The sequence below is a fragment of the Dipteris shenzhenensis genome, chromosome 11 (assembly GCF_047967505.1).
Source record: "Dipteris shenzhenensis isolate YYH24624 ecotype China chromosome 11, Dip_SZ_1.0, whole genome shotgun sequence".
NCBI classification, from domain to species: domain Eukaryota; kingdom Viridiplantae; phylum Streptophyta; class Polypodiopsida; order Gleicheniales; family Dipteridaceae; genus Dipteris; species Dipteris shenzhenensis.
The window spans coordinates 17,299,605-17,371,693 of record NC_141606.1 but is presented as its reverse complement, the minus strand read 5'-3'; the positions used below and the strand labels follow the sequence as shown (position 1 = coordinate 17,371,693).

Below are 72,089 nucleotides of genomic sequence, written 5' to 3'. Positions count from 1 at the left end.
TGTTCGAATGGCGAATACAATCCACCTGAGCCTTGCCAGCAACCCCGAACCTTCCCTGGCCACTCAAGTACTTTGTGTTCAAGGATCGATTCGTGGAACAACGGTCACCATCCTCATTGACAGTGGCTGTTCTCATAATTTCCTAGCCAGTTCTGTGGTCGATAAACTTCGGTTGACCACTAGTCCTAGTCTAATGGACTATCAGATTGAACTCGCAAATGGAACTACTTTCTTGTGCAACACCAGGATCAAAAACTTGTCTTTTCGCATCCAACATTATACGGACAAGTTGAACTTCGACATTATGCCTCTTTCTCGGTACGATGTCATACTCGGACAACAATGGCTCTACGACTATGATCCATCAATCAGTTTTCGCAGCCATACTATCCAGTTTGTCCATCAGGGAAAACTTATTGAGCTAACTGGTTCTAGGGACTCTCCTTCAACCCCAGTTGCCTCTGCCCTACAAGTAAAGAAGTGGGTTCGTAAGCGCCAAGCAAAGACTTCACTTCTGTTGGTTACAGCAGTAGAGGAGACACCAACAAAGGATCCTCCTGAATACCTCAACCAACCTTTTTTCCAGCCTTACCTGGATCTTTTTCCACAGGAATTGCCAAAGCAGTTACCACCTCGACGACCAGTGGATCACCCAATCAAACTTATTCCCGGCAGTAATCCACCGTCAAAACCTCCTTATCGGGTTTCTCACAGTCAAAATGAAGAAATCCAAAGACAGGTCACCGAGCTACTCGACAAAGGTCACATTCGGCCCAGTCGCAGCCCTTTCGGATCTCCTGTACTACTTGTGGAAAAAAAGAATAAGTCAATGCGCCTCTGCATCGACGACCGAGCCCTCAACAAGCTCACTATAAAAAACGAGTATCCATTGCCTCGCATTGATGACCTTTTCGATCAACTTCTACATGCAACACACTTCTCCAAGATTGATCTTCGTTCAGGTTATCATCAAATTCATATACGAGAAGGCGATGAGTACAAGACAGCTTTTCGAACAAAGTATGGGCACTATGAATGTTTGGTCATGCCTTTTGGGTTAAACAATGCCCCGGCCACATTCATGACATTAATGAACGACATCTTCAGGCCTTTCCTCGATAAGTTCGTCATCGTTTACCTCGATGACATCCTCGTTTTCAGCAGATCCCTACTTGAGCACAAACAACATCTTCACCAAGTTTTTGAAGTTCTCCGTGCAAATTCTCTCTACATCAACATTGAGAAGAGTGAGTTCTTCAAGACCCAATTCCACATGCCAATGCCCCGTCTCACATTTCAAGTGTTGTGATCTTGTTTCGATGGACGCCACTGCTATCTACAACTGTCTGCCTACCAGTATATGGTCGTGTTTGTAGCCCTCGCTTGGCAAAGAATTTGGCCTTCTAGATGGGTTTCTATGCTGCATAGTAGTGGTATTTTCTTGCGTGTTACTCCAAGGAACTACACGTGATTGAGATGATCATCTAATGTCTTCCACCCACCCTAATTGATGAACATGATTTGAGAGAGAGAGAGAGAGAGAGAGAGAGAGATGTGATTGAGATGATCATCCGATGTCTTCCATCCACCCTAATTGATGAACATGATTTGAGAGAGAGAGAGAGAGAGACAGAGACAGAGACAGAGAGAGACAGAGAGGACTGTAGTTGATTTCGTGTGTGCTATTTGGTGGTGCAGAATGGAAACCATGGGAGGTTCCTGAAGGTTACACAGTGGAGACAATAATAGATGATGCCCCTGTACCCTCACATGTTCCCCAGCATCGAGAAATTTTCTCAGCTGAACCTTTTGTGGCTGGACCCAAAGAAACACTGAAAGTGGAGCCCGAGAAGCCAAAACCGTGAAGTTTGCATGCTGACTGTTTCAGTCAAACTTTTCTGGATGGAAGAACTCTTGATGCCCATGCTTGAGAGTACCCGAGCTAGTGAAGATTCTGAATAAAAGAACATTGATTGATGAGTTCATATGTTACAAGAAAGGATATATTTTACAGGTAATCTTGAAATGTTAAATTAAAGTCATGGGCCCCACTGCTTTTTCACAGATGGCACTGAATTCATGATTACATTTATTTCAATGAGAGCTGTATTCATGTGATCTTGCAAGGACTGCAGCTTCACTCTTTGTTGCTGAGTCTGCTTTTTGCTCTAGAGAAATGATTTTAAAAAAGCATGTTGGCTTGTTAGACTTTGTGTAGGTCATAAGCCTGCTTGGTATTGATGTCATGGTTAAGGTAAGGACTGAGTGTGAGAATTGATGGTGGAATGCTGTTTCTTTGAGATCCTTAATTGTTAGCTTTTCCCCTATTGCGGAGTCATATCTCGAAAGATGTACTTCCTTGGATGCTTGGGAGGAACTCAAAGAGCATTGGCAAATGGTGGGTGCATGTCCAGATGGGGATTTGACTTGGTGCAGTATTTTTCCCTCACTGCTTGGGTGACCAGTGTCCAATCTTTTGAGTATTCTCAACTGCAACAGCCCAAGCATCTGCAACAGACCTACCCTCAACAAATGCATTTTCCCAAGCTTTCTTTATCAAGGATTGAACACTCTTCAAAGCAAACAGTTTTGGGTCTGCTTTGAACCAAGAGGTTCTAGCCCCAAGATTACAGCATAGAAATATAGGTTTGTGGTCTAATAGAATTAAGGAGGAGGAAGTCTTAGTCTTTAAAGAATTAAGATTGTTTAGAAGACCCTCTGAGATATAAAATATGTCCAATCTAGCTTCTCTCCTTCACTCACACAATTGGCTGTCGTCAACAATGATTCATTAGTGAAGGTCATGGACATAAGGTTGAACGTGGTAAACACTTAAGGAAAGCAAGAAATATAATAAAGGGATATAGACTTTAACATTTACACCTGGCCCATGAGATCGCCATGGGCCAAATAAATGAATCTAGCCATGAAGGGCTAGGTGAAAGATGCAATAAAGTGCTAATTAAGAATCGACAAAATCAAAAGTATCTTTTACAACAATGAGACGAATGCGGCATGGCCTTAAATGTAGGAAAGTGTATCTTGTGAGGTGCCTTGCCTAGATATTAGTCATCGTTGAAGTAACAGAATTGCTAGAGATCATATACCTACACATAACTAATTAAATATTCAAAGCTAGCTTGACATTACATAGTCCATACAAATTTATGTGCATTATTCAATTCATTAAAGGCCTTATCAACCTATGGAATTTTAAGATAAAGACTTTATAATAGTTAATCCTCAAAATGAATAGAATCAAATCATTGTGGGATTGGGGAACAATATTCAAGCTCAATATTCCAAAAGATGCGAACAACCATAAAATACCTCACTATCTTCACATTTGTCATCCAAGAATAATCTAACTATCTTCTTTACTCTCTTGATCATACTGCTTGTCTTTTACCATGGTTGTAGCCATTCCTTTAGCACATGAAGGAAAAACACTACAGGTGAAAAACTCAAAGAAGAAAAAGTGCATATTGGAAAACTAAGAATACAAGGATAAAGGAAACAATGATGTTCATTCAAACATTCTCTTATACTTCCATTATAAGGAAGATCAAGCATATCAATTTTTAAATGAAAATTTTCATATCAATATCCATTTTTCACCAAACATGAATATACTATGTCACTATCCATAGTAACACAAAATGAAAGTAAAGTATAGCAAGTGTCATACTAGTCATTAAATGGATTAGTAATTTGCTAAATACTCATCCTCAACCTCTATATCATCCCTATTGAGGTCTCTTGCTAGATGATGTTTGCACTAGTGGTAATAGATGCATATCTACATTAAATGATAACAATATCAACCATAGCATGACCTAGTCAGAGGGTCTGTGCTGTACCCCATCTCCAAAACTACTCATCTTAGCGCACACAAAAAAGTCAAAAGAAAGAAGCAAATCCACATGAGCACTCCAGAGAACCCCTAGCTCACCCATGCATGTCAGAGAGAGGATGGCTCTTGGCTGTGAACGTAGGCAACATGGCTCCATTGCAACATACAAACACTAATGTAGATGTACACAACTACACAAGAGGAGATACTTCATGTAACACTTATGCCTATTCCAATAGAAATTGTTTTATATAATAGAGATGAAATAGGTATACATACTTTCATATCATCCCCGTAATGTTTGTTGAAGCCATGCTAGCACCACTCTTCTCACCACTTGAAGGCCTTAAAACTTTGACATATCTCTCATTTACGTCATGCAAGGGCCTAGCAATTTATTGTAGTAGTTCAAACCATCATATAAGTCAAGGAAAAATTACACTTATAAAGTAACACTTTAATATCTTACATTACTTGCAACGGGGCATAGCGTTGCTAGCCATCCACCATCTTCAACACTAGAAGCAGCTATGGCTAAAACCATACTTGACATGATCCTCAAAAAACAAGTTCCAAGGAGGCGAACCAAGCCCCAACTCCTCTCTAGAGAGAAAGTCTAAGAAAATAAAATCTTCAACCCATTTACATTTTCCCCCTTTTCCTTTTACTCCCTAGTGAATCACATGTAAGCAAAAACAAGTCATGTATCTTGGCCTACATGTCATTTTTTCTTGCCACATGCAAACTCCTAACCCATCATGATGTAGTCTCCCATGCAGGGATGATTTTTTCACATTAGTTTCATTAATAAGCGAAAGTTTTATATGGCTTGTGAAAGTTTATACGCTTTTATAAAAATAAAAGCTTAGTATATTCGCCATAATTTGAAACTAAAATTAAAAAAAGAGCAAGGTTTAGCCTTTAAGATTATAAAATTATAAATAAAGTCCATGAAAATTTGCCAAAGTTTTATATAATAAATAAATATATTTGGAAACTTTTGCCAACATATTATATATACAATTTAAAATTTTGGCTAGATCTATAGAATTAAGCACCAAAAGAAGACTTGTGCAATCAAGAAGACTTGTGGCCTTATATCCAATGTACATTTGGTTAACTTAAGCCTATGGTAGGCCCATCACCAGCACTATGTCTACCCCTCATCAAGTCATATAATAGGGATATATCTCTTCATGCTTCTATCTTTAACAAGGACATGGAAGGACACTACATACATAGGTAAACATAAGCAACAAGTAGATTCTTAGCAAGAAGAATCAAATGATTAAAATGACACAAAATTAAAGAATGAAATTTTCTATAATGGCCTGGTAAGAAGGTATCTTGTTAGATATTTTAAGTATTTCTTTAGTCGCAGTTTATGATCGCGAAAAGTAGGTAAAAATTCAACTAAATTAATGAATAGAGCTAGAGTAGTGAATATGCAGTAAGTCACATATTTAGTTGTGTGTGTGTGTGTGAAAATCTAACTTTAATTTCATCATCTACTTCTATATATTTAGAAATTTAGAAAGTTATCACAATGCAAAGAACTTGCCAGTCAATAGAGGCTTTAAATATAAATCTACCCCTCAAGCATTCTCATACATTTAGTACACTTAAGCCATGTATCCAGTCTTACAATCTTGTATAGTGGAAGATTCCATAGATTTATGACAAGAAATAAGAAGAAATGAACTAAACTGAAATGCCACATGCAAATACTTAAATGTATGTATCAATGTATAGGGGGACATACTCTCTTGCTATTTTTACACACACACACACACGTCGTTGTTCTTGGCATTGAAGTCCCATATGAGCAAGACCTCTCCTAGCTACATGCACCTCTAAATGTCCTTGTGGAGTGCTAAGGAAGGTAAGATATGTCCCTAGAGATTGCCCTAATATAATCCAATGTCTGTGGGGATACATAACATGTTGTAATCCCCTCTCTCCCAGCTCACTTTAGGGATGCACATTGATGAATGAGCAAAGGGTGATAGTGGAAGAAAGGACGAATCAAGAAACCCCCTAATCTGCCATGTCTATATTATGTTCCCAACCCAATACCATACCCACATTAGCCATCCAGCCCTGTATGGGCATCATTTTGTCCTATCAAAATGCGTGCTCTCGCTTTTTATTAGCCTTTCTCTCTTGATCTCTATATCCGTAATCTTCATGGAAATGCCACCCTTTTGAAGCCTTTGGACCATTAGTCATTGCTAATGTGCCAATGCACATCATTTTTGTTGATGGGCAAGGAAGCCTCTGCTAATGCGCTAATGCAGATCATTTTTGTTCAATAGCTTTTGTAGTAGGTTACATTGACAACATTGATGCACAATGGGCAAAGGATATTAAGTAATCTCCTGCAATATTGGCAAAAAATGCACGTCATTTTTGTTCCTAGGTTTATAGTAGGTTTGAGTCACAACATTGATGTACAATGCGCAAAGGGTATTTATTTTGTCTTTAAACATGCCTCTATTTAATGTATGCCAAATGGCCATGTGCAAGCACTTGAGTTTAGGGTCCAACCAACTCCACATGTCTCTTACATACATGGCAACCTCATCCCTTACAATACTTGATTCCATGTGATTGGTCCCACTAGATGAGACCCCATTCCACAATTATCATGCAGCTAGTTAACTTTTAGGTCCTTTGAACTACATTTTAGGTCAACTTCCATTCTATACCCACCAACTTTGTGGGTCTTCAAAACAAGGGCAAATGCCCTCCATACTATTGTGAGGCCTGGCCCCTCCTGCCTTCCTTGCTTGGTAGGTTGGCTCTAATGTTGCTACTCTCTAGTCGCCTCTTGCTAGGCTAGATATAGGGCTTGATGCCCTCACCATCTTACACCCACAAAGTTGCCTTTAGATCCTAGCATATAAAGGAGCATCTAGGTGGGTTTATGGTATGAGTTAGCAGTTAATTGGATTGATTTCCTATCATATCTATCACAAATTTTACGTTTAAGTTTATCTTGTCATTAAAACTCTCATGTATCACATTTGTCATAAAATCTTGGTCCATGCGCTTTCACTCAAGTATCTAGAAATCCCATATTCATATCCCATGCCTCTGGAACTAACTATCCATGCTTTAAGATTCTTTGAAGGAGCTATAGTGGGCATTGGTAGGGTAGGCAGTCAACTTTCTCTTGCATATGTTCTCATTAGTAGATATTGCATACTGACATCACCTCCTCCTTAGGAGGGGCCCCATAGGTTGGTTGAGCTTTGTGTAGATGTGTTAGTGTTTAAGTTAGTGTTAGTTGTTAATGAGGAACCTTAGTTAACCTTATCTTTTTCTCCTACATTGCATTACCATTCTGCTCTGCGCTTCCCCTCGCCATAGCACAAAATTGACAAGCTTCATGCCACCCCTCTCTCCTCTTACTCTCGCTCACTTTGAGACCTCATCTAAGAGGTCAGCATCCTTCTCGCCTACCCAGGTCGTCATGGCCGCCACCCAAGTCTTTAAGCACTCCTTTAAAGACTCAGAATCTCGAGAGCAGGAAGAAATTCAGTAAGCCTTCGAAATTGCAGTAAATTTGATGAGCTTTGTTGCAGCAAACTTCCAAGAGGGCGACCCTTATGCATCACATTTTGATTCGATTTTGGCAGGATGAAGGCCTACGTACAGTATCTCTAGGAGTAGCAGCAGCGAGAGGACATGATGGGGGAGCTAGGTGTAATCAGCTGAGCTGGAAAATACAGTGCTGATTCCAGGAGCCATGGGTTCCACTTGCTGGCAGTTACTGCCAAGACTCTCACACAATTCTTGGTGGTATGTGGTACATCTCCCCTTACTTTTAACCAATATTGCGAAGCCAAATGCACCCCTTTCGATCAGTTCCATGACTTCGTATTGGTCCATTTTGGAATCTGTGGGCTCTTTCATCTTGTTAATCGTAATGCATGTCAAAGAATGTAAGATCGTGCTAAACGTAGTGCACACAAGATCAACAGAAGAACTAAGGAGGCTCAAAGCACACTAAATAAGACATGAGAGGGAGATAGCAAATCTATATCTCTTGCAATGTGTGTTCAACAATACATGATAGGCTTCTTATATAGAGAGAGCCTTAAGAATAGTCAAACCATGTGGGATCCTCTCATCCACATCTCTCCTTGTGGATATCCTCAATCCACATCTCCACATCATGTAGTCCACATCCTAGGGTGGCTACTTTAATTCTTTCCTATACCATACCTTAGCCTTTAATCTATGTGCTCATGGCACCACAACTCTCAACACCTCCCCTTGGTGCCATGATCCTTTGGCTACTGCAAGGTGGTAAGATGTGAGTTACATTCCATCACCTCCCCTTAGTGCTTGCATTGCTACTTAAGGTGGTCAAGTGTGGCTTACATGTCAATACCTCCCCTGGGTGCTTTCATAGCTACTCTCAGGTGGTCAGGCTTGATTTACAAAATATAGGTAAGGTTGGCAAGGTTTTTGTTTCTCAATACATTCCATTGATGTCACCTTTTGGCTCATGGCTTGATGACGATGCTATGTAGTTGACCTGCTAGTTCTTCACTCTACAATCTTCTTCCTTGTGTGCCAAATTCTTGCAATGGTGCTTTTTTCTTCCATGTGCCTTGATGCTTTATGTGTGGATGCCATGCATTGTGCTATGGTCATCTCATGCACTTGTGCTTTTGGCATGCTTATGACAACGATGTGTGCATTCATGCTTTGCTTTTCCATTTGTTGCAAAGGTCTTACCATGAGCATATTTGCTTCAATGGCAGTGTCTAATTGCTAACAATGATTCTGACTTGATAGACGCATAGAGCTCAAAAAGACGGTCATTTTCCTTTTTGGAGCGCATACAAATTCTTCCTGGATTGCAAGTTATGGCTTGCCAAAGTTTCTGTGAAGAAGAGGGCCTTTGATGATGGGGCATAGGGATTCACATGCTGAATTCCAAGCTGTGCTTGGCAAGGGCTATGTGCTTAGGTGGCACTTAACTAATCCTACCCCTAACCATAAGCCTCAACCATGGTTCAAATAAACCAAGCAAGTGAACCTAACTCCACCAGCTTAACCACCTTGGTTCTAAGTACTCAATGATGGTTAGTTTACGTCTACCACGTGTCACCATTTCCTCTTTCCCTTGACTTTTGCAAAACTTTTGCTAAGCCAAATCCTACCATAGCCTTTTGAAAGGTGAAAAATTTGGGTGGAGTAGTCTCTTAGGAGGTGGCCTCTTGGGAGGTTGATCCACCCTCTTTTTGTTCCTTTCAAAAGGCTATGGTTTGTGATACTATAGCTCTTTCACAGGGCAAAAAATGGGGGAAGTAGACACCTAAGAGACCATGATATCACGGCCTCCTCAAAGGCCCCTTATCCCATTTTTATTCCGTTCACAAGGCATGTGCAAGAGCCGATATGCCCTTTCACCAAGCTGCTTATCATCCCTTTTGATCTTTCCCTTGAGCTTTGAACAAATTTTGCTAAACCATAGCCTCCCTAGCCTTTTGAAATGCAAACAAAGGGGTGGAAAGAGGCCGCAATATCACGGCCTCCTTAGAGGTTTTTTTTTCCCCTTTAAAAAGGCTATCGTTTGGCGCCTTTTGACTTTTTCACATGCCCTATGAAGGGCAAAAAGAAGGTGCAAGGAGCCTCCCAAGAGGCCGCAATGTCTTAGTTTCCTCTAAGAGGCCTCTCTCCCATTTGTTTTGCCCCTTATTGGTCATGTGACAAAGTCAAGCTACCCTTTTTCCAAGAACTTTATAATTTCCGATTTTGTTTTAAAGAATGTGCCTTGATTTCACCTTTGCTTGACCTTACCTTTTGCAAGGCAAATTTTTTGGGAGAAGGAGCCTCTCCAGGAGGCCACGATATTGCAACCTTCGGGGAGGCTACTTCTCCTATTTGTTTTTCCTTTAAAATGTTGGAAAGGAAATTATACTTGAAGAATGCAATTCATAGGCCACGTTAGACAATAGGTGACAATCCAATGGCGTGTGATGAGCGCCTATTTTAGACCATGGGATCTACATCCCATCCAATGGTGTGCATCTGGAGCCTAATGGAGGCCATTGATTTTCTCATCAATCAGACCCAATGATCTAGATTGTGCTATCAGAGAGTCTAATAACTGTAGGCGCAATAAGATTATGTGTAGATTTAAATAATCCCCTCACAATGAGTGCCTCTTCATGCCATTAGATGGGAGGCGATCAAATGGCGTGCAAATTGCATGCAGATGTGCCATTTTCTAACCATTTGGATGTGGTAATCAATCCAATGGCCACAATAGAGGAGCATTTATGCATGCCCTCTTAAACAACAAACTGCTAAATAATGCACCACATGAATCAAGGTGTCATCATCATGCGACTGCCATGTGTGATCTAATCCCAATCACAATGAGCACTTCTTTTGGGCCATAAGATGGGAGGCGATCGATTGGCGTGTAGATTGCACCATCTTTTGACAATGTGGCGATACATCCAATGGACACAACAGAGGAGCATTTATGCATTGTTTCTTACATGCTAGACAATTGAATGGTGGGCCACATGATCCAATGTGTGAAAGAGAAGGAGGAAAGGGGGAGGCGCTGTAGAATGGAGGCTAGGCAGCTGGGAGAAGAAGTAAAGAGGCTAGAGGAGGCCCAAGAAGAGAAGGTTGGAGCAAGGGCCGCAAAGAGTAGGGGAGTTAAGGATAATGGAGGAGCACGGGTTGAGCAGAAGGATTTGAGGGAGGGAATAGTAGGCGAGGTATAAGGATGAGAAGGGAGACTGCGGAGTAGGGAAGTGGTGGGAGAAGGGAAGGAATAACTGGACTTTCCAATTAGTTAGCCTTAACTACTAATTGACTTTGGACTAACTAGACTTTACAATTAGTTAGCCTTAACTAATAGTTGGACTTTGGACTAACTAGTTGACACAAAGTGCTAACTAGTTAATACTAGCTATGTTTTTACTATTTAATACAAATTACTAATTCTTGACTTAGCATTAAGTACTAGACAATTACTATTTTATAGACTCTACTAACTACCACTACATGAATAAGAGGCTATTAACTTCTACTAACTATCTAGACTCTATTAACCTAACATGAAAATGACTAATAACTACTACAAACTAGCTATACTCTACTAATTATTGCTAACAGGTACAATGACTACTAACATGAGTGGCAATAACAAGGCCACTTATGGCATAGCTGACCCATCCTCCATAATAATACTTATTGCATAGCCACCCCATGGGCATTCAATTGCGATCTCTTGTAATCTCATGATGAGGGGTAAAGGGTGCCCAACCCCCATCAACCAAAAAATTCCATTCATTGTCATAAAAGAATATAATCACAAAAAGAAATGCAAAACAATCTCCACACCACATCAATGCATTACGTGCCTGATATTAAAACATAATTATGAATTCCTACATAACTTGTATGAACCAGTGAGCCCCGGTTAATGATTAAAATTTTAGTTGAGAATAGGCCATTTCTTATCATCATTTGGCCACCATTTTCTACAACACCCACTTCTTTGCCTTCTTGCCATTACTCATCTTTTTGGATTCATTGCTTAGCTTCCAATGCTATCCTTCCTTGTAATCAATATGGTGCTCAAACTTTGGAAATCACATACGACACTACTATTTGTGAGGTTTTTCTGTTGCAATTTACTCCTTTCTTTGGTCTGCAAAGTAGATACATTGTTCTCCAAGAGAAATCAAGACTTCATGATGTTGTGATTATTCATCTCAACTCCTTGAGTTGGAAGTTGGAAATTTTGGATTCAAGCTAAAGCCAAAGTTTGGTTGTTTACTCTCTATAGTCACGACACAAGAGACTACTCCTCCTACTAAATTGAAGGACATTGTAAGTGTGTTTAGGTAGCTTGAAAATCTCCCACTTAATAGTGCTTTGCATGTTGATTAAGTGAGTGTTGAAAGTATAGAGCAAGTGTCAGAGAGCTGCCACAAAACTATAGTGGCTACTTTGTGTGTGAGCTTCCACCTTGTCCTCTTGGATATGCTTCCACCATGTTTGGGATGAATCAAAAGTCTGATGGTCATGTTAGGATGCTTTACTCAATGAGATTGAAGGAGTATTTTAATGGAATGGTTCAAATAAGTATGTGTGCATGCTACTTACCTTATATGGAACGGACAAGACTTCTCAATGAGACATAATGGAAAGGAAAATTGAAAAAAAATATGGTATTCAGACACTTTAAATGCAAAGTCCATAAATGGAGAAAACCCAAATTAGAATGATTAAAGGTTATGCCACTCCTGCTATCTATAACCATGGAAGCATAACAGTCATTGGAGTACATTTATACTACTAGTGAGAAACCACTTGTTGGAGGAGATCTACCTCTTCAATTCTACAAGAAGAGGAGATTCTCTACAAGGAGAGTGTTGTCTATGACACTAGTTGGGCTATCAGAAGAATAGAGCTACATAGTGTGCTGACATGCTTTGGGTTCATTACTGCCCAACCATAAAGGGTCAATGTGGAGCACTCATAACTACATTGGGTCGAAGTGTATATGAGGGTGCCCTTGCACCTTGTTTCAAGGGGATAAGACATCCTAATGGTAATAAATAACATCTTGTATGGTTTGGCAATACCTCTATAGCCCATACATGGAGTGTTGATTAGTCTATCCTTGGTGTGCTAGACATTTGCCTAGGGTGTGGAATGTTTCCATCAGGACTTTCATAAAATAGCATTAAAATGAGCAATTATGAAGAGCAAGTTTTGTGCTTGAGGATAAAAATTTGCTTGTGCAAGGACCTAGCATGCAGATGAGTATAGTCGGATTGAGTCATGATTATAGAATAGTGAAGTGGACATTCAAGCTAAGTAAAGATTCTCAAGAGAGAACTTAAAAGGCTCAAAGTTGGAATGATAAAGTGGTCCAAAAGAAAATAATAAGTTCAAGTGAAATGTACCTTTTCCATGTGCATTCAGAACATTCCATTGTTGCAAAGGATCTAACATACACAAGGGATGTTTCCACTCTCCTCTTGCAAGGGATTCATGCAATGAGATGCAAAGAAAGGGATGTATATGCCATGTAAACACATCTACTTTATGTTTGTTGGTGACTTGGGATTGAGTGATAAAGTCTGCAAGTTATGCACCAAGTAGCTCTTACAAAGGTTGAATTGTTCTAAGCACTAGCTTCTTGTAAAAACCAATCAAGTATTGGCTAGCCGACCACTCAATTGAATTTTCAGATTGCATAGTTTCATTTTATACGTATCTTATGCATTTGGGATAGGTATGAGGATGCATTGGGTTATTTTTTTAGATGCTTTTAGAAAAACAATACTATAGTTTTGATGTATCTACAATGTAATTTTGGGAAACATATAGAAGCGCTCATAGCTACATAATCTTGGACATTTGATATTGGGTATACAATCTAAAGAGTCTTTCTTCTACATGTGTATGGATTTCTTTGCATTCAATAAAATCATGTAGACATGTCATCTTAATAAATTAATGAGAGATCCCTGTATTTGTGACATAAATAACTTGAGGAAAATGAATTGATTTTTATATATTCCCATTGATTTAGATGCTCAAATGGTTTTGGTCTTTCAATCTTTAAGAGACTATTATTGTTTGTTTATAAAAAACCTAATTGCTTTTAATCCTTGAAGCTTGGGACATTTGAAAAGTCACAAGAAAGATAGCAACCATAAATAAAGCAATAAAGGATATATTTAGAGTTGTTTGAAAACAAAAATATTAACTAGTGCTATATCTACAATGTAGATTTTGGAAACATTTAAAGCAATTGTAGCTAACTAACCATAATTTGTACTTTTGATATTTGGGTATATGTTCTAAAGGCCATCACTTTCATGTCTGTATGGATTTTTTGTATTAAAAAAGACCATGTGGACATGCCCTTTTTCCATAAATGAATGAGAGATACCTCTATTTGGAACTTAAATAACTTGACGATAATGAATTGATTTGTATGATTTAGATGCTCATAGGTTTTTAGATTTCAAGTCTTTAAGATACTACCAAAATTATAATGGGCACGCCATCAACCATAAATATACCAGTGAAGGTTATATTTGGAACATAAGTGGACTAGAATGGCTTGATTTTCTAAATTTTATGAGATCTTCACTTGACGCACTACTCGCCCATCTGGTGCATCTTTTTGTGGATGCATTTTTGAATTGAAGGAACTTATACATATCATCTTCCCATACATGAATGAGAGCTGACTATATTCTAATTATTAGATAATTTGCATAGCGTCAATTGATTTGTGTATATTCCTATTGATGTAGGTGCTTATTTGGGTTTAAATTTGTAATCTTTGAGAAACTATGGTTGTTTGTATGTAAGAACAATGAGTATTCACAATATAAAGGAGATAGGACATCAACCATAAAAATCAGTAATGTATGCTACCTTTTAGCATAGATCATTGCACTAAAATGTGAAAATTAACAAACGTCTCCACTCGAATCGTCACCTCAATCGAACACAATCACTCAAAGAATGGTAATCCTCGATGGCTGATAGGGCCCGAAAATAACCCTTCAACCCACGGAACAACTTTGAGGAAGGATAGCTACTAAAGAAGAAGTGTTCATAGGAATGAGGAAGAGGGAGAGAGAGGGGCAAGGGGGAAGTCCTTCGAAGGAGGTTGTGTAGAACCAATCCAAGGGAGGTTGCAAGAGGGGGTAGCAGCCATAGATGCTACTGTGAAGCAGCATGATAGCTTGTAGTAGGCACCGAAGTTGGGGGGGGGGGGGAGGGAGGGAGGGGAGCAAGAGAAATAGAACAGGGAGGGGGAAGGGGCAGGGGGGTTGAGCAGAAAATGGGGGAAAGGGGCACAAGAATAGAGGTGATGGGGAGGCAAGGGGTGGAGCTAGCAATTCATCCTAAGCAAGGAGACTATCTCTTAAGGGGTGGAGCTAGCAATTCATCCTAAGCAAGGAGACTATCTCTTTCATTCTTTGATAACCCTATCTGTTTCCTGTCAATAGATTCCCTTATGAGGTGAGTTTTACTTTATTTTCTAAGATATCTTCCCTTGGAAAATTTTCATGAGGGAATGATAAGTGGAAAAGTATACTCATTCTAGCTTTTCTCTTATCCACCTCAATCAGATTTCTAGAAGAATAAAGTCCCAATGGTCAATGAAGTCTAGAAATTTCCCATAAGCTAATATTGCCATTGCTGGAGAAATTATACAAGGGGCCTTTTTTAAGGTTCTGAAAAGAATTCCATTTACCTTGCGTAGTGAGACCTTTTAGTTGTTAGACATACTTTTTCATCAACTATCCCATTGAAAAATTTCAATTTCATATCCATTTGAAAAAAAAGAAGTTATGATGAGCTATCAAAGAAAATAATGTATGGATTGATGTAGTAGGAATGAAATTGTAATCAATATCTTATTCTTGAGAAATAATTCAATTGAATTGTTTACATTACTAAATTCCATGCTTGAGATAGAAAATACGGATATCCCCTCACATGAGAGGCAATAGCTTGAGCAGCAGGTACTACAAAAAGGTCTTCTTAGATCTTGCTTGTGACTTTGGACTAGCTGCAAACCATGGGGAACGTTGCCCATTTCTTCTAGCTGGCGGCACACAATGGTCTCACCATGGCTGATGCAGATGAGTAAGGATGGTACCTATCACTCTTTGCAAAGCAAGAAATCAAGAGACCATCTCACATTACTTGCGGAGTTGCCCTTTCTCCTATTGTTCAAAGTTTAATTTGCAACAAAACCACCAACATAACCACTCAATGTTGTTATACAAAGGGATAGAATGCCTTCAATAACTGATATGGCCAATCAAGGAACGTTTAAACACAAATTTTAATTTATGAAAACCACCAAATTTTGCAGGAGTTTACTCAGAAGTTTTCATTCCTGTACTGCAAAGAGCTAAATGACTTTCAATGCAAAATTTGAGAACTAGAAGCACGAGTGAAATGGAGGAAATGACCTCTCGCACACAAGCTAGAGACTGAGACCACAATCGTGGTAATGCACCCTCACATCCAGACCTTCAGTCACCAGTGGTGCCAAAGATATTAGCAGGGAACTAATACACACGCTCCAATGTAGAGACTGGATGGAGAAAGACTACAATCACAGTAATATTATCACTACTCCCACGTTCAACAGCTTCAGTTGCCAATCGCTTAGAAGACATGGTAGGTTCCTTGACGGTATTCTTTACGAACGAAATAGCTTCCTCGTTACTGACTTTATCCCAGAGTCCATCACTTGCTATAATCTGAGAATGAAAACCAAGGGCTCATGTTCTGTTAGCACCTAAGTTTACGAGTTCAATTCATGACAACATCAAAGGACCAACACACAACGAGATCTTTACGCATGCCTGCATTCAAAGTAGGCATGCATGCCAGAGGTTCCATCAAGCACAAAGACAGCAGACACCTGGATTCTGAATGCTTGTTCAAACATGATGTCCCTCTGAGGTTTAGTTAATCTCTTTTTCTGAACGATGCTACTGTTACATAACTACTTACTTTATATTGAAAAACCATGTATTGACTCACCAAAAATTCATCATGTGCTGTCAAATTGACCTCTGTAACCTCTGGTTCAGCAGTGACTGCGGGCTTCAAGTCATCATCACCAATGGAACGAGTGACCTGATAACAAAGGATGCACAGAATGGAAAGATCAACATGCAAGTCAATCAGCCTAGTAATGTTTATTAAACATGAATCAATACACACCTGGAGAGCCGCAGTGCCAACGCGCCAAGTGTCTATCTGCCACTTCACTTGGCCACCTAGCCTGACTACCCGTTCTCTCTCCATAAGGCAGCTGGCTGTATGATCCTTCAACTCAAAGACAACAACAAAATCACATCTCAAATCAACTTCAAATTCTCACAAAACAAATAAATCAAGCAAAATCCCACCCAGCATACCTTGCTTAGAGCCTTTGCCTCGCCATCTCTACACAAGACTGTCCTACAGTCACCAGCATTGGCCACCAAGAGCAAATTGTTGACAAACAATGCTGCAGCAGCTGTGCAGCCAGGATGCCAATCCTCACCACCCTTCTTTCTCTGTCGCTTAATCTCAAGCTCACGACGAAAGGTCACATCTGTTTCAATGAAAGCAGCTGAAAAAGCCTCTGAGAGGCTGCACAGCAGCATGAGCATTATGATAGTCTCAATCATATAAATTTGTAGCCTAACTACGTCATTGTTCAATGGTATAAGTTACATGCTTGACTTCACAATGACAGGATTTGTTACATAGATCATGAAGAGGCATGCAACAGAATAGCTACTCTAACATGTTTTCCCCCTCTCATATGATAGAAGTAAATTTAGAAGACACGAGACATGTGAAGACTACCAGATGGGGTTAAAAAGTGGGACTATCATGCGCTTACATGCAACCATGACCCACATTCCACCTCTGGTATGCATATTTGTGCTGGTATTAGAAGCATAGGCTTGACATCAAATCTGCTTCACTGTAACATACCTGGTATCTGCCTCTGCTGTTGTTAACAAATGGTTTGGAATGGCATGAGCAGCGTACTCTGCCGCCTCCGGCCCTGGTCAATGTTTAACTTTGAGTAAACGAGCTGTCTATTCGTCCCTGGTAGAAACCTAGCAAAAAAGCCTGTTTGACTATTGAAGTACATTCCATTGCAAGCATTTGCAAAACATATATATGTCGTTTACAGTTCACTATTGCCCATCCTACCTGAAGATGTCTGTCCTAAATGATAAAAGGTTTTGTAAGAGCCAACTAGGCAGTATGCAGGCTCAATTTGCATTGAGGGCCTGAGTATACTTGCATCTCCACAACATCAAAAATATTTCGTCCTGAAAATTTAGGAGTTCATGGAATTTTAGTAAATTTTTATTTAATTTGCACATAGGACTGTCACCGTTTGTACATATTGTTATGTCCATGACAGGACTAAATGGAGCCTAGGCTAATCAAAGCCAAGGACAGACTAACCTGGATCTTGGATAAGATCTAAGGTTAAAGCCTGGTCTAACTCAGGGTTAGGAATAATCTAGAGTTGTGACCAGAGCATGATGAGGTCTAGATCCTATGGATAGAGCTGGCCTGATAAAGGCGTGGCATGGCTGAGCTAAAACTCAGCAGAAAGTCAAGTAAAGTTACTTTAGGCATAAATGCTACAGCTAAAGATAGCCAAGGCCTGGCCTATAAGCATAGGCCAGGGCTCATTAGCAGGGGACCGAGTCTCTGGATGGAGACCTGCTGGCCTAAGAGCACAGCTAGAGGAAAGGGCGTGTGGCATGGGACGTAGACCTGCTGGCCTGGGAGCAACAGCTAGAGGAAAGGGCATGTGGTATGGGACTCATGTCTGCTGGCTGGCTATCTGCGGTGTTCTAAACCTCGGAAGGTTAGCTGCTAGTAGGGGTTGTTTGCGGGTGTGTCCTGTGGTTTGATTGTACTATGGTTCAAAGCTGTACCTTACTAGGGTCTGGGGCTGGCCAGACCTGGTTAGGAAATGTTTCATTTGGTATCAGAGCCAGCTTAAAGCTGTGTGGAGTCCTGTTGCTGTGAGGGAAAATGTGAATTCCCTTGGGTGTGTTGCTAGCAGAAGCTGCTGGGAGAGGATTGAGAAAATTCCTAGATGGGCAAGCATAGTTTCAAAAGCATCTCTGTGGTTGAGTCGAAGCTGATTTCAAGGATTTTGACACCTTGAACTGAGCTACAATTTGCAGCAAGGGTGTGGCAGAGAGTTCTGCAACGCTCCTTTTTGCTAGCACTGTATTTTTTGGCTTCAATAGTTCCTGCAGAGGGATTGTGCGTCCTGGACTGTCCATGCTGGTATACGAAGCTTTTCACTCTTGTCTGTCAATAGCAAATTAGTGCTGGTAGATAATTGAACAAACGAATAAGGTTGTTGGATTCAAAGCTCAGAGCAGCCTGGAATAGCCTGGTTGCTGTTCCTGAAGGCTGGTCATGCTGCAACATTGCTGCAGCAACATGTTGGCATTAACAGGTAGAGAATTTGCTGATAGAGAGATTTGGGGCTGAGTAGAGCCTGAGATGTGGGCAGAGAATTTGCTGATAGAGAGATGTGGGGCTGAGTAGAGCCTGAGCAGGATCTACCAGGACTATTTCGCCTCTTTTGTGGAAGAGGAGAATCTGCAACGAATGTTACATTGTTTATTTGAGTTGTGTTCACTTTGCGGTCATGCACGCAGTTGTGAACTGCAGCTAGGCCTCTGTCTATGGCCTTGCGTATTAATGACTAGAATGCCTAAACTGGGACATGCAAAGATGAATTGCTGGTTGCATGCTGTATTGGTTCAGTGCGCTGGAGGATTTATAGGCATGTGCCTGTAATTAGTGGTTGCATGGAGTGCATGCAGGACAAGTTCAGCCAAAGAATAGCGCTAAAGGTATGTAATCTCAGTTCTAAAGGCTTGGTTCTAATTGATGAATGGAAAAGGGCTAAAGTTAGTTTATCTTTTGCTAATTTTACTTAGAATTTCTAAAAGTTTGTAGCTTTCAGCTAAAAGTAAGGGCTAAGTCTAATTCTAGCTTTTAAAGCTAAAATTGAGCCTTTGCCTCACTTAGGAACCCCCAGCTCTATAAATTTTGGTGGGCTTTGCAATAACAGATTGTAAATCGGCTATTTTCTTACAGCCATATCACTTGGCATACTCACCATTTGCTGTCTGCAATTTCGCCAATTGCTGCCAGCATGGCAGCCGCTTACTGCCTGGAACTCCACCAAAGTAATCGCCCTGCTGTGCTATTGCTTTGTCGCTGAGCATCTTGCCAAGTATCGATTGATTTCACAAACAGCTGATCGTCTATCCAATACTGAGCAATCTCCATCAGCTGAACTGTGCCGTGAGATCCGCTGGGTGTTTATTGAGCGACACTATCTGTTTGCTGCACTGGGACTGTCGCTACTCTTCAGTTCTCTCCACATTAAAGTGAAGGCTGAGTGAGCATACCTGGAAGGGCTCTTTGATTCTAAGTGGCTTGTTCCCTTAAAGCTGTGGCCGAACACAGTAATTAGGCAGGAGAATTGTTGACAACACTGCAAAGCAATACTGTACGCAATGTTCTACCACATGCAGATAGTATATTATATGTAGTTCCCCTGCCTTGCGTAGAAAGCTACCTTTTGTAAGATTCACCCATGAATTACTACATCATAAATCCTACCTATAATACTCCTTCAAGATTTGACCATTTATGGCAAGAGAACATCAGGGAAGTGATCGCACACCAAGGCTGGATTACTTTATAACAGAGCTGGAAGATGAGGCCACCTCGCAGCTTAGGCGTAGGAATCGGATCTCATTATACGAGAAATAAAGGCCCTGCAAGAGGAGCTGAGAGCCACTGCTGTGTGGATTAGCAGCAGTGATGAGGAGACTGAGGATGGGTTCCACAAATGGATTAAGATGAATGAGAAACCAACCGCACCTAAAACAAAGTAATTATTGAAGTCCCATTGTAATAATCCACCAATTTGTTTTTTGTGGGTGGAATAGTATCAAATTTCGCTACCTGAATGTTTTTGTCCATTAATTGTTAGCCACTTTGTAATATTGTATTTTGAATTCTCATTCAATATTTGATCTCCTTTCCAAGCAAAAGTTTTCAGTTTTTAAACGCTTAATTGTGCTTAGGAAAGTTTAAAACTATCTTGTGTTCCAAACAGAATTTAAGAAGTATTGAAAAGTTTGATCTTTGGTCAAGAACTGTTGTACAACTTTTGGTTATCCCACTGTAAAATCATTTCTTGGCCAATCACCCTCTAGGTGGATTCCTGTGGTATAATTGCGGCCAAGATTGTGATTGGATGGTCGTGATTTGACTAATCAACCAAAAATGGCAAAGTCACATCTCTCTAGTGATGGTGACTTGAACAGTGTGCGGATGGCTAACCTGCTCTTCTCTATGTGATATCATTTTAAGTTATGTAATTGAAGACTTGACCTTCACCGATGACATGACTTTAATTGTTCACGTAAATCTTTCAATCAACTATGCTATCCTGGAGTGAGGATCCACTTGGATAGCAGGCGGATTGCAAAGGGAACTTCTTAAGCTCAGTTCTCCTAGTGCTTTGGATTGAGCACAGGATTGGAACACTCAATAAATATGGAACTATGAATTCATGTATCCTCTACATAAATGCTAAGAATTGTTGCTACAAGTGGTTTTAAGTGACCCCATCTTGTGAGACATCATGGGTATGATTTCCCGTTGGTTAAAGAAAGAAAAGAAGACGACTCCTTCGTAAAGGAACCCTCCCAGTGGCCTAGAGGTAACTCTAGTAAGAGTTGACCTTAAGGACGAAGCTAGGCAAAGTCAAGTTGTGTACTCGGCTGAGTTTCTACCCACACCTCTCCCTCATGGCCATGGTATTGTGATACAGCTCTGGGATCCCTTATGTTTATCTTCAAGGGAGGGAGAACGGAGAAATATGAAATGATTTTCTAGAATCTAGCAATAGATTCAAGGATCCTAAAAGGATTCCACTAGACCTTGATTTGAACATGGATCCAACAAAGGTCTACACTTGATGATCCAGATAGATCATCCTGAGGGGTGATCTATGGTGGTATGGGGCACTACAGATACTATTGCAAATGCATCAGAATTCCTATCTGGCAGGGAATTCAGGACCATTACCGAGGGGGCCCCTAACATTAATAATTGGTATAAGGTTCAAATGTTTAGCAGTAGCAAAGATGATCACTTTGCTAAGAGCTAATGAAGTTCCAGTTGAGAACTTCAGTTGCTTGATACCTTGGAGTATCTTGCATTGTCTATTGGAAATTGTGTCTGAAAAGGCATACCCAATGAGTTGTTGTTACCCAATGGGCTGTCGAGTAAGGTGACTAGTAACTTATTGAATGATTTTTTATAAGTGAGTCACATTCAACTTTTTGTTCAGAAAGTTATATAGTGCTGTAAACTGATTTCATCATCTGTCAGGTGCATTAAATTCGTTTATGTTCCTACATGTATTCACATGGATTCTGAGGGATTACAATTCAGATACTACCGTACCAGTGCCAGACTTGAAAATCAGATTTGGAACACCTCACTTAGGGGAGACTTGTTACAGGTAAGTGTCAGACTTGAGAATCAGATTTGGAACACCTCAATTGGGGGAGACTTGTGTCAGGTGTACAGGAATGCCTCAAACACCTCAAACAATTGGAGGCACTTGATGATTGAGCTAGCACAATATCGTTCAAAAGGGATTAGGTTGGTCCTGCTGACTGTCTGTATTTGCAAAAATATTCCATTCTCTGCCTTCTTTAGCCTCCCAGCTCAGCCTCCACCATTTATATTACCAAGAGATTTGGAATTAAAGAAGGAATACTGCTCTGCATATTTTGGAAAAGAAAGGCTGAAATGCTGCTAGCATGCATGGCAAACTCTGGAAATCCACTGCATACAGCTAGCTTGGCTTAATAGTGGAGAAGGCACTCTAACCTCGATGCCCATCCAAAACACCAAACAAATGAATGTGGCTGGCTCCTCCAAACTGAGGAAGAAGAAAACAGGTATCCTCCATTTTCTGTCTGCCTCCACATGTGGCAAAAAAACCCCAGGACAATGTCGGGGTGTAAGCCACATCCGAGGACATCTGCCAACTCGAACCCAAGACAGGAGAAATCTTTTGTTCGTGACAACTGTTATGTTTAGGCCAGTCCAAGTCACGATTGTTCATTTCCATGCCTGCATCTGAAGACACTTCACGAGGATCAAGTCTCTCTCTCTTATTATCTTCACAAACTTCAGGTTTCCATACAGATGAAATCTCTTGCAGCCTTTTTACAACTTCAGCAAAAGAAGGCCGCAATGTTGGTTCCTCATTCCAGCAATGCTCAATCAATGATGACAAATCACATGGAATGCCACATTCAGGGCCAGCAAGAACAGGACGCAATCCCGAGGTGATAGCGGCACTCAACTGCTGCTCTGTGTAATTCATCTCCAATACTGTATGTGCCTGCAGAGAGCAGAATATGATGGTAGTGAAAAGGTGATCCAGCCTCAAGGTTCTCTACAGGACATGAATTGCAAAAGAAATACTTTCCAGGTTTATGCACAGAAGGCCTACCTGAGCTTCTGTTCGTCGGTCAGTGTATGGCACAACACCTGTTGCAAGTTCACTGCACAAAGTTGGCATTGCCTTAGATATTTAGGAAATCCTTTTGAAACACAAAGCGTAGTGCTTTTTCAGTAATACTATTTGTATTCCAACTCATGACAACGCTTGCATAATTCTGAATGAGGTGTTTTCAATCTAGAATAAACAGTAAGATGCATGGCTGCACACAGATAAGACACTCAAAGATTCCAACATACAAGAAATACAACGCTTGTACAAGATGACAAACTTCATAAAGTTGATATAGCAAGACACTTTTCTTATAGAAAAACTTACACTTTTATAATCTATCTTTATGGTGACACTCCCAGCACATGAGAACTACATTAGTAACTGTGGAAATAGTGAGAGAGGAGACACTACCGAGACCCAACCCTAGATAAAGAGCAAACAACTATAATGTAGATCTAGGGAGTATAATCTCACAAATCGTTTTGTCTTGAAGCATGCACCAACTTTATTGTATCAACCACTGCTAGCCTATACACTGTATCATCTCTTATACCACGTGCAACAATTCCATATTGATTGGACAGACATCATGCATTTCTTGTTATCAAAGAGAACCTTGAACTTTTGATTAGTGATTCTCGACACGATTATCAAATTCTTGGCTAGTGTCGGTACATATAACACTTGACAAATCTCTCCATCAATCAGATTCACTGTGTTATCTCTAACGCATTCAATAGGTAATTTGCTGTTTTTTAAGCTTTCTCATCTAATACTACTCTGATACCTGAGACAAGACTCCAAAACTTCCTGCCAACTGGGATATTCTTGACTCTACATTTCCAGAGGTGAGAGTTGTTCCCATTGAAGATCATGGTCTCTGAAACTCGGATGTTAGTTGTCGATACCATCTCTCAATGCTCAGCACTCCCTAGTGTATTTGCTCACAACTGTCCTCAATGTGTAGTATTTTCTCACAATTGTCCTTGATCATGCAATCCGAGTGTTGAGATTCACCTTGTTGCTAAAGTGTCTTCTGCCAAATACAAATCAGTTGTTGAACCTTCAATTGTGCTGAAAAATTGCCTCCGAACTTCTAGAAATACCTTCAGATTTTTCTTCTTGACAACACCTTTTAGTTAAAATTTGCTTTATAATGCCCTTTTAGGAAAAGCTAAATAATGCTTCAAAAAATCTTGCAATCCTTCAGACTTGGTAAGAAAAATGGCCTTTCAAAATGGCTCTTGACAGCTTTGGATATGTCTTTTAAGTGGACCAAAGGATGTGAGTAATAAGGACTATTATATGTAAAAGGTATTAGACACTAATTGGCTTTAGGATAATCATGAAATGCTTTAAAAGGGCAATGTGTGAAGGGTTTTTAGGGCTTTGCTATTGGATGTATAAGAGGCTTTTGGTACTACAAAGGATGTTGTAGAAAGAGAGATTAAAAATTGGGTCTTGGACACACAAATATGGGAAGACCTAGGTGGAAGGAGTCATCCACAAGCTAGCCACGTGAGCAGCACTGTAGGTTGCCACATAGGCTGCCACATGGTCGACTGTTTAAGGTGGGCTGAAGCTCAGGTAGAAGGCTAAGCTGTGAGCAGCATGCAGCAAGAACAGGGTGTCTGGTACAGCAGCAGGTACAGGGTGTACAGCGGCAGTGCAGGTCTTCTTGAAGCTCACTGAGGAGCACACAACCAAAGGAGTGCAAGGACAGAAGGAGGAGCAGAGTTTGTACTCACCATAGAGCATCCAGGGCAACAGACTGCTGCCGGTTTTGGGATCTCTAGTGAAGTTTTCTGTAAAGGCGTTTGACTACGATTTGTGCAATGTATTCTAAGGCATTTTTTGAACTGCTCTAATATTGTCTATCTATTAAGTTTGGTGTTTGTGAGTACCATCTTGTGGACACATAAGTTGATAGCATTCCCTTCTCCTCTCTAAGATTCTTCCGTTGCACACACACGTTATCCATCTACTATTTCCACTGCATGGAGAAACTAGCCATAGGGACTAGGTTTTTATAACATGGTATCAAAGACACAGATTCCTATCTGGAGAGCTGTGAAGCCCTGAAGTGTATGCCTTGGTCATTAAGCCATCCAGTAAGAGATCAACTTCAACAACTAAAAGAGGAAGGTGACTTCTGATCGGTAAGGTGTGACAAGAAGTCAATGTGTGCATAAGAATTCCCTTTGAAGTAAAACCTCACAGGTCCAGATGGTGACCCACATACCGATGCCAATACCATACCAAACTTTGGTTCGACGGGGAAGCTAAATGGGTCAAATTACCTTATGTGAAAGATCAGATTTGGAGTCACATAGTTGCATGGGGATTGTGGGATATAATTTAAGGATGAGATCCCAAATGGGAGGATCGACAGAATGCGTCAGGGAGGCAAACATGGCAGCAAATCTGGATGAGGTAAAAGAATAAATGTAGAAGGATGCTGATTCATTAGCAATGATCGTCAGGACAATGGCAGATTCGCTGCTTCCGCACATTCCAATGGCAGAGGCCTCACCTGAGGCATGGACAATCCTGGAACATTTTTATGAGACGGTGAATACCGGCTGCATTGTAATGCTGCAAAACCAGCTATTCACGTGGCATATGGATGAGGGTGACCAAGCAAGTGATCATATAGTCAAAATAAAAATCTTCAAGGATCAAGGGGCCATTGTAGGTCAGAAGGTGGACAGCAATTAGTTCACCATTCTCATGTTGAGTAAACTGCCAAGAAGCTTGACTGGTTAATGACTTTTGAGGAGCTTGGTCCCTTGTTGATCCAGGAGGAAGCAAGGCAGAGGCTACGTGAGGATGATGGCAGCAAGAAAGCCTTCAATGAAGTAAACAGAGGGGCAAGCTAGGGAAAGGTAAGGCTAACTGAGGGCGGAGACTCTTCCAGAGGAGACAAGAAGAAGAAAAGACTGGACATATGGCAAGAGATTGCCAGAAGAAAAAGGCCCATCAAAAGAGGACGCAAGAGCAAAAGTCGAAGGGACAAGAACCTGAAAAAGATTCAGCTCATATGGTAGAAGGTGAGTTGTTCTTGGTGACTATACCCTATAGCACCTTGACAAGATGCATAGATCCACGTCTGACAGTGCTCATGTCCCAAGATAGAGCAATGGTCAAAGAATCTACGATAAGGGGGACAGTATATGTTGCTCAAAGCATGTTAAGGACAAGGTTGTATCCTTCATAGAGGATGACGAAGATGATGACTATTCTGAGATGGATGTTGGGTTGGTAACTTGCACTGACTTGAGCATTGGCTCCAAAACTCACTAGTGTGCTAATGGGAGTACTTCAGGTACTTGGCTTGTTTTGATAGCAAGCAACAAACCAATCTCCTTGTATTTATCTGATGATTACAATAGTATGATTGGCACTCAATATAGTGAAAAGCTTTCAGACTGGTACATGAGGAGCTTTCTTAACAGAGGCACTTTCTGCTGGTTCGTGGACCTTGTTGGTATGGGTAGCTCTATGGAATAGGTACTTACAAGTGATACTGATGATAAACACTTCTCAAGAAGGACCAAAGGCATCTACATACAAAGTATTACTTTACCTTGGTGTCCTCACAGCTTGAACTTGAGAGCAGCTCACTTAGAACTTGTCTGGAGAAAGCCTGGAGTAATTTCAGTGTTTCTAGATGGATATTGTGCATCATGCAAGTTGCATAACGGGTTGAAACACACCCACGGGACTTGTTGATTTTCAGGGTCTGGTTGGTTTTCAAATTCAGAGGGGGACAACTGGAAGTACCCAGAGATTGCACCTGAATTATATGGTGACCACGCATGTTTGTGATGACAGGTGACAGTGCCATTAGAGGATGGTGTTGTGGTTATACCTATGTTGGTTCTTGAGTTCCAAGGAGATGGACGTGGAGATAAACCGTATGTTGGTATCAGAATTTCATTGCAACACATATCTCAAAGTGTTCCTGGGAGCTTCTAAAAAGGAGCAAAGGGAGCAAATATCTCTTTGGGTCATTTAGGACCCACAGTGTGACAATGAGAGGGGGTGTTGGAAATTAGGATCCAATGTCCCACCTCTAAGCCCCCACATGAGGAGAGCACAAGGACATGGTATCAAGATAAGATTGAAAGCTTCTAGACTCTGATGTTTGTGCATCAAGTTTAGATGCCACATGGGCAGATCTAGGTCGAAGGAGTCATCCACAAGACAGCCACGTGGGCAGCATTGTAGGTTGACACGTGGGCTGCCACATGGTCCACTGTTCAAGGTGGGCAGAAGCTCAGGTGGACGATTACGTGTGAGCAGCATGTAGCAAGACCAAATGTGTCTGGTACAACAGGTACAAGTTGTATGACGGCAGTCACAGATCTGCTTGAAGCATTCAGTGTTGTTGTGGATATGTTGCAAACAAGTGTGGCTACTGTGCAGAAGCATGCAGTGCCAAACGCTTTGGAAATGGAAAGAATGGTGGACTGTTGCAGGGCCAAGAAGGCTACAGCAGGCTAGTCGGCAGTTTAGCAGGGCTAGAAAGGCTGCAGCAGGGTTGAAGCAGGAGTCAGCAACTTATGCACCGACAAGGGAACAGAGCAGTCCCTGGAGGAACAGGTCGGCAGTACAAGACAGGGCCTTATATAGGCCTAGGGGGGCAGTCGGATCAGCAACAAACTGGATCGGCCCAATTACTGGCTGGTCGGTTGACCTATAGACTGGGTTGGCCAGTCCGGAGGCCATAAAACCTTCTACAAAATGCCCGATTGTGGGGGGTCATTGTTGCAATTCACGAGTTCACTCTCTCAGCATTCCAGCCCATTCTAGTGTGCAGACCAACAAGCCGTTAGAGAGAAAAGGAGTGGAGGAGTGCAGCAGCAGAGGTTCTCACACGATTCAGACTGGAAGCATCCTTATGACTTGTAGCAAATCTCCTACAGCCGGTAGGAGAGCACACGTGTGCCGGAGGGTGCTGTCCAAAGAACCAGCACTACATGAGGTCACTGAAGCACGCATCAGAACCACAGCAGACCGAGTGATTCTGCACATTCACTTGGCAGATGCTTTGAAGAAAGCATGGGACATCCTGAAGGACCCAGATGAAACAAACAATACATCAAGGATCCTCAACCTCCAGAACCAACTAATCACCATGAGGATGGATGGGGGTGACATTGTGCGGGACTACCTCACGGAAATGACAGTATTGGGAAATCAACTCCGAGGGGTTGGCATAAGGTGGATCCAGGGCAGTTGCCAATGCTCATGCTCAACATGTTGCCAAGGAGCTTCGGGACCTTAACGACTTCAGAAAGGTCAAGGCCACTCACCTTTGAGAAGCTGGGGGGCCATGTTGGCATAGGACGAAGCTACAGCAAGGATATATGACAAGGACAGTGGTATGACAAAGCCTTAGTTGCACAAGGAAAGAGCAAGGGTATAAGAAAGGGCAACCCTACCAACAACAAGCCCAACAAGAAGAGAGACGATAAAATTGATGAGGAGGTGGACTCTTCTATTAGCTGACGCAAGAAAAAGAAGAAATGCTGCTATTGCGACCAGCCAGGACATTATGCAAGGGACTGCAGAAAGAAGAAGGCTGATCAGAAGAGAAGGAAGGAGTCCAATCAAGAATCAGCAGAGTCAAAACCAGCAGCAAATGTGGTAACAGCAACAGGAGAATTTAGGTGGAACTATTCTTATGTCTAACATTGAGAGATGGTCTTATTAGCCAGAGGGACAAGAGGCCTTTGGGAAGCTGGAGGACAGCAATGTTTGCTCAGGATGTTCTGAGAACAAAGCTAACACCCCTTGAATGAAGGAAACTTCAAGGATCAGAGTCATACAAGTATAGGGATACTGAAGATGGCAGTACAGGGGTTACCCATGGATGTCGTGGGTGCTGCCAGGAGGTACCTACTTTGTTTTCAACGCAAACAATCAAACGAGTGGATCCAACACTATGTATATTTCTTTGTCTATACATTCAGACTTCAATAGTATACTTTGGGACAAGCATTTGCATTGTTTTTCCTTGTTTTCTCAATGTGATCAGGAAATGGAGGGTGAAAGATTCCTAGGAAGCAGAGGGAGATGCAGAGAACATCAACGCCTTCTGCATGACATTTGCCAAAAGCAGTGATGGTTGCTTTGGGAGCATGACTTGCTGACAAGAACAAAAGTTTCAAAGACTTCTCCAAAGCTCAATTGCAGAATACTGGCAGCTGGAAAAACTGAACTAGTTGAAGCCTTTATGGTGGAGACAAGGACATCTACAAATCTGGAGAGTATATTGTTGCTGGAGGGTTACTCAGTTGTGAGCTCATTCGGAGCTTACAATCCAGGATTTCTGGAGAGACACTTAGCCTTGGAAATATATGTGGATCAGCCACAGGATTTCACTGTTCAGGTGAAGTACTTGGTTGCGGAAGCTGCCCACGTGGTGACCGCTTGAAACAGAACCCAAGAGCATGGTGCTTGGCAGGATCCAGGCTGTTCTTGGATTCTGAGGAGGACAGGTGGATAGGCCTGATGTTTGTACTAGGCTTGCTTGAGTACAATGGAATGTTCATGATTGAGGATGGTGGCACCATGAAGACTTGGCACTACTTGGATGGAATCTATGATCCAGGATGGTTTGCTTATACAGGACTGGACCTGGAGGAGTACGATCTAGGATTTCAAAGATCAAAGGTCGAGGACATCTCTGACTTGTTCCTGAGAGCTTCTGAATGAGAGCTGATGGAGCATGTGCATCGATGTGTAGGTGTTGGCCCCTGGAGGGTCGGTGAGAGGGGGTGTTGGGATTTTAGGTGTCACCTCCCCACCTATGAGCCCCCAAATGAGGACATGGGGAGGTAGGCCAGCAGCAAAAGAGGCTTTGAGAGAAGCCGTGTGGGCATATCTCAGGACTGCCCACGATCAGAGAGAAAGCAGCCTGCCAAGTGGGCAGCAAGAGCAGAGCATGACTGCATGGACAGCATAGGGCCCTGGAAGAGGGCTGGTGCTGGCAGCAGCAGGACTTGCAAGGGCAACGCATAGGGCAGCCAAAAGGGTCTGCCACGACAGATATATAGGCCTGGCAGGTGGTGGCAGAAGGGACTGCCTGTTGGCAGTCTGTAGCAGAAGGTCAGGCCCACAGACAGGGCCAGTCAGGTGCAGCGGAGAAAGTCGGCGAGAGCAGGTCAGGAGGGGCAGATCTGACACAGACTGGGTACCTCAAATTTTGGCTAAATATCAGAGCATCAAGGAGGCCAGGAGTCAGGCTCACTTTGTGCCTCACACGTGGGCTGCATCCAGAGCAGCAGGGAGGTCAAGGAAAGGGTGAACAGCTGTCTCACATTAAAAGCAGCAAGGAGACCTGTTTGTGCAGCATTTAGTCTGCCCACTGAAGCTCCATAGGAACACACAGGCTGACAGTTCCAAGGTACCAGGGTGCCCGCATCTAGGCAGCACCATATGTAGATGGTGGCACACTGAGCACACCTTTTTTCTCCATCTACTGGAGCAATCTGTTTTACTGATTCTACTGTGTCTGCATGGTTCAATAACTGTGCCTGCATCTATCTCTATCTACAATCACTTGTGTGCACAAAAGAAAAGGAGTGAGATTTGAATTAAGCACAGTGTTTCTTGGGGCTACATTTCTACATAATCTTCCACTGCAGGAGTGTTGGCTATAACAAGCAACCTCTGTACCTGTTTTCTAACACAACAACATTGCATTGTGATAAACAAACAACCTGTCCAAGCATCAGCAAAGAACCCAAAGCACATAAAAAGCAATGAAATATTTAATCATAGAGACGGTACTGAATGCACAGCCAGTGGGGAGAGAGCCATTATAGAAACACGAGGGTGTCCAGCTCTCATATGTTACCTTGAAATCTCCATATTAAGGAGGTCCAAGTCTAATATTTCACTTGAAATGTTTAGGGTCTCTGCAAGTCCTTCATCTGAGACATCTCATGATACATCATGATTTTGATCTTGAGCGAAGAAGAGCAGTCTAACTATCAGCGGAACAGTTCTAACATATGCTAGTCTAGCAAAATGGGCCATATTGTCATTATCCTAATGAGAGGTCTATATCTTTGTAACATGATGATGTATAGTTGGCTGAATCTAGCTTTGACTCTTCATTGGTTTAACTGGCCCATGCCTCTAGAGTGCAAGCAAAGAAAGGTAAGCAGATATTCTTAGGTAGGCTAGGTGCGAAAAGATGATTGATTAAGTGATGTCCAGTATTTGTAGAAAACTGAAAGGCATCGCAATGCCAAGCTAGTCATCAAGCAACCCTATAGAATGAAGCCCTAGATAGGCCAAGGTAGTTAAGACGGCAAATAAATCCCGTGTAGCAAAATAACTGTGACTAAAGAACTCACTTGATGGTGATTGCAAACCCATAGACATCAGATTTTGTACTATGGACCTCCTTTCTGAGTACTTCAGGAGCCATGTACAAAAGTGTCCCCACCATGTTCTTCTTATGAAAACCCCCAGTTGGTTTTCCGCATGATTTCCAATTCTGTAACATTGCTACCTGAAGGTCCTTTGCTAGCACTGCCAATCCAAAGTCCCCCAAATATGCATTCCAATCAGTGTCCATCTGGGGGGAAAGCAAAGAACGTCAATCCTCTCACTTTGAGTAAAAGTAAATCTAACAAATAGCCAAACTGTAACTATGCTCAAAATCATGCTCCAGAAGTCAGCATCCAAGGGCAAGTTGAACCCACAAGAATATTGGCAGGTTTCACGTCCCTATGAACAATACCCAGCTGGTGAAGATAGCACAAAGCACTGCCTGCAAAAACCATAGAGTGTGATAAGCATTATACCAGGTCATCAATCAAGCCTTCAACATCCATTGAACTCTCAAGTTTCTCAATTAAGCTTCTTGAATTAGTGCATCTAGTTCTTTTCTACGACAACGATGTCTGGCAGAATGATGCGTACACAATCTAACAGCCATTATTTTTAGTTACATCATTCCATCATAATATTGACACTTGTCCGAGTGTAGATTGGATATTATTGGATGCAAAAGAAATTGTGGGCGAAGTTCTAGATACATAAATGGCAATAAACTCTAGTTGTGTTTGTTAAGATAAGAAAAAAAGGCAGACCTAATTGCAAAGAAATTTTCAAAATTTCAGCCACAGAGGGTCTCCAGTCCTTAATATGAAGAGCTTGAGACAAGTTTCCTTGCTTATACAACTGAAACAGAAACAAGTACTCTGGAGGCCGAGCATGGGCTGCAATCAATTTGATGATGTTTGGATGCTCCAATTTGCTTTTCCATAGCATCAATCACATAAAACATAATTAGAATTGGCTATGAGATAAAACATGCATGCGCACACCACACACATGCATGCACGCAAGATTCCTGACAGGACTCACTGACAATAGCAGCCTCTCTTTCACACAAACAAATGGACTACACAAAAGAACATTGCTGTTTCTGTTATGTTAACATATGTGCCCTTTCTTACAGAGTCTGAATTTCTATCACATAAACACACTGCAAGGTCATCCATGAGGAAAGATGGAATTGCAAAGCAAAGCTATTGTACTGCTTGCCTTTCCAAACAGCAAAAAGCATTGTGAAGAAACCATACAGATGAGAAAATTCATAGTTCAGACGTGTATGTGCCACATGAATGAAACAAAATCTGAATGCAAGCAACCTTTATCTAAGGCTACCGAGATCTGACCTTAATAATTGTAATTCCATATGATAACGGTCAATATCATCTGCTGTTGAAAGGCGAGGTATTTTTGCTGCTACAGGGTTTCCGGAAAGACTTGCTTCATATACAACACTTTCTGCACCTGTAAAGCACCAGACGAGCTAGTTCAGGAGGAGTGCGTTCACAAAAATGAGGATTCTTGTATTGCAAGAGGACAGATGGAGTACCATGTTATACCTCTATCAGGGGGATGGCATGCCATACAACGAACCAATGGACAAAAAAGAGTGCATTAACGTAGGATTAGTTTGCTGGAATGCAGGAGATCAGTGTCCAGGAACTAGCTAAATCAACAGAGGGTACAGCTTTACAAAGTCATTATCCCTATACGCTGGTGATACACATGATAAAGTGTGTAAATTTGTGCTGGACATAAATCTATAGACTGTACAAGAGATCCTTCTTATTCAAAGGCACGTCTTAGAATCGGTCTAACTCCTTGCTACTCTAGTTCACATTAAGAAGCATCACAGGAAGCAGGCAATAAATTATGAAAAAGAGACTCCCTTAAGACAACATACAATCATTGCAAAAACAAGCAACTCCTTGACGAAGTGAGCAACATGTCAACATGGAAAAGACACAATTTCACTGAGCATTATGGGATTACAAGAGGTTTAAGCATCTCTACTAAATACAGTCAGGAGATTCATTCCTAGACAACTTGGACCCTGCTAGTTTAGCAAGGTATCTACTCAATGGAGCATAAAACAATAGATTGTTTGTTGTTGGCTAGAACATATTATTAGAGGGCAAGATGCTAGGACATACTTCACAGAAAGGTTCAGTTGTTAAACGGGGAAAAACCACATGTAAGAGAAACAATCAATTAAAACAGACACTAGAACAGCCCATCCAAAATGCAAGCATAGGATAAAGGGCATCATATCCAATAAAACTCCAAATTGAGTCACCCCTTATACATCACCATCTGTACATCCTTCTCTCCAAGCATGATCCAATCCGCTGCTCTACGTCGTCTAGAATGGTCATCATGCTCCAATAAAGAAACGGAATGATTAGATGGTGTCAACTTGTACTTATTTCCATGTAACTTCAGAGTCTTGGACATTACTACACCTCTTCTCTCCCATTCTTCCTCATTGTGATCTGCAAGCTCATCCTCTTCTATACAATCCTCCCACATCCGTAAGGGACGTGCTTATGCAGAAGCGTGTTTTTGAGGATTTATTTAATTAGGACAAGAAATCTATTAACCGTGAACTGAAAATTAATACCACCAAACACCGATCTTATTGCTCCTCATTAAGGTGACAGGAAGAGCTGACGGGTGATGGGCCTAGCGACAACGACATGCAGACTTCAGTGGGGGGAGGGGGACTGAATGACATGCATTGGGATTTGTCTATAGGACTAGAAGGTCATGGCTCAAGCAAGTCAAAAATTTCCCTTGTTGGATGAGAGAGAAAGATTGTCGATACCAGCTACATTCCTGAGCAGTTGAGCAGCTTCTTGGAGCTTCCTTGGTGAACAAAAGATCGTTGCATCATCTGCCAAGCTGTCCCAGAATGGCTCCAAAACAAATGGAGAAGCTTTGCACCCGACACAGACTGTCAATGAAAGGGTGGACACCATGCAAGGGGCATTGCAACAGCATCGAAAGAGTTATGCCAGAGCCTTGCAAGGGTCCAACTTCAGATGTCCTCATGCCCGGAAGGGCAAAGCAAGCGATGCACTTCTGTCAGAGGTCAGACGCTGGTTCGGACGAAAAAAATCGGAAGAGAAAGTCATGAAGGAGGACGTTGCCCGTGCAGATCAGCTAGTCAGCCTAATGGAGGAGATGGAGCAAATTGATCAGGTAGGCTTCCAACTTGCATGTCAATACCGGGTTATTGAATGAAACTGCGAGGTGGTTGAATTCTCATGCAGTGGTCGGCTGTATCCATGGTCCCCAGCCCCCGTCCCTTTTTTGAAGAGTGGGTGCACTCAAACTGAGTTAAGAAGGGATTAAAAGTAGTAAATATCCCGTTAATGTGCAATGGTTCCATTGTGTTTCTCTTTCATAAGCCAAAATGGATGTCTGTTTTGAAGAATGGTACGTGGACCAGCCTCTTCTGTTGTGAAGAATGGTACGTGGACCAGCCACTGTCTGTGCAGATGTGGGATATGAAATTCTCCACGGGCATGCTGCCTCCCTCTAAGGCTCCCATGGGTAGAATTTCTGGACATACCATTAGCCCTGCTTCCTTAGATAGAGACCGTGTGGCCCCTTACGCCAGTTTTTGGGAGTCGAACAAGAAAGATTTGTAAGTCCTAGGGATAACCCACAATCATGCATGCTCATGGATCCACTAGGGGCTCTGGTACTAGAAGATGAAAGGGGGCTTCAGTGATGCAACAGATTTTTTTTATAAGAATGTCTGTAATTCATGTTTTCTATGTAGGATGGGGGGTCGTTTTATCTGCAATTTCCCTTAAAGGGCAAACAGAAAGTTGAGAAACAAACCTGGAGGGGAAGCCTGTTAAAACAGCGACAGAAGAACATGTTGTAGCTGATCAGTAAGTTCAAAGGACTCTTCACAGAGTCAGAAAGGGGCAAATGTTATTGAGATAGATACTAAAAAGGCGTGACTGTTCAAAAGACTGAGGCTCAAAAGGTAGATGTTCATCTCAGTGATAAAGAAAATGAGGAGAAGGAGGACACTGAGCAGATCATGGGAGGTGACAAAACAATGTCCTCGAATACCTTTGATATTTTGCAGGACCAAGATATTGTGGAAGGTTTGGTAAAAGTAGCGTACAACTCACAAACCTTTGAAGATCAAGGTGTAACGATTCCATTCAAGGCCTCTTTGTTGGAGAGTTAGATGGAAGTGTGTGTGGTGTTAGACTTGCCCCCAAGCAACAGCAGTTTAAGAAGAAACCCAAAAAGCTTATGTAAGTTATAGGTCACAACAAATCAGAATTTTCTTTCCTGCACCTGAATGTTCAAGGACTCTTCAATGAGTTCACGCCAGCCTTATTAAGAAGATGGTTGAGAACTTCATCTCATGAATTTCTTGGCTTGCAAGAGGTGACGATTGGAGGGGATTCTCTGCATTGGCAGCTTCAAAAAGTAGATAAAGACAAAGTATGGTTTTATTACCAACCATTAGTTGGTAAAGGGGTGCTGCCTTAGGAGTTTAGTAAAACTCTCTCTGATTGCATAGGTTGGTGCCTCACAAATTTTGGACGTCATGGAGAGGTGTTGAAGTCAGACATGCCAATCTGAGGTGTGATGCTTTGTGTATTTATACTCCTAATGCTACCAAGGAGAGGACCTGAGTTCCATTTCTCCTAACTCCCTATTAATAGGTGACATCCTAACTCCCTATTTATAGGTGACTTCAATATATCTCCTAACTCCCTATTAATAGGTTGGTTTGGGATATGAGTTCCATTTCTCCTAACTCTTTATTAATAGGATGGTAGAATCCTCTGCAGACATGTGGGATAACAAGGACAAAGTGATTAGTGCAAGTGAATTCAATACTTGGCCCAAGTTCAAACATCATGCACGTCTAGTGGATCTCTCCAAAGAAACTCCTTTCACCTGGAGTAATAATCAGGTGAGATCTAACCACAAGAAAGCCTGTCTTGATAGATTCTATGTTTCTAGGAATGTGGGAGATGGGGCTCTCAAGTGGAAAAGTAAGACGTTTCTTTCTCTTCTCTTCATCACAGATCATATACACGTTACCTTAATCATGGAAAGAGCTGGGTGTTTGAGAAAATCATGGTTTAAGGCAAACCCTTCCTTTTTCCAATTACCTTATGTTCATGTCAAAATAAACAGAATTTCGGAATGTGCTTCTGGAAGTACGGCCTCGTACATAGGCAAATGGTCTAGGCTATTAGCAGGACTCTAACTTTTTAAAGGCAATCAGAAAAAGAGCTGCAGATGCCAGACGAAAAAGAACAAGGGATTTAGAGGCCAATCTTCAAGAACTAGACCAGGACAACTTGGTGGAAGGGCATCAACAACTTCTAGAAGTGAAAGCTAGACTGAGGGAGGAGGAATTTAACCAATGTAGACAACAAGTAGCTTACTAAAGAGATTGGTGGGCTGGCAAAAGTGACAAAGCCAATGTGGACATGTTTAGGTCCTTCAGAACAAAATCAGCTCAGGAACACATCGAACAGTTAGCTTGGCCAAGCAGGGTTGCAGACACTTATCAAGAAATTTTACATGAGGTACACACTCACTTCAGCAAAATATTGGGCACTCAAGAAGTGGTGGACACAGGGAAACTGAGAGCCAGGGCCAAATGCAGGGCAGTTTGACCCAGGGTGGTTGCAGCCTATGATGTCTCCTCTCTAGACTTACTTCCAGGATGCTCATCCCGTAGAGCTGAAGGAGGCAGCTTCCTAGATGGTCATCCCGTAGAGTTCTACCTGTGCTTTTCGGATACTTACGATTGAAACTTGGGAAGGTCTGTGTCAAATGGTTCCTTGGGGGGTAGTAGCAATACAGGTATGACCAAGCTCATACCTAAAGGGGGGCTAAGGTTGTTATTTCCAATTCGAAACCCCTAACTATGTTGAATACAAGCTATAAAATCATAGTTAAAGCCTTGGCTCTTAGGCTCAAAAACAAGATGCAAAATTGGGTCACGGAAGATCAAAAGGGTTTTTAAAAAGGTAGAAACATCTTTGAAGCAATAATAACAATATTCGCTGACAAAGAAGGAAGAAGGTGCTCTTACATGAAATCGTCAACTCAGGAGCAGAAAATTGATTCCCAGAAGTGAAAAACGTCAACCAAAAGGAGGAGCTTATCAAATTGCAATACCAAATGATCCCTGGATGTGACCAGATCATAGCAACAGGACCCTGGATCAAACCGCAAATTGATCTGGATCTGTTTCTAGTGAATCGCAATTCGCCGCAGATGCTGATTTTATGACTTTCTGGCTGAGACACTTGCTAGATGTCTGGCCACTTAACTAATTTTCACTTTTCTTTTTCCAAGCGTCAAAAACAAAAATGAAATTGTTTCCAGATGATGCAGAAGATCAAGACTGGATCCAACAAGGAAAGCTGGAAAGAATGGAATTTGCAAAATCAGCAACCAAATAAGCTCCTAGATCAATTTGCAACTAGTTTGGAGCAACTTTGTACCTTGCAGGCAATGTCCAGCAAGTTTGCTTCCAAATCATGGTGAAATTTGGTGCAAAAACAGTAACAGGCTGGAAAATAAATGCAATGCACATAATTAATGCACACTTAGGTCTATAATCAACCCTGGGCTTGCTAGCTAGACTTCAAAATCTATGCAAACTGAAAACCAACAGTTATGCTCACAGTGTCTGTCTAATATGCAAGTGACCAGGGTGTGATTTGTAGAAGAGGTCCATCTAGAAGTGTAAGTCTTGTAAGAAAGAACACTTACACGTGTGATCAGTAATAAGTATGTGCACAGTAAATAAATCAACATCAGCTGAACAATAGAAAATGTGGTGATAATGCCCTTGGAAAATGTGTAGGGGTGTTACAACATCCTCATATTCCTCTTCCATAATCTTCTTAACTTGAAACCTTCAGGCTGTGCTGTCTTTTCATCACTCTAGGCCTATCTTCCATCTTCCTTCTCGTCATCTGCTGCTTTCCCTTGGCTGGAATCTGCTCCTTGGCCAGATTGATCTGAATTACAGATACCTCTCTTTTCAGAGTTTATACAAAATGAGTTAATTTTCCATGGTTTGTACACCATGAGTTCACACCAGCCTTAGATAACATTTGATATAGTGTACAAGCAATCACATCTAGGTGAAAAGATGTTGGGAGTGAGTGCACGGGATGGAGTCTGATACATGTAGAATTATAGGATTTTTGCTCCGCACATCCACAAGGCCCCCATAACCACTCATAGGGTTTATACACCCTACAAATATCCTAGTAGCTTGCCCCAGAAGTGATCCTCAGTACGGCGGACATAATCTCCAAAACCAACAATCATGTGCTGTAAGAAATCCTAGATTTACTATATTTAGAAATGTGCTAAGGAACAGAAAGGAGACTGAAATAGCAGAAAACAAGGAATAATTGTATTGCTTGAATGTCTGTAGGGTATATGTTGTGTGTCATCCATACAATTGGGCCTCTCTTATATAGAGAGTGAAAAGTCACACATGAAAAGGTGTGTACTCCAAAGTGTGTGTGCATGAAGAGGTGTGTACCCCTTGTGAAGGGTGTGACCATTGATGAGAGGGTACATTACAATAGAAATGTCTCTTCAATAGAATGTCTCTTGTGAAGGGTTGTGCCTCATAGGAAGTGTCCCATCGAAAGGGCAAGGGTTGTGCCTCATAGGAAGTGTCCCGTCGAAAGGGCATACCCTTCCACAAGTGTCCATTCATCAAACCATCCATAAGTCTAGAAATAGAGAAAGGAATACGTCACAGATCGTGACATCCCCTCCTACTCAAAATAAGACCCTGGTAGAGATAATGAACTGATGTAGAAAATATCACTTCTTGCATTTCTTGAACCAGTTGATCAGCTAGGGCCACTCGATGTTGAAGTACAAAATTCGTTAGTACAATCGGAGTGTGTCCATAAGCTGCTTGGAATGGAGTCATGCTAATGGCACTATGGAAAGAGTTATTATAAGAAAACTCAAGGAGTGGTAGATACTCTTCCCAAGCTGCTAGGCGTGACTGAATATAATGTCGAAGCATTTCTTCCAGAACTTGGTTGACTCTTTCAGTCTGGCCATTTGATTCTGGGTGGTAGGCTGAACTGAACAGTAGAGTTGTACCCAAAGATTCGAACAGTGAAATCCAAAAGTGACTGGTAAACTTGGGATCTCTGTCGGATATGATATCCTTGGGCAATCCATGGTGTCGGAAGATGTGTTGTATGAAGAGTTTGGCGATCTCCGGAGCCTGTGCACTGCTTTTGCAAGCAACAAAGTGTGCCATTTTGGACAATCGATCAACAATTACCATAATCTGAGTGTTACCTCTGGAGGATCGTGGTAGTGTTGTAATGAAATCCATGGAAATACTTTCCCACCTTTCAGTTGGAGCTGGAAGAGGCTGAAGAAGTCCTACTGGAAGTCGTCGGCTTGCTTTCATTTGTTGACAAGATAAGCAAGATGTAACCATTTTGATGACGTCGCTTTTCATCTGAGGCCAGTAGTATGTTGCACTGAGTAACCGATAAGTCTTGTTGATGCCTGGATGGGCAGCATAAGGAACTACATGATGCTCTTTTAACAAAAGACATCGAACATCCTTGTCATGTGGTACACAGACGCGATCTTGATAATACAGAATGTCGTCCGTATAAGAATAGGACGAGAAAATCTTCTGTTCGGAAGTCGAAGGTTGATCTTTTGAAAGAACTTGTACTGCTGTGCCGAAGTCTTTGTCATTGAAATACTTCCCTTTGAATGAATTCGGAACATCCACAGATAATGTAGAGATTACCATAGCTGATGCTAGAGGTAACCTGTTGAGAGCATCTGCAACTACATTGCGTAGTCCCGGAATGTACTCAATGGTCATGTGAAAGTTGGCCAGAAACTCAACCCAACGTGCTTGTCGAGCGTTCATGACTGGGGGCTGGGGCATTGTTTAACCCAAAGGGCATGACCAAACATTCATAGTGTCCATACTTTGTTCGAAAAGCTGTCTTGTACTCATCGCCTTCTCGTATGCGAATTTGATGATAACCTGAACGAAGATCAATCTTTGAGAATTGTGTTGCATGTAGAAGTTGATCGAAGAGGTCATCGATGCGAGGCAATGGATACTTGTTTTTGATAGTGAGCTTGTTAAGGGCTCGGTAGTCGATGCAGAGGCGCATTGACTTATTCTTTTTTTCCACAAGTAGTACAGGAGATCTGAAAGGGCTGCGACTAGGCCGAATGTGACCTTTGTCGAGTAGTTCGGTGACTTGTCTTTGGATTTCTTCATTTTGAGTATAAGAAACCCGATAAGGAGGTTTCGACGGTGGATTACTGCCGGGACTAAGTTCGATTGGGTGATCCACTAGTCGTCGAGGTGGTAACTGCTTTGGCAATTCCTGTGGAAAAATATCCAAGTAAGGCTGGAAAAAAGGTTGGTTGAGGTATTCAGGAGGATCGTTTGTTGGTGTCTCCTCGACTGCTGTAACCAACAGAAGTGAAGTCTTTACGTGACATTTACGAACCCACTTCTTTACTTGTAGGGCAGAGGCAACTGGGGTTGAAGGAGAGTCCCTTAAACCAGTTAGCTCAATAAGTTTTCCCTGGTGGACAAACTGGATAGTATGGCTGCGAAAACTTATTGATGGATCATAGTCGTAGAGCCACTGTTGTCCAAGTATGACATCGTACCGAGAAAGAGGCATGAAGTCGAAGTTCAACTTGTCCGTATAATGTTGGATGCAAAAAGACAAGTTTTTGATCCTGGTGTTGCACAAGAAAGTAGTTCCATTTGTGAGTTCAATCTGATAGTCCATGAGACTAGGACTGGTGGTCAACCGAAGTTTGTCGACCATAGAACTAGCTAGGAAATTATGAGAGCAACCACTGTCGATGACGATAGTGACCGTTGTTCCACGAATCGATCCTTGAACACAAAGTACTTGAGTGGCCAGAGAAGGTTCGGGGTTGCTGGCAAGGCTCAGGTGGATGGTATTTGCCATTCGAACAGCTTTGCCTTTCTTGTCTTGTGCTAGGGTAGCATCTTCTATTTGGAAAGTACTAAGTTCCATATTGGAATTTGGCTTTGGTCGCTTGGGACAATCAAACCATCTATGGTCGCCTGTACAGATGGTACAAAGTCCTTTTGTGCTGGAGTTGTTCTTCTTGTTAGTGGCCGCACCTTTATATTGGGGATGTCGATGATGACTTTGTGAAGAAGAAGAGACGCGATCCTTGGAGGAGTGCTTCTGTTGGAATCCAACATATGATTTCTGAGTCTTCTGGGGATCTTGAGACTGTCGCTGACCTTGAGGGCGAGCACCTTTGGCCATAGGAGAGTTCTGTGTGCGATTAGCACTCTGCTTCCCTGTGTTTTGGAAATCTGTAATGCGCTCTACGTAAGCAATAGCACCAGCTGTGGTCGTGATGTTTGCTTTAAGGACATCAATGCGTAACGAGGGATTTAGGCCTGAGATGAAAGCATGAAGGCAATCATCCTCAATTAAACCATCAATCTCCAACACCAATGTGGTGAACTAAGAGATGTAGGAAGACAGGGAGCCTGTTTGCTCCAACTGTCGGAGTTTTGAACGTGCTTGGAAGTCCGCATTGGCAAGTATGAACTGCTTACAGAGCACATGTTCAAAACGTTCCCATGTTAATACACTTTTGGCGTCCTTTAAGCGTCTTTGCCACCATAGAAAAGCTGTATCCTTGAGGAGGGAGGCTGCCAAGGCGATCTTTTTGCCTTCAGTGAGGTCAACAGTATCAAAATACATGCGCATTTTTACGAGCCATTGGTCAACTGTTCGGCGATTGCGTTGACCAGTGAAGGCTTCCGGAGTTTGATGTCAAGTCTTTTAGTTTTGGAAGCTTGAAGTAAACGGTAGAGGGCACGTAGTTCAGTGTTTTCTGTCACAGGGACATGAAATTCAAAGTACTTTGATGTACTACAAGACCGTGACAACTTTGGTTTTAAAAGTCCAAGCGTGGGCTTAATAATGTGTAATTAAACGCGGCATGGTGCCTAGCACATAAGCGTAATTAATCCCTAGGCCCAAAGGCATTCCAAGGAATTAAAAGAGTGGTTGTTGGGAAATGATGATGTGGCATTTTTAATAGGCCCCCTAGAGGGCCATGTACCTTCAGTGGCCCCCCTAGAGTTCCAGGTGGCTCTAGTGCCTTCTACATGCTCCTTTGCCATTCCTGGACCTTCCTGGGCCTTCTAAACTTCACATGTGTGGTTTTCTCTCTCATCTTCTCCCTTTGTTGAGATTTTGGACTGGTTTTTCAGCCTCCTTCAGCTGAATTCTGTTTTTCTTCATAACTCCTCACCCGTTTGGATTCCTCGACTTCCGTTTGGCCCGATGGCTTCTCCTCTGCCTCCCCTTCGTAGTGATATGCTTTTCCCTCCATGCGTTTGGTAGAACGGGCAGAGCTGAGCACTTCTTATACTGGTCGAATTTGCAAAAGTGGCTTTTTCTGGACCTTTTTGCTTCTACCGCCTCCTAGGCCTCTCCTCTTGCAAAGCTACAGCTTTCTGTTGAATTTTGAGTGGTCCCACACGCTGGTTGACTGGTTTTTCTCAGTTTTGAAGGACTTTCCGGCGATGAAACTTCTCCAAAACCTTCTCAATGCATTCCTCTCTGAAGCACGCTTCTTTTGAGCCCAAGAACTCCCACTTCTTCGTGACAGAAGTGCTTCTTTTCGCATTTTTCAGTGGAATTCTTGATGGTCGGCTCTTGTAAATACTCTTTCTTCATGCCTTTTGTTAAGCACTATCTCTACTTCCCCTCTTGAAGATCACGGGAGTAGCACCATGAATCTCCACCCAGCCATACCTCGCTGAGACTCACAAGCAGACAGAGATCTTCGTTACTAAATCAACGTGAATAACACTCTTCTCTTCTCTCACTAGCCTCAGCAAGCCCCAATTCCCTAGATAGATCTAGATGCCACGTCATCCATATAGGGCCTTCCTGATGCAACATTTCACCCCTCTCTTGGGATGCATTAAATTCCTTGCCCCTAGGCACAATCTTTGCACTAGGCCCTTGGCCTTAGATCTACCTAGTCTGGTGCTATCAGCCCTCACCTAGGACCTTGACATTAAATCCCTCCCGATCATTTACATGAAGCGCAAACACATATATTACAGAGATAGATCCATTAAGGGAAATGTCGACTGATTCTTCCGAGGTCATGCTACCTTGGCTAGAGCGTAACATTCCTTCCCTCTTCAAACATCAGCGTCCTCGATGATAAAATCAGGGAACACTCTCCGCAACTGATATACGGATTCCCAGGTAGCTTTGGATAGAGGCTGACCATGCCATGCAACCAACACCGTGGGTATCTTCCGATTTCGTATTTGCATTGTTCCTCGGTCCAGGATTCTTGTTGGTTTGCGCCTTGCAATATCCTCTATCTCCTGAAACAAAACCACACCTTCGATTAGTGAGTCACCTGTATGTAAAAATTTCTTTAAGCGCGAAACATGAAAAACCGGGTGCACCTTACACCTCTGTGGCAATTCCAATTTATAGGCTACACTGCCTATTCTCTTTAGAATTAACCACGGCCCACAGTATCGAGGTGATAACTTAGCACACTCCCTTGAAGTCAATGACTTCGAGTGCGAAGGAACTCGGAGAAAAACTTTTTCTCCTTCCTTAAATACCCTTATAGACCGGTTTTCATCCGCATACACCTTGGCTCTATCCATAGCCTGGCGGATATTAGCTCTCGCAAGTGCTAGCATCTCCCGCATCTGAACTACAAAGTTCGCGGCACTAGGCACTTTCTGAGGTACTCCAACTATAGTTGGATTGGCTGGTCTATAACCATAGTTCAGCTCAAACGGACTGAACCTGGTAGAGGAATGTTTTCTATCATTGTAGGCAAACTCCAACAATGGCAACCACCTGTCCCACGTGTGTTGCCTCAATGACACATATGCCCTCGGCATATTCTCTAAAGTTTGGTTGACTCTCTCCGTCTGACCATCCGTCTCAGGATGATCCCCACTACTCATTCCCAACTTAGTCCTCAGTGCCTCAAATACCGCCGTCCAAAAATGACCAATAAATCTGACATCTCGGTCTGACACTATGGATCTAGGCAATCCATGCAGACGAAATATACTGATAAAGGAGATCCTGTCTGAGGTAACACTGGTGATGCCGAAAGTGGTGTTACTGCTCGTGAGAGGACAGGAGTAAGTTGCAGAGTCCACGGATCTGAGAAGGGATAAGGAGCTGCTGTCGGAAGTGGAGGAAATCCAGGAGGAGTGCCTTCAGAGTGTAAATACCGTCTTGGAGAAGGTACAACCTGTATAGGCGGATATCTGGGAGCTGAAGGAGGTGGAGAGTACCCTGGAGATGCCGAAGGTGAGGGGTAAAATTCTCTCCAAAGATGGACAGCAAACTCTTGAGGAATATCGGGTTCTGGGTATCTTCGTGTCTCGTGGAACACAACATGGATTGTGCTGAGGAAGTAATGTAACTGAGGTGCCTCACGCAGAAGGTATAGGATGTGGTCCAAATCACTAGGAGGGCACGTGACACAGAAGACCCAAGATGCCAAAGCTCAGAAATGGGCTGGTTGTGCAATATGAACACAATATTGTGTGGTAGATGATGCCTGAGGTGTCCTTGAAATGCCGGGTGAATTACCAGGGTTTCCATGCTTTAAGGGAGCGTCTTTCATTTGCTGTAATTTGATAATGACAAGAGAATCCTTAAAAGAAGAATGGAAAGACTCCACCTGGCAATGATTTAATCTGCCAAATTGTTGCGTAGAAGAGGCCTGCAGATTTCTGTCTGGAGGTCCATGTTGCAATGGGTGGCGAGGAGCAGATCTGAGCCTGGCATTTAATAGGCTGTCTTCATCGCGACAGGAGGCTGAAACTGCTGCTGATCTTGTAGGAAAAAGGTAGCAAACCAAGGAGAGCAGGCTATCAATGGCGCAAACTGGTTGCAGGCTGATTTGCGACAAAATGGCTGGCTGGAGCTGTGCTCGCGCTGCAGGCTGGCAAGGAACAGGGCCGAAAAACCAGCGGGGCTGCAAATGGCAAGGTGGCTGGCAGCGAAATGGCGAGGGGCTGGCAGCAAAATGGCGAGGGGCTGGCAGCGAAATGACAAGGGGCTGGCAGCGAAATGACAAGGGGCTGGCAGCGAAATGGCGCAAACAGGGGCTGGCAGCGAGCAGGGGCTGGCAGTGAGATGGCGAGGGGCTGGCAGCGAAATGGCGAGGCAAGGCTGGCAGCGAAATGGCGCAAGCAGGGGCTGGCTGCGAAACCAACCTGATTTGACGAAAAACCTATAGGCGTTGAAAAGGTACGTCCCTTTTTTGTTTGTTTGGGCTGCCTACATGTGGTGGTTGCCCGGAGACTCTCTGCATCACGTGCGCTCACGATCACTAGTGGGACCATGACTGAAGATGGTGGTGCCTTGAGGTCCTATCGAGGAATTCCATGTGTACCAGGACGGTTCTATTGTGCAGGAATGGGCTTGGCGGAGCAGGAGATGATGGTTGAAAAACTGAGAGACAATTACCCTGAATGTTTCCAGAGGGCTTCTTCAAGGAAGCCAATGGAGCATCTACATCGAAGAGTTTGGATTGGCCCGTGATGTGCCTATGAGAAGGGGTATTGGGATTTGTGTGGTCACCTCCTCATTTGCGAGCCCCCGAATGAGGAGAGCAAAGGGGAGGTGTACCTGTGTGTATTGGAAGACATGTGGGCATTGATTTGGGATGCCACATAGTCAGATCTAACATAGAACAAAGGGCTGCCACCTGGACAGCACATTGGCTGTCATGTGGGCAGCATATTCACAAAGAAAAACATAAAAGGGGCTGCATGGGCAGCACATACAAGAGGTACGTGTCAGTGTTGGAGATCCCCAGGAGGACAAGACCTGCACGGAACAGCCACGTGGCTGGCAGAGACTGTATGGAGCAGATCTGAGCAGGAGTTCCTGCACGGAACAGCCCAGGGACCTGCAAGTACTGTACAGATGGCAGGCACCAACTGTATGGCTGTTTTCAGCAGCTGTTCAGAACTGCAGCGAGGGTTTGTAGGCAGGGAAATGTCCAGAAGCAGGCGGCTGTGCAGGGCGGCTGTTCTGGCCAGCGAAAGACCTGGAGTCTTAAGACCTCAACTTGGGGCTCAGAAGGGTTTGGGCCACTGGCAGACTGCTACATGGCCATGCGGGACAGATTGGGCAGCCACATCATGTGGAGCTGAACCCACAGACCAGCAGGTCGTCCCCACAGACTAAGGGGTCAGCCTGTCTGGGTCAGTTGGTTTGGGGGCCCTCGGGGCCTATAAAAGGCAGCCCCTTGGGCTCATTCCATCATTCATTGGAAGAGCCATTTCAGGAGCAGTTTGGAACAGCACCTCAGCCAGAATTTGGCCTTCATCTAGGAGGATTTAGAGCAGCAAAGATCAGGCTGAGAGCAGCAGACAAAGCTCAACGGTTCTTCATCACTTGGCTGTATATTAGGGCAGCAAGGAGGACGATCAAAGGGGGAGATTGTGCCTCACCATTGGATGCACATCAAGGAGGTCAGGTCTTCACAGCAACACTGCCTCAGTTTTGGCTATCCGAGAGGGGCAGCTTGAAGGTGTGTTTGCGGGGCACGATAACAAGGCCGACTCAAGCTCTACGGGAGCATGCAGGCTGCGTGTTTTAGAAGTGCCACCAAGGTAGGAAAAAGCATATTTTGGTAGTACAGGGGTCCATTTTAGGGGGTACGCTAGACTTGTCTTTTGTATTGTGTCCATCTTTTAAACAGAACATATTGCTGGTTCTACATCTTTGATTGGGAGCATTATACAAGAAGCTATGATGCGAGAAGAGACCAGGCAACCAAAGGAACTAAAAGTCCATCTGATCCATGACAGAAAACTCTTTCCAGCTCCAGTGCACCTATTGTATGAAGATGAGTCATTATGCCCAAGAATGCTGGAAGAAAGCTTATGAGGAAACGCGAGATGAAAAGAGAAACAAATTATGAAATTCTACTGTTATAAAAGCAGGTTGACATACTGCCCACGACATGCCCTTAGCCAGCAAAAAGCCATTGTGTTGCAAGACAAAGGAAGATAACCGGAAACTTGCAGGTTGTAAAATTAGGGGAAGCTGTTATTTCTGCAGAAAAGTTTTAAACCTCCAGATGAACACATTCTCCAAGCATGGCAAACAAGGCACACTCTCGTCACTTAGATCAAAGGTCAATCACACCTTCTCACAATTGAGGGCCCTAAATAAAGATGCTCCAATGAATTGTAGATGTATCCAATTTTCGAATTTTCTAGCCAAAAGAAAAGAAATGATAGAGCAATTCCCCAGCCAACTAGGATATCCTAGTATTTACGACGAAAGGACGTTCCCTGAAAAGGCGCACAGAAACGTTCGAATTGAGGAAGCAATCAGGCAGAGGAAAACGTGAAAACGAGTGAATGAAAGGACCTCGAGCGATCTCTGAGCCCAAGATAAGAGACGATTTGGGGACAGAGAGGGGGATGGAATCACTGGAGCAGCAGCCACGGAAGCAGGTGTTGGCCATCTTGTTGTGTTCCTGTAGCTGCGGTTGATCGTCCATAGGCAAGGGTGGCACCATAGCCTTAGCTCATGAGCCTATAAAGTGAACGCTTAAGCGCTTGCATTTGCTCACGTTTGAGGACGTGCACGCTCTTCTCAAAGTCTATGCTTAATAACTTTAGTTATTACATATATTTAGGGTCTTTACCGTCTATGCCTGCCCATCGTACGTGGGCGTTGTCTTGGCTTTCAGTGGACAATCTTGCCCGTCCATGATCCGTAGGCAATGCCGCAAGTCCTCTCATAATGTTTATAGGCTTGCGCACCACAGGGCAGTCGGTGCCCATGATCCGCAAAGTCGGTAAACACCCGAGGTGTTTATAGATTTGCGAGCACCACCCCGTCCATGATCCGTGGGCGTGTGTCGATGGTGTGCAGGTCTATAATAAGGGTGTTTACAGACCTGCACACCATGGGCACCGTCCTCAGATCATAGATGTGCAAGATTGCCCACCCACGGTCCCGATGAATCCAATGCACCATGGGTGAACATTGACCGTTTTTGGTCTGTAAACTCACTAGCCTAGACAAACTTCGGGCATTTTGGAAACCACAATAAGCCATGTGTCAATCACGTGGCATCATTCTAATGGCCGCAATGACAAAACCAAAGAGAAAGTAGATAAAACCGTGAAACTATGAAAGTTGTTGCTTTAAAAAGCATAAAGCTAGAAAAGCTAAGCTGGAAGCGAACTCAGGAAGCGAACTCAAAGCGGCTGCTTTAAAGAGACCAGAGCTTTATAAGATATGTTTTGAATTTTATAAATGTTATTTTTGGGATGCTGTAAAGTGTTCACAAGTTATTTTTTGAATTTTATAAATGTTATTTTTCTAATGCTGGCCAATGTTCACAGAAAACCCAATATCGACTTTAGCAAATAATTTGAGCAAGAGCAATTTCACAGATCTAGAAATGGCAAAATTTCAAAATTTTCAATCATGGTAAACTACTGAATATGTGGTGTGAGGATGTTTAGTGGGACACATTTGTTTGACTAAGTTTTTTCAGCAAAAGTGCTTATACAGCCCTTGAAGTTGCTCTATGGATAGCCTTAGCTGTTTATTTCCTTTTGAATCATTCGCTTTTTTTATTTAATCCGTCTTTTTTTTAACAAAACAAAAAATTTTGAAAGTTCTTCTTCAGAATTTGCAGATTTTTTAGCCAAATTTTAACTAAATTGTATAAATTTTACAAATTTGAGAAATTTTTTTTTGCAGTTGAAAATGAAAATGTTGCAAGTTCATTGTATATAGTTTGCAAGTTTTCTATGAACATTGATGTTGGCTTTTGTAGTATCTTTTATCAAAAAAAGTGTCCCACATTCTAATTGAAGCTGCTCAGCCCGTCATTGCCTCACTGCCCATGCTTTGCTTTTCCCCACTACACAATGCAACGCTCACAAATAGTTGTACTCTCTTGTTTAATTACAACACTTTTTCTTTCCAACTGTCTTATCGTTAGCATTGCTCTTGCTAGAAAATTTATGATTTTCTCTGAAATCCTCCTTTAGGACTAAGTTGGCTTAAGTTGTAGAGAGATTGCCATATTTTACGTTTTGGGTTGTTTTGCTTTTTTTTGTTAGCACTTCCCTTCAAACAAGTGTAATAAAAATGTTCTGAATTTCACTAAGATCATTCCAGCGCATGCTTTGCTTTTCTATGCACACTCTATCTACCTAATGAGTTCCTTTGAAAAGGTAATTCTCCTGGTACCTTTTGTCGCCTTTTCTTGACCTTCATTTTCTCTCCATAAAGTATCTTCCAATTACACTTCATAACTTTGTTTATATCTATTTATCTATTGCAATGTTGGTATAAATGGAAGACAACCACATTTTCAAAAAGATTCTTAAGATCATATATTCATGAACATCCTTATAGCGTTATTGCTTGCAATGGCTCCTAGTGCAAACTTTTGTGAGTCCACTTAGATCTAGAGGTTTAAAGGGTCCTTAAGCCCACCTCCAAAAACCTACATGGGAGTGCTACAAGCATTTTGAGCTAGGCTCTATCTCGAGCCTTGTCACAATGAATTCCTATAAAATTATGAACAAAAAATGTATATATATAAGATATTGCTGTATTGTATAATTGTAAAAATCATATAAATTTAGATTCATAAAAATTGACTACTTGATTATATTTTGATTTCAAATATTAAATCTTATTTTAAATTGTCTAAATTTATCGTGTGTTTTGTTTTACAAATTTTAGATAATGTCATTTAACTTTTGTATCACATTACATAGATTTAACTTAGTTTATTATGTTGTGATTTAAAAGATCAATTTTATCTACTCTCATACATGTTGAGGTGTCAACCCTGGAGCACTTCTCATTTGGGGGCTGACAAATGGGGGGCATTGACCCTCTCGAACACCCCCTCTCAGTGACACATTGTGGCCTAATATAGCTCTATTAGAGGACTGCTCCATCAGTTCCTTTAGAGAAGCACTCAGAAACATGTCAAGGACGTCTTCTTTCCCTAGACCTGAATCCGACACCTCTAGTATCCCTAGGAACTTCCCTGCATTGCTCTTGAACAAGTCTGAAACACTGGTATGTTTTCTAGTCCAAGTTACAAAAACTCTAGTCTCTTCATCAACCTAAGGCACCAACGGCGCTATTTGGTCATCCCCTTTGAAGATAGGGCTTGATTCAACCCTACAAGGTACCAAAGATATTGGGTCTATTTCAATTGGGTGCCATTTCCATCTTGGTCCATTATCCCTCGCACAAGTGGCTAGTCCAAGAATCCCTTCAGCCAATTTTGTAGTGACTCTGTCACCCACACACTGATCTTCTCAATTCTTTGTCTCTATCATAAAGGGTTTGACCAAATTGTCATCTGGTCCTTCCAACATCATGCTACTAGGGCTGAGTAGAGAACCTCCAGATCACCTTCATGGATTAGCAACTTGAACTTATCAAAATCTCTTATCACTATTCTCAAGGGTAATAGGCATCAAAATCTTCCAAAGGTTTGACCCTCCATTGTCCATTAAATTGAGAGTACTAAATAGGAATCTACTAAAATCTTTAGAGAACATGATGAAAACCTATATGGTGGATATTCAATTTGGTGATGCTTGCCATTGAAGGAAGCTATGCCTCACCATGATCCTTTATGCTTATGTGTAACCTTGTAGTTATGCTCCCTCTAGTGAGATCTTGCTCATCAAGCTCCATCTCTTTGTAGCACTCCTCCATTTTTTCTGGTGGCACTAGGCTGGTCCTCGTATCCTATGATTGAGCATCATTCTCCAACCTCCACCATAGACTCTTAATCTATTTACCACTGTATGATGTCTACTATGAACACTGCCACTCTTGAGTCTACTTACTTGATATTAATGGGACATCGTGTCATCACTAAGAGCAAATCTTCTCTTACCACATTGATTGATGTGGTCCTCTCTTTTTTTCTTTGTTTATGTTCTTTTTCTTGAAATCCTTAGCAAAGTGTCCAATCATGTCACAATAGAAGTACTTCTTTTGGCTCTTTCTCTTCTTTTTCTTGTCACCACCAAAGTGTCCCCATTCTTCTTTTTGTTGGTGCCCCTAGATCATCGTGTATCCTCAATAGAGTTCAATGGTTTCTTTAGGTGAGTCTACTACTTCTCTTTTTGTACACCACGATTTGGCTCTTCTACGATGGGTAGATTTTCCCCTTTGTGTGCTCCTGGATTATCCAAAGACTCCTGAACTATGAGAACTATGTTTGTAGCACACAAGCACTCTTCTATGCTCTCCAATCGTATGCTCACCAAGGAGGAGGCTATTTTAGCCAAAGAATAAGTTGGAGGGTTGGAAAGCCCCACAAACTTGTGACCTCCTGCCCACAGACTAACTTTTTGCCCCCTGTATAACATCCTCTGTAGGCCTTTTTTTGTTAGCCCTACACCTATTGCCTTCTTTCTAGTCATGTGCCTTTGCAATGCCATTCATATCTCCACGAACTGACCCACGCTATAGGGCCACAACTGCTCTATCAATGTATTGCAATTTATCACACTGCCTTTGGCAACCCTTGACAATTGCCTTCGGCATCCCAATGGCCCTTCTCCATAGACCCATGGCTAGCTGCATGTAGCCATACATCAAGTCATACTTTTAACCATGAGTAATACCCTAAATAATCTGTAAACAATATCTCTATCTATTGTCCATGTGGCATCCATCTTGCTACCCACATGGCACCTAGCTTACTATCCACATAGCAACCTCAACCCATCCCCTACATCTTCATCCACTCTCATACATGCTAACATGTCAATGCTTGGTCTCTTCTCATTTGGGGGTTCATAGGTGGGGCATTGACCTAGCATTCACTTTATATAGATTTGAGTCAATCAAGTATCATACATGTGATTTTTTATAATTGTCTACGCTATCATTTAACTCTTGAATGCTAATGTTAATTTGTGGAATGGCACTTAAAGCTCATAAAAGTTTAGAGTGTGTATAAATGACTTACTATATTGTTTTATTAAGGGTTTCTGATATGTCATCTAAGCCATATCTTAACTTTGGAATGTCCATGTTTGTTATTGAAACCAATCTTTAAGTTAATGGAAGCTAAGACTATGTATGAATTATCTTATACATTCTTATTTTTGTGTGTTTTTTACACATTATCTAAACTATCTTTTAACTTTTGAATGCCAATATTTCATTAATAAATGGCATTTGGAGTTGAATGGAGTTGTATAAAAATGATTTATTGCATTTGCGTGTCAAGGATTTTTTGAATATTATCTAAGCTAATCTTCCAAAGTTGGAACGCCAATGTTTTATTATGAAAATGGTGTTTCAAGTGGATGGATTTTAGAATGCATATTAATTATCTCCAATGTTTTTTTTTTGGTGGTTTTATATCTCTCTAATCTACCTCTAAACATTTGAATTCTAGTAATTTTTTGAATATCATCTAAGCTAATCTTCCAAAATTGGAACGCCAATGTTTTATTATGAAAATGGTGTTTCAAGTGGATGGATTTTAGAGTTCATATTAATTATCTCCAATGTTTTTTTTTTGTGGTTTTATATCTCTCTAATCTACCTCTAAACATTTGAATTCTAGTAGTTCATAAATATAATATCTACTATGGACAAAAGTTTCGACTATGTCTAAATGACCTAATGGGGGTGTAATGTTCCAAAAGTGGTTTTAGCATAAATCTAGCAAGGAGGTATTAGTGAAGCTCAATAATCTCCACCAACAAAAAGGGAAAAGTGTGCATGATTTTGAAGCAAGAATGAGGGTGCTTACAAATAATCTTAATGACATGTAAGACAAAATGACATTGAGGTCCTGGTTGATTTGGGACCCAACCTACGCAACATGGAAGTAATGTAATTGGTGAGAATGTATAACGAATTGCTCAAAATCAATTGTTACATTAGAGAAAGGAACATAGAACCCCAAAGAAGGAAGAAATCGCCCATATGAGAACAAGAGAGTGACAAATACGAAGAGGATGAGAAGGTGCCCAAGATGGGCACCAAAGTAAAAAAGGATTAGCTCAAGTGGATACTCAAGAAATGAGAATTCAAGGCAACTTGGAGAAGGGTGAGGCCTGGTGCCACAAATGCAAAAGGAATGGCCACATAGCAAATGAGTGTCAGTCATGTTGATGATGTAATGTTTGCAATCCTCTAGGTCGCACCACCAAAGATTGTTGGTACAACAAGAACAAGAAGGCCCTCGAAGTCAATCAAGTGGAAAAGGAATCCAAGAAGGCCTACTAAGGCAATTGAGTGAGTCCAAACAACATGATGTGCTACTTCTGTGGCAATAAGGGGAACCAAATAAGAGAATGTCAACTATGGAATAAGTAGGCAAGAATGATGCAAAAAGCATACAAAATGATTGTACACCCCAAGCAGGCATGGTGATCACCAATGGTGATCACCAAAGTGGGTAGCAAGGTGGTGTTCACAAGCTCCGACTAAAACCAAACTGCAAAAGACAAGAGAGCCCTAGTTTAGGTGGAGGGAAGAAAAGAAGATTATAGCAAAGATCAACGAAAGAGCTAAAGTAGAAAGAACCACTCATTGAAATGGCAGCAATGACAGGAAGAGAAGCAACCAAAAGAAAAAACACCAACAAAGGGCAACAAACCCATGAAAGGAGATGAAGAAGGTAGCCACGTAATGGAGCAAGTGAGGATTGATTCAAGGGACAAGTCCAAGGAACTTAATGTCATGAACACCCCATCGCTCAACTGATAGAACTTGCTCCCTGTCGCATGAAGTTCTTCGAGTTGCTAGTTCTGGATCAGTGGCCCGAAGCCACATCGCTTACCTCAATAATATAAGTGACCAAAACGTTGATCTTGGATGAAGGTGTGGCCGTGATCAACATAAAAGGAGTGGTGGGCTCAAGCATGAACATAATATCAGACAAAGTCCAACAAAGGCTCAAGTTGACGAAGCCTTCACCATTGAAAGTTCAAATGGTGTATCAAAGGCTGGTCATGCTTGGAGGGACACTTAAGGATGTTCATGTCAAAATCACTGGAGCATACTTCACTCTGGCCTTTATGATGGTGAAGATGGAGCATGAAGGTGGGTACCCAATGTTGTTAGGCTGGCCATGGCTGAAGGGTGGCAAAGTGCTTTAGGCAAAGACTCTGACCATCACCCAAGAGGGGAACAAAGTATATATACCTATGGGGGTAATGGAACAATCAAGAAGTAATGCAAACCCAAATTCTCAGAGGCAAAATAAATGCAAGCCCAAATATTTGCAATGAACATTGTTCTAGGTGCAATGATTGATGATCAATGCATTACGAGTAGCAATTGAATGGGTGCACAAAATTGAAGAGCCACATATGAATTTTCCAAAGGGCTTCACAAAAGACTAATAGGGACGATGGGAAGTCCAAGAAAAACTAGCAAATGCGATTACCCAATTCATTGGTGATATATGTATCACTAAAGGCTAGGCAATTCAAGAAACCAACATTGGGATGGTGAGGAACCAAAGATGATTCAGGTAAACAAAGAGCTTCTCACAAAATTCCTCACAACTATCGAAGTGCTCTTTTGCTAGAAGAGAAATATATTTGCATGGAAATACAAGGTCTTAAAAGGGCTTCTACCAAGTTTGACCCAACGCAAAATCCTCCTCACTCTAGACTTGAAGCCTATTTGGCAACAAAGGTATCAAATGAATTCCAATTATGCCAAGTTAAGTGAAATTTGAGATAGACCAACTGCTTAAGGCAAGGTTTGGCTACTAGTTGGACTAGAATGATTGATTATTTCCAAATCATTGTCGTGCCCAAGAAAAATGACAAGCAATGAGTTTGCATCAAGTATCAGGAGCTGAACAAATAGACTCTGAAAGACCCATTCCCACTACCATTCATGGATACAATCCTTAACAAAGTAGCAAGCCACAAAATATACTGGTTCATGGATTTGGTATAGTGGGTGCAACCAAATCATGCTAGCTGAAGAAGACCATCAAAAGGTGAGCTTCATCATCAAATGGGGGGCATACTGAGGGCATAGTCAAGCAAAGAAATGCCATTCTAGTTAAAGAATCTATTGGCAACATTTCAATGTTTCATCGTGGAAATGTTCCAGAGTACATCCATGAATTCCTTTCCAACTTTGTAGATAATTTCACATTCTACAGCACGAAGAAAGCACACTTGGAGTGACTATAAAAGGTATTCCAAAATATAAGGAGACACAAATTTCCCATCCCCCCCCCCCCAATTTTTTTTTTCCCCTTAATCCATACACGTGTGTTTTCTATGTGTTCTTAGGGTGTGTTGTTGGGTCACACAATTTTCAGCAAGGGGATCTTGACATAAAAATAAAAAATGAATGCCATTACAAAAGATGATAGAGCCAAACAACAACAAGCAAGTGCACTCGTTTGTGCAGTGCCTTAGCTTCTATTGATATTTTATGAAGAAGTTTGTAGGTATTGTCAAGCCAATTCATCAATTGACAAGTTCCAACATGAAGTTTGAGTGGAGCAACAAACATGATGCAACATCCAAGGCCTTGTAGGTGATGGCAGTCAAGGTGCCATCCTAAGGAAGCTCAATCGAAACATAATTTTCCACATGCATGTCAATGGATTAGGAATGGCAATTGGGTCAATTATGGCTCAGCACAAAGCGAGCTTGGGTTCCCCCATCTAGTACGTGGCTCAATGTTCTTCTCCACTAAAATGAGCTATGTGATGAGATTGAATGGGAAGACATAGGGATGATGTATAGTGTGCGAAAGTTTTGACATTATCTCCTTGACAACCCTTCAGTTTCTATGTGGATCATCAAGTGCTTTTGTACCTCATCAACAAGAACATCATGAAACCACACATGATTTGGTGGATGCTCTTTCTCCAAGAGTTAAAATTCAAAATCATGCACAAGCCTAGTTTGTCACATTGTGGGGCAAATTTCTTAGTCCCAAACCAAAGATGAGGAATCTCATGAAGGAATCGACAATAGTCTTCTCAATGCAAATTTTTTTGCTATGTCCATGGTCAAAGATTAACACGAGGATATCATTTGGTATCCCTCAATTGGTGAGTTCCCCGAATCAACAAGCAAGGACAAACGGCATTAACTTGCACTAAAATAGTGGAAGTATGTGCTCATTGGTAGATGCTTGTATAGGAAAGGGGGGGAACATGGTCCTTTAGTGGTGTTTCTTTCCACACAAAAGGTGAATTGTAATGGAAGAAGTCCATCAAGGGGTAGCTGATTGATTCACCAAAGTTATAGTGCAAAAGATCCTTAGTGAAGGGCTAGGGTGGAGCATTATCTATGTCAATGTAGTAAAGCGCTGCAAATACTATGATGTGTGCTAACAAATTGGGAGGCCAACATTTCAATATCAAATGCCTCAACAATCAACCTACCAAATCAAATGAATCAATAAGCCTTTATCTCTCATTCTCAATCTCAAAGGGACAATTCCTCATTCTCTTTATCTTTGGGGCCTCAGTGACATCAAAGCTAACACATACAAATCATGAATCAATAAGTAACTTGGAGATCCAAAGAGACTACTATGCAAAGATGATGAAGCTCTTTGGTGCCATGTTAGACAAGATCTTCCAATGCTTGTGTGAGTGCAAAGATCCACCGATCCCTCAATGGTGAGGTAGAACCATGGACCATGTTTGAGTGTTGAATCGTGAGATTCTACTAAATCAAAGCATAATTTGGGTGCCCCAATCAAAGTACAAAGTGGGGATCCAATTGAAAGATATCACTAACCATCAAACACATAGAGTTATGGTATAATCATATCTATGTACCATCCATTGTCAAAATGAAAAATGTGCACATCCCACCACATAAGTGAGTCCGATATCTTATGAAAGTTTGTGAGTATGTGTATATTACTAAGTCTAAGGTCTATGCAAAGTTTCATCACCATCAAATGCATACATTTTGAAATAAGAATCTTGCCCAGATGCCAAGCTTGCACAATTTTTAAGTATGCCTATCATAGTATAAGTGATATTCAAGAAATAATATGAAAGTTTGTAAGTTTTATTAGCTCAAAATAAGGCTCTTGTAAATTTCAATTACCATGACCCATATGAAACTCAAACTAACAAAAATAAATCTATACAAAATTTGAAATTAATAAGCATATTATTGAGTCGAGAGTAATATTTTTGTAAGTAAGCTTGCAAATGAACTGGTGTCAGAATTTGTTTCCACGATTGAGCTAATTTTATAATATAAAAGTAGCTACACTTGCTAAGATTTATGATAGTGATACAAATTTTGTATACCATTTTAGAATATGACAAAGAAAAGTTGACAGTCATTGTATCAAAGATTCTTAGTCCTCATGTCAAGTTGAGGCATAAATGTAGAGATATGTAAACTCTTGGAGATGTTATGCCTATGATATATCCAAAAAATATTTTATTATTTGGGATAGAGGTGAGAATTATAAAAAAGACCATTACAAAAACAAAGTACATCTCTTTGGAGTCCAGGGTAGAGATATTTTACAAATGCGGTTGTAGCACAAGAATTAATGGAATTTGAATAAGTCAAGTAGTTTTTGTTTGCATATTGAAGACTACCAAAGTCACGGATAATCACATTTTTGATAGCATAACCTTCTTAAATAGTCCCTACTATGCTTTATAGGTTGGAATAAGCCATGGGCTTTCAATGACAAAGATAAGATATACTACAATATCAAAGGACACAAGATTCTTCCCCACATGCCAAGCTTCCACAATATTTAAGTTAATGCATACAGAAATAGGATCAGATCATCTTCCAAAAGTCACTCTTTATAATGAAGATCATTTCTTTATAAGCTATAGAAGTTGTGCCCTTTAAAACATAGATGATTTCAATTTTGTATCATCTTTTATACTCAACTATAAAAAATATATCTTTTATGCTCAACTAATTGAGCTTGAGAAAGTAAAGGTGTTAGAATTGATGGCTTATGAGGAGTGGACAAATTCACGCATATTCAGAAAGGGAAAGGAATCATTAATGATATATTATCATGCATGGATGAGTTCATTGATATTATCATTAGCGATGTATTATCGTGCATGGATGAGTTCATTGATATTAACAAACTTGGTGAAGAAATTTGTGCTGCTATGAAAACCATGCAAGGTGTGGGAATGAGTGATGTTCTCTTAGGACTGAAAGAGTTTCAAGCTTCTCACAACTCTTAAAGAATGTTTTATGCAACATAACGTAGTTATAGAATTAAAGCAAAGCAAACTTGGTGTCCAAACATTAAATTTAATGGCTCTTTTATTGTATCCAAATCAAGCATGAATTATCAAATGATTATTCAAAATTTGACTACACAAAATGGATTTAGGAACATTAGGTTAGGTTAGATTAACCAACTCAAAAAAAAAAAGAAAAAGAAAAAGAAAGAAGGGCCTTTATTGAAAAATTTCCCATTTTCGCCCTTCTTCAAGACCCATATCTTGGCTATTTGGAGACAAGATTTGACGATGCAAGAATCTACAGTAAAAATTTTTTCATTGTTTTAAGCCCCAATAGTGATCACCACATAGGCACTTATTTTGACCCATTGATTGCATATTTTTTGCCATTATTGGGCTACGAAGGTCAAAATCAATTGATAGTCAGATGCACCCACTTGAAAGTCATAATTAAGCATTGTGTATGCATGTAAGATCAAGAAGAAGGCTAGCACTTGCCTACTTCTAAGAACTTTCTTCTACCCTCAATGCTCTCCAAGACTTCAACCTCTCATTGTTGACAAGTAGCATGGAGGACCAAAGTCCTAATGAAGAAGTACTAAATGATGATCTGCATCTCAAAGATTTCTTTGATCAATGACGCAACAACAACAATAACAATGGAAGAAGACACTTTGATCAATGATGCAACAATAACAACGACAGACACTTTGCTAAATTGGAGGGGATTCTACAAGATGAGAGTGCTCTCAATGAAAGCAAGAACGGAAGAAGGAGAGAGAGAGAGAGAGAGAGAGAGAGAGAGAGAGAGCCACAAGTTTTGGTGGGTGCAAAACCACCCTAATCTTCTTTTTCATTCATTTATATATGTGTTTGAGTATTGTACGTAACCGGGGTAAAGGCACAGTGACCTTTAACCCCCACAACCTCCCACTTAAAGGACAATGTGCCTTTAAGGGAGAACAACCAGTGGGCATACTATCCAATGCCCATCAATACACGACAATACTCAAACCGCTGACTAGGTAGACTCTTCGTCAGCATATCTGTAGGGTTATCATCTATATGAACCTTGACAAGCTCTATGCGCTTGTCCTCAAGTACCTCCCTGATGAAATGGTACCTGACCTCAATGTGTTTGGTCTTTGCATGAAAAACCGTATTCCGTGCTAACTGAATAGCACTCATGGAATCACTATGCAATGTCGGTACACCTGTATGAATCCCCAAATCTCCCACTAGCTGATCAAGCCAAATAGCCTCCTTGCAACCCTCTGTGGCTGCAACATACTTAGCCTCTGTGGTAGACAAAGCAACGCACTTCTGTGTGCGAGACATCCACGACACTGCACCACCTGCAAAGGTGAACACATAACCAGAAGTGGATCTCCTACTATCCACATGCCTTGCATAGTCTGAATCTGTGTACCCAAGTACACACATGTCTCCTTTACCAAAGCAGATGCACATCTCCTTGGTACCCTTCATGTACCTCATGATGCACTTAACTGCCTCCCAATGCCTCTTTCCTGGATTAGCCATATACCGGCTAACAACTCCTACTGCAAATGCAATGTCTGGTCTAGTAGCTATCATAGCATACATAAGACTCCCAACTGCTGATGCTTAAGGAACCTTGGCCATCATGGCCCTTTCCTCATTTGATTTGGGACTATCCGTATGACTCAGTTTCACATATGGAGGCAATGGAGTACTCACTGCCTTCCCCCCCTCCATATTGAAACACTGCAATACTTTTGTAACATACTCTTTTTGTGAAAGCCAAAGGAGTTTCCTACTCCGATCACGCATGATGCGCATATCAAGAATATGACCTGCAAGTCCCAAATCCTTCATATCAAAGGCCTCATGCAACTTGGCCTTTAATGCATCTAGCTCATAAGTATTCTTGCTAGCCAATAGCATATCATCCACATATAGTGCCAAGATTATCAGGCTATTATCCTTAGCCCTTTTAGTGTAGAGGCAGTGATCAATTTCACTCCTTCTAAAACCCTGGGACTGAATGAAAGCATCAAACTTTTGATACCATTCTCTAGGCACTTGCTTAAGACCAGAGAGACTCTTCTTCAGCTTGCAAACTAAATGCTCTTTGCCCTTTTCTTCAAAGCCTTCCGGCTGAACCATATAAATTTCCTCATGCAAATCCCCATGCAAGAAAGCTGTCTTGACATCCATCTGCATAAGCTCCATATCCTCTACTGCCACTAGTCCAAGCATGTATCTAAGTGTGGTCATCTTCACAACCGGAGAGAATATCTCATCAAAGTCCACACCCTTCTCTTGCTTGAACCCTTTAGCACCAAAACGGGCCTTGTACCTAGGCACATCATCACCTGTGACCTTCATTTTGTAGACCCATTTACATGTCGTGGGAGAGAGCTATCCACATCAACAAGAAACTCAAAAATATATACAAGTGACTCTTGTACCAACCAACCCTTTCTTTCCATGTTTCAAAGAAACCAAGTCCCAAGTCTTATTCTTCATAAGTGAACTCATCTCTAATTGCATAGCATACTCCCACTTGCGTTGATCCTCGTGCATCGTAGCTTCTTTGTAGCAAGAAGGCTCCCCGCAATCAGTAAGCATCACATAGTCTACCCCTGGAATAAACTTATCAGGCGGTCTAGACACTCTAGAAGATCTTCTCAAGGGCATTTCAGCTTGCTGTCCCACCTGCATATCAGCCACATTTGGCTCATCATTTCCACCCATAGATGATCCATCATCTACCCTTGATTGTATACTTGTGGGAGTACTTGGTGGTACCATTTCTTGCACATTTGGTGCATGGATAGCTTGCTGTCTATCAACATATGTAGGTGGATTCACATCCTCGAAAGTAATTCTCCTCATTTCGACATCCCTCATGGGTGCCTTATGCATCTTCTTCTCATTGAAGACCACATCATGGCTGCGTATGATCTTCTTTGCTTCTGGATCCCAGAGATGATAGCCCATCTCTCCACTTTCACCATAACCCAGAAAGATGCATTTCCTAGACTTAGGATCTAGCTTCTTTTGAAGCTCTTTTGGCACATGTGCATATGCCTCACACCCAAATATACGCAAATGAGAGTAAGAGGGCTTCTTGCCACTCCATGCCTCTTCAGGAATACCACCATCCAAACTCTTACTAGGTGATCTATTGATCACATGCACTGCAGTCTTCATTGCCTTAGCCCAAAAACCACTAGAAAGACTTGCATTGGAAAGCATGCATTGCAAACTTTCTTGAATGGTACGGTTCATCTTTTCTGCAACTAGATTTTGCTCTGGAGTATGAGGGGATGTGAGCTCCCTCTTAATCCCACGTGTATCACAAAAATGCTGAAAGTCATGAGAGAGATACTCTCCACCATTGTCAGTCCGTAGGCATTTAAGCGTTCTACCTGACTGATTCTCAATCAAGGCCAGCCATTTCTGAAATACCTGGAACACATCACTCTTCCGAGCTATAGCATAAGCCCACACTTTCCTAGTTGCATCATCAATGAATGTCACATAGTATTCAGCCCCGCCTAATGACCATGTAGGCATGGGACCACATACGTTTGAATGCACCAAATCAAGCATTTCAAACTCTTTCTTTCCCCTTCTTTTATGGGCTGATTTAGTCTACTTCCCATAGAGACAATGCTCATAAAATTCAAAATCAGAGAAACTCAAATGCGGTACATAACCCAAACGGCATAAGAGTTTCATTCCATTCTGGCTCATGTGCCCCAACCTACAATGCCACAAAGAAGTGCTTGGCTACTCGGTTATTACAACAACATGATCAAATACCCCTGATACATGTAAGGGATACAAAGTCCCACACTTGGCACCCCTAGCCAAAAGCATAGAGCCCTTCTGAATTTTCCAACTCTGAAAGCCAAAAGTGGTCTGAAAACCAGCATCATCTAGCTGACCCACTGAAATAAGACTCTTGGTCAGCTTAGGCACATGTCTCACATGTTTCAAAACAAATGCACACCCATTTGCAAAAGAAAACTTTATGTCACCTGCTCCCACTATATCACATGCATAGTCATTTCCAAGATGCACACAACCTGTCTTTCCACTGTCATAAGTGGAGAACCATTCCCTATGGGGAGTAACATGGAATGAAGCACCAGAATCCAAAATCCAATCATGGGAATATGCATCATCTGAAGTGGTAAGCAACTCTGCAGATAAACTAGACATGAAGAGAATGTCATTGTCACTATCATGTGTGACTGCATTGATCTCCTCGATCTTCACTTTTCCTTTGTCCTCCCTTGGACTCTCTTCCTTTTGATTTGCACCCCAATTTGCATTCTTTTTCTTATCCTTTTGCTCTCTTTTTAGCTTGTAGCAATCCTTTTTCATATGGCCCTTCTTGCCACAGTGGTAACACTCAATGTTCCATGCTCTGAATTTGCTACGAGACTTCTCTCTTTCTTAGGACTTCCCCCTGAATTGTGATCTGCCCCTTTGCACATTTAAGGCTGCATCCTGCTTGCTGCCATCCATAGACTTCCGTGTAATCTCCTCGGCCAACAAGCTACCCACAACATCATCAAATTTCAGTACTCCACCAGGTGCAGAGTTACTGACAGCTATACGGAAGGTATCCCATGAGGATGGCAATGAACATAAGAGAAATATTGCCTTAGTCTCCACATCAAAATTCATCTTCTGAGCCTGAAGCTGGCTGAAAATAATATTGAATTCATTCAAGTGAGAAGCAATGGAGACCCCTTCCTTCATCTGCTCAAACAACCTCTTCATGAGGTAAACTTTATTAGAGGCAGTTTCCTTCTCATAAGTGGCACACAGTTTCTTCCACAAATCTTCTGTAGTCTGCTCATTTACTACTGTGAAATAAACTGACTCTGCAAGATGAAGTCTAATAGTAGACTTTGCTAATGCATCCAACTCATTCCAACCATCCTCAGACATATTTGCAGGCTTAGCTTCAATCCCTGCCAAGGGTTTAATCTGCTTCTTTTGAATAAGTACATCCCTTATTTGTTCTTTCCACAAAGAAAAGTTTGTCCCATCAAACTTTTTAATGCTGAAAAACTCCTTTTCAGACATGGAAGAGGATGCCATAATGCAAATAAAGCAAAATCCCAAATGCTAGTGCCTGCAAGAGAGAATCACACCAAATACCAAGTGCACCCAAATGTGTATGCCACAATAGAGTGAAATATCACCAAAACTCAAAGCTCAAAGCATCAAAAGATGCATCTGACTCATGTGCATATACTATGCATCCATATGAGCAAATCTGGCCCAAAAGAAAATGCCAATAAGTGCCAAATGACTCAAGCATAAACACCGTCCATTGGCATATGCATCAATAATATCTCATCCAAGAGAGCATAGCACTATCAATGCATCACCTGCAATGTGTCAAAGCTGTCCCTCAGCATAAAATAGCATCCATCTGCAAAGCGTCCATAAAAAATAGCATCCCACAAGGTAATTTGGGCCTATTAGCGCATCCAATAAGGACCGTAATGCATCCAAATGGCCTATAAATCATCCACTGCAACCCAATGCATACCACGAATGAGTGCACACTGCTCAAACTACAACCACAGTGATCTGCATAAGGTATGCTCAAGAAATTATAGTCCTATGATAATGACTGCTACTGAAAATAGAACCTGAGATGCCTCAAAACATGGGTGCCATTGCATAATTGGACTCAGCAAGAAAATCTGCAAATATCTCTCTTTTGCTGGAACTCCAAAATCCCAACCGATGAGTGAGAAATGGGAGTCAACACTTATCCACTGCCATGTGGCATAAATCTAAGGTTTTAAAACCTTAGAATGACAAATGCATAACAGAGAGACAAAATCGAATACACAGAGATCTATAACTCTGAAAATCCTCCACCGAATTGCACAAGAATTGATAGGTAGGGGTTTTTGGGCGTCCGAAACGCAATGGGATAGACGGTTTTGGAAACCGTGGTCTCAATCACTGGGTCCAACACACGGACTGAAAAACGTTTTTGGAAACAGAGCTGTTTGTAAACTCCATCGGAGTGCGAATGATGAGCAACATAGAGGTTTTAGGACCTCCTGAGTCCATCGGAATTGACAGATCTGCAAATGGTTGCTCCAAACTTGAGTTCCAACACCCGGGCAAAAAACGCAGAAACTGACACAGTGAGTCAGAAATCCAATGAAATGATCCCAGATTCAAGAATGAAGGTGTTTCCAAGCTCCTGAAGTGAAGTGGATACCAAAAGCAAGCAACAGTTGCCTCTACAAGTCAATACGGAGTCTCTGTCATCGAACGGAACAGGGAAAAGCTCAAAAAACGACTTTTTCTTTGAAAACACTTAACAGGCTCTCAAAACCACTTCGTAAAACCAAAGTGTCTTTTCCAAAGTTTGCTCCAAGGTCTCTACACACTCGAATGCAAGTAAAGTCACCCACAAAGCTTCCCACAGAGCTTCTCCTTCCTCCCACAGAGCTACTGAGCTTCAAGCATTCACGTACGCTCATCTAGATCACCCGGGCTCTGATACCACTTGAGAGTGCTCTCAACGGAAGCAACAATGGAAGAAGGAGAGAGAGAGAGAGAGAGAGAGAGAGAGAGAGAGAGCCACAAGTTTTGGTGGGTGCAGAACCACCCTAATCTTTTTTTTCATTCATTTATATATGTGTTTGAGTATTGTACATAACCGGGGTAAAGGCACAGTGACCTTTAACCCCCACACAAGATTCATTCAACTCATTCATGCAACATGTTGTGCTAGAGGCGACCAATTACATGAAACTAAAGCTACTTGGTTTCCCATGTCCTTAACCGATGAGGCCTCAGAATGGTACCTAGACCTTATGGTAGAGGAAAGAGTCACATGGGCACTACTATCCAAGGAATTCAAAAGGAGGTTCCAAAGTGAAAGGCTACAAGATGACTCCAGGAAATATTGAAATGTACAAAAAAGAGAAAATCAAAACATACTTGTTAGGAAGAATGAAGAGATTGATAGCCAAATGTGTCCCCATTCAGATGATAAGTACCTCATTGCATGATTTGTTTCTGGATTGGAAAAGTCCATCTACAAAGATATGAAAAAGTCTACAACAGCTATGTGCATTTCATTGAACCTGCAATTGACATCGTGGATGGCATGATCGACTCTGACAGTGATAGTGTTGATTATAAAAAGTCATCATGACAAGATATCTTCCAAGAAGGGAAGCACATCCACAAAGGATCCCATGCCTAAGGATCAAGTGGAAGCCATGGATTTAAGGGTGAAGGAAGAAATGATGTAGCCCATAGAGAAAAAGTTGCACATCTCTTAGCCAACCGTAATACCCAAGAAGAGAAAATCTATGGTGCCCACACTATGTGGCCAACCACACGGCCAATGAGTGCCCAATCTTGAGGAATAAACTCAACCGACTAGAATGGCAAAATCCCCAAGGTTATGATGTGCCATTTGCAATATTGCAGGCCATGATGTAAACACATGCTTCTACAATATGGGGGTGCATAACCCCAGCACAAAAAGTACCAACAAGTGCCAATACTAATATATAGGTAGCTAGTACTTGCACCCAATGAAGTGCCATGGCTCAACCCCATCCCTGAGGGACACAAGTTCCTAAACTATTGAGAACTCCCAATCCTCCATAGTATCCTTAAGCCCCTAATCTTGCCAGCAATCCTACTGCAACAACTCCAACTTGAAGGACTGGAACTGCAATATGAGTTCATGTACTACATGGATGGTAGAGAATGATTCATTCTAGTGTATGCTAATTAAAGTAACGCCAACCACATATCAAGCACCCATCAAGAGTCTTGGATGTGGAGAAAACCATCGGATTGTTGAGTGCCCACACAAAGGTAGCCCAAGTACTTTTCAACCTATGTGTAGAGATTGTGGAGTTGGGCATGTGTGCACTCTTACACTCCTTGGAAGGGACAAACTATAGGATTGGGCTCAACACATATTCTTGTTGCTAACAAATTGCATATACACCACCCATAATGGCAAAATCTACATTGTCCATCCACTAGCCATTATAATTGGGTTTGCAATACAGAAAGAGGAAGCTTCTCAACACAAGAAATAGATGACTTTGAAACATTGATATTATCTTTGAAATGGGAATTAGAGTCCCCACCCACTCTCAATGTGGATGACATGGATGCACAACAATTCGAGCAAATTCGAGGTAAGAAATTTGCAACTTAGTTCAGAATTGCTACTGCAACAGATTGGCTGAAGGGAAGAAATCCAAGAGGGAGCCATGCCTCACAATGACTTCACAAGTGGTCCAGATAGTGTTCTTCTTCAAGAAGCATAAGTCAACAATGTTGATGACTCTATAAATCTATTGCCATAGCCACAAATCATCTCTAGTGATATTCTACAATAGGGCGTGCATTTTGAAGGAGCGGTTGTAGGTAGAAGTAGCTCGAATGGCGAACACGATGGCAAAGGGAAACTTGATTCATACAAAGGTTGGGTAAGTGCTGAATCTTCTCTTTCCACTAATAGATGAGCCAGAGGTGCCATAGTGGATGATGTCGGCATTGGTGCATGAAGGACTAAGAGAGGGGACACATGTTCTAGAAAAGAGGCAGAAGAGGAACAATGAAGGAGCCAGTTCATCTTAGGCAGAAACAACAACTTCATGTGCTCCTTCTTGAACCTCAACATCCATGCCCAATTCTTCTCCTCTCCCCCCTCCAAGTTCAATTTAGCCAAAAGCTCAGGAGCATCAAGCACTTTGATGGTGGTGACTTCAGGAGCTGAGACCAATGTTGCACTTGTGTTCAACATTGTGAAGGTGCTATGAACTCTTTTGACCACAAGCTCTATTGTAATGACTCGCACGGGTGGTGAGTCAGCTGTTACCTCAAGTGTCGTTTCTCTTTTGGGAGGCTCAAAAGGTTTTGGCAACTCCCTCTAACAGTGTGGAGAGAGAGAATTTTGCACAGCCACTTTAATTATTGTAGATATAGTAGCCATCCGATTTGTGCCATAGATTTCCTAGTTGGTGGATTATGGGCTGATTTTTTATGGCTTTGGCAAGATAATGGACCGTGCAGCAAGAGACTCAGTAGCAACTTATGGAGTTGCAGAGTTAAAACGAGTCCTGCATACATAGAACGCCACACTTCAGAGTCAAGTGGAGAACATGCAATGGTTGGAATCTTGACTCTGGACTCTTGAAGTGCGAGTAACAGATGTGGAGCTTGTTGTGGAGAATGCCCACAATCTACATGAATAAAGGCTCTAGAATCTCTTTGCACAGTTGTAGAGCTGAAGGACTACGGATGCGTTGGTGCATTTTCTGGCAACTATTTTGGGGATGGTTTAGTGAATGTGGACCAAGTATTTTGACCCTTTGGCAACTCTGCAAGAAAAAATGAGGAGGGTGGGACACCCAAATCTTGCATTGCCAATGCGCCTTAGTCCCAGAGACATGCCAAACTCTAACTCGTCAAAACCCAAAACCAGGTGTAGATGGTGGATCAAGTAGACTCTCTAGTGTGGGTGTAGATGCTAGTGCAGATGGGAGGCTGACAATGTGCACTCTAGCTATGGATGGGGATCACAGTGCAGTGATGTGGATAGAGGGGGTCATGCTACAGACAAAGGCAAAGCAGTAGCAGACCCAACCAAGGTGGACTGGGAGGAAAAGTATAATATAGTATCTCAAGCAGGGGTGCATGCACTTAGAGGGCGCACCACCCAAACAATCGACTCAAGGAGAAGATGAGAAGCTGTGCTTTTGGCTCTAGTACATAGCTCATTCTTTCGCGTTGACATTGCCACCTCATCCTCCTTGGTGGAAAGTAGTAGATTGGTTTTTGCACATTCATTATGCTATTTACACTACCTTTCCCCCTTTGCCAGATGCTCCATCACTATGGCTGCAAGAGTTTGAATGTTCGACGTCCTTGCAAGAGAGCCAAGATCTAAACCTATCGAGGAGAGCAACGATTTGTGAGCAAGTGCCAAGAGGGTAGTGGTTCGAGCCAACCAGAGTGGACCCACATCCAATTCAGTAATTGCGAACATCAAGGAGACACGTAGGTGGGAGAGACTTGTGCAAAGATGAGAATGCATATCTAACAGGCATGGGGAAGATGGAGCGAAAGTGATGGAGCCTCTTTGAGCCGAATGATACATGATCTTTGATCCTACGAAATGTGGATTGAGAGAATTTAGTTAGAGAGGTCTAGGTTCAGATCAAGATCAAGCAGCAAGGATCTTGAGGAAATAAATAATAAGATCCTATTTCATCACTTGGTTAAAATGTGGTTGCATTTATGAATACTTTTGAGATTTTACATGCATAGGTTATTTGCCTTGGCGTGTCCCAAAACGATTGTAATGCACTTGCACATCACTAAATTTGACTTCTAATCTAGCAATAGTTGTCTAATTATGGGTCTGCATAGTCCACGATAAGTGCCATGTGTTAAGGCATTAACAATGCGTGCAGAGTTAGCATGGATTCCTAGGGCTACAAGTACTCGCAACTGCACATGAAGATATGGCGGTTGCAACTATACATTGTATTTCATGCAACCATAATCTCTTTTGGATCTATCTATTCATGAATTTGAGTATTTGTACAAATGTGTCTCTTTTTGAGTTCTTGAGTCTCTGTGTATTTCTTGTTCATGTGAGTATGTCTTCTGTGTATCCTATAGCGCCTCTCACTTAGGGCATTACAATGGCTAAAGGATGATAATAAAGCCTGTCGCTCTTTTGTTTTGACCACTAATTGCTTTGAATCTTACTTCTTCACACCATTAGATCCTCTCAAATGCACTCTGAGTGTTGCAATCAAGTAAATTTCCTCTCGCTTCATGCAACCATAAGTGGCTTGAAGCATAGACAAAAAGGTGCTAAGAGTTCTTTCCCATAAACCGAATCTAATGCTCTAATACAAGTGTGATACCTCAAACATTATGGAAGGCTTTTGCAAGAGAGAGATTGCCTTAAGATATCCTGAGAGATCATGTTGTTTTCTCTTTCTCTTTCTCTTGCTACCTTTGGGCTCTCTCTAGAACTCTCCCCTCTACCCAACACTCGCCATATGGCTTCCTCCTTTGGTGCCATGTGTCTCACATGAGACCTTGCCCAAAGAGCCTTCACTTGGGTTCCATTTGCACCTCCTCATTAGTTCCCAGGCCTAGGTGTGACCCTAGACCCGAGCTATCTAAGCCTTGCTAAAATGCAAGTGTTGTCAAGCCCTCTAATCTCCTACCTCACCATAATCAAGCCATAGCTTTTGTGATATGGCTGATGTAACATTCTCTAAAAGGAAAACGTCAGACCAATACATATTTTTTCAGTCACATGTGGTAGGAAGTCAAGAAGGTAGCTCAAGAGTAGATAAGGATTCTCAAGATAGTGAGAATGTGAGGATGGATTGATTAGCTCCCTACCCCCCCCCAATTATTTCCTACACATTCTCCTAGCTTCAACCTCTCACTCCCCTTGCACTTCCTTGTGCCCCTTCCCTTCCCTATTTCCCTAATCTTTTTTGCCCATATTTTCATGTGCCACTAGCCCATCAAATAGGTCACCTAGGTTGTGTGTTCCTAGAGCAATCCATGGTGATTACACTCTCTAGAGAGCTCACTCCAATTGGTAGCTATTCGCATGGGAGATATGCATAGGCTCACGAATCCCTTCCAACCAATTGTGTCAACTTAGATCTTGTTGGTGCTAGCTTTAAGGGTGCCTTTGGATGGCTTTTTTGCCCTAGTAGCTCACAAGCAAAGTGCGTAGCCCTAAGAAGGTGTTCAATCCATTTGGTGCCAGAGCCTCATTGTGGGCTAGAATTGTCGCATTTGGATGTACTGGGAGCATTCTCTCAGCTACTTTTGGTGGACTTTATGCCTTCATGGACTAGAGCTTTGCCTAGCAATATATAAAAGTGCTCATCAGCTTCCTTTGCAGCTTCTTTTAGTGGCTCAACTGACCTTTTTTCTATCAGCCTTTTTGCCTAGAGTAGCCCCCTACCTAAGCTTTAGGGTGAATTTTTGGTGTGGATTCTAGTCCTTACCCACTTTTTTCCAACATCCCCCCCTTTCTTTTTTTTCAATGCAAGAATTCTTGTTTTTGCCTTGGAGAAAAGAAGTTTGGTGGTGAAATCTGTCTTGCAAGAAGGGATCTTATGGCAACACCTTCAACTCCCACTCTCTCCCACTACCATCACAGTTCTACTATCTCCCTAGGATAAACAACAAGTGAAGTTAGTAGTTAAATCTCTCTAGGATAGGGACATGATGGGAAGAATTGTGGGGTTCAAGAGCCAAATACGGGATTGGTTATAGGCAAGTTTAGCACTAGATGGTGACCACATCTAGAAGGTCACCTTGTATGGGAGAGGGGTCTTTCTTCTCCAATTGATGTCACTTGTCACCACCCTAACACTTGTGGAGCATATCCCCATTCCCAAGGCCCACCACACTTGGTCTATCTCTTCCCTTAGTAACATGGGTTCACGGTTGAAGAGATGGACTTTACTCACCACCACATGCCCTACTTCCCATGTCTCTCAAGGGGGTATAGGAACACATTTGTCCTAGTCTCAATTGTGCTAGATGATGGGTTTCCCTAACTCAAGCTAGTTGTAGAGCATCTAGAATCCCTTTAGAGGAGATCTACCTTGAGATCCTTGATGAGAGAGCTCCTCCAATGGATTGAGGTCTATAGGTTACCAAGTCAAAACCTCCGCTACACAAATGAGTCACTTGGAACACGATTTCCCCAAAGGATAGAGGTGGACCCCTCCCCTCCCTCTCACAAGCTTGATAAGGTAGTAGAGGGAGAAGCACCCTCATTGGTAGTAGTGGAGCCTTTTGAGAGGGATGCCAACCAAGGTGGAGAGGAAGAAGCCAAGCAAGAAGGCCAAAAAGACCAAAGGCTATGGGTCAGACTAGAGAGTGGCAAGAGCAAGGTGAGAGGTAGCTTTCCAAGATTACAGGCTGTAGGTGGAGGGCGCCCCCTAAGACAGTCATAGACCCTAAATGACAAGACCCTTTTCTACATTCTTACAGATCCTGCAAAGCCAGGGGCCCAATGCACTTAGGCAAAGGCCCATAGTTCTCATGCTTATACACCTTGTTAGACCTTAAGGGATGCCATCACTCCACCTCCTCCCATTCCCATTCCCCTATATTGACCTCAACCTAGGCCCCACTCCCTTCCCCCAACCTCCCTCGGATCCTTATTTGTCCCCCGCTCTTCTCTTCCCTTGCATGCCCACTCCCTCCCAGTACAATCACCCTCACTACCTAACCCTTCACTACCTGGCCCTTACTACCTGACCCTCACTACAATCATCCTCACCATTTTCCTTATTTTTGGCCCCCCTCCTCCCCCCCACTGTAGTATTTTCCTCCTCCCTCCTC

At 41.9% G+C, this 72,089-nt stretch overlaps 2 protein-coding genes across 6 annotated transcripts in view; one reads left to right on the top strand and one right to left on the bottom strand.

The window, feature by feature from the left end:
- LOC147896692 (putative NADH dehydrogenase [ubiquinone] 1 alpha subcomplex subunit 5, mitochondrial) overlaps positions 1–2,040 on the top strand; it is a 14,983-nt gene extending 12,943 nt beyond the window's left edge. Inside the window, exon 2 of the mRNA XM_087381660.1 lies at positions 1,699–2,040. Coding sequence (XP_087237786.1) covers positions 1,699–1,865 — 167 coding nt within the window. The 3' untranslated portion in view covers positions 1,866–2,040. The remainder of the gene's footprint in view (positions 1–1,698) is intronic.
- A 13,391-nt stretch (positions 2,041–15,431) lies between these two features.
- LOC147896691 (protein kinase family protein / protein phosphatase 2C (PP2C) family protein) lies at positions 15,432–48,067 on the bottom strand. 5 transcript variants are annotated; one of them, XM_087381239.1, is made up of 12 exons: positions 47,840–48,067; positions 32,696–32,813; positions 32,105–32,271; positions 31,715–31,782; positions 31,364–31,587; positions 22,989–23,040; positions 22,358–22,877; positions 17,381–17,453; positions 16,813–17,029; positions 16,616–16,720; positions 16,433–16,528; positions 15,432–16,146 (listed from the first exon to the last, which is right to left on the bottom strand). In XM_087381239.1, the coding sequence occupies exons 1-12, from the start codon at positions 47,988–47,990 to the stop codon at positions 15,952–15,954; spliced, it is 1,986 nt and encodes a 661-aa protein (XP_087237365.1). In that variant the 5' UTR covers positions 47,991–48,067; the 3' UTR covers positions 15,432–15,951. The 5 variants fall into 5 exon arrangements, with proteins under 5 accessions (XP_087237365.1, XP_087237364.1, XP_087237366.1 ...); XM_087381238.1 differs by having other exon boundaries at positions 16,433–16,720; XM_087381240.1 differs by lacking the exon at positions 32,105–32,271 and having other exon boundaries at positions 16,433–16,720; positions 31,715–31,778.
- Between the last annotated feature and the right edge of the window lie 24,022 nt (positions 48,068–72,089).

Coding starts and splice junctions, on each gene's coding strand:
- LOC147896691 (XM_087381238.1), bottom strand. CDS start 47,990: ATGGTGCCACCCTTGCCTATGGACGATCAACCGCAGCTACAGGAACAC. Junction 31,588..31,714: donor TGAAACCTGCCAATATTCTT/GTGGGTTCAACT, acceptor CTTTCCCCCCAG/ATGGACACTGATTGGAATGC. Junction 16,721..16,812: donor AGGCAAAGGCTCTAAGCAAG/GTATGCTGGGTG, acceptor TTTGAGTTGAAG/GATCATACAGCCAGCTGCCT.